Source organism: Bombina bombina, chromosome 1, assembly GCF_027579735.1.
Source record: "Bombina bombina isolate aBomBom1 chromosome 1, aBomBom1.pri, whole genome shotgun sequence".
NCBI classification, from domain to species: Eukaryota; Metazoa; Chordata; class Amphibia; order Anura; family Bombinatoridae; genus Bombina; species Bombina bombina.
Genome location: NC_069499.1, coordinates 1,579,085,454 through 1,579,157,542, shown reverse-complemented (window position 1 = coordinate 1,579,157,542; position 72,089 = coordinate 1,579,085,454). Strand labels below are relative to the sequence as shown.

Below are 72,089 nucleotides of genomic sequence, written 5' to 3'. Positions count from 1 at the left end.
AACAATACACTGTGCACATGAGGGTGGCCGGAGGACATTTCCAGGAGGGAGGATAAAAGTGAAATATGAAATATAAACAATCTCTGAATATAACGTAAAGAGGCATTACATAGAGTTTGTCTAGAGCTAGTTATATGGAGGAAAAATGTAACCCTCGCTGTCCCTTTTAGCTTTAATGGCTGATATAAATGATAGATTTATATGAAAATAAAAGCAATAGGGAATTATAACTAATTTGAGCCTTGGCATTTATTTATAAATACTTCTCTGTCTCTCCCTTTCTGTTTCTTCCTCTCACCTTCTCATTTTTTGTTACACTTTTGTTTTGCGCAGCCCCTTCTCTTTATTTGTCTCAGTCTCCTCTTGATCTCTCTGCTGCCCCTACTCAGTATAGTGATTCTATTCCAGTTGTCTCTGCTGCCCCTACTCAGTATAGTGATTCTATTCCAGTTGTCTCTGCTGCCCCTACTCAGTATAGTGATTCTATTGCAGTTGTCTCTGCTGCCCCTACTCAGTATAGTGATTCTATTCCAGTTGTCTCTGCTGCCCCTACTCAGTATAGTGATTCTATTCCAGTTGTCTCTGCTGCCCCTACTCAGTATAATGATTCTATTCCAGTTGTCTCTGCTTCCCCTACTCAGTATAGTGATTCTATTGCAGTTGTCTCTGCTGCCCCTACTCAGTATAGTGATTCTATTCCAGTTGTCTCTGCTGCCCCTACTCAGTATAGTGATTCTATTGCAGTTGTCTCTGCTGCCCCTACTCAGTATAGTGATTCTATTGCAGTTGTCTCTGCTGCCCCTACTCAGTATAGTGATTCTATTCCAGTTGTCTCTGCTGCCCCTACTCAGTATAGTGATTCTATTCCAGTTGTCTCTGCTGCCCCTACTCAGTATAGTGATTCTATTCCAGTTGTCTCTGCTGCCCCTACTCAGTATAGTGATTCTATTCCAGTTGTCTCTGCTGCCCCTACTCAGTATAGTGATTCTATTCCAGTTGTCTCTGCTGCCCCTACTCAGTATAGTGATTCTATTCCAGTTGTTCACTGCTGCCCCTACTCAGTATAGTGATTCTATTCCAGTTGTCTCTGCTGCCCTACTCAGTATAGTGATTCTATTCCAGTTGTCTCTGCTGCCCCCTACTCAGTATAGTGATTCTATTCCAGTTGTCTCTGCTGCTCCTACTCAGTATAGTGATTCTATTCCAGTTGTCTCTTCTGCCCTACTCAGTATAGTGATTCTATTGCAGTTGTCTCTGCTGCCCCTACTCAGTATAGTGATTCTATTCCAGTTGTCGCTGCTGCCCCTACTCAGTATAGTGATTCTATTGCAGTTGTCTCTGCTGCCCCTACTCAGTATAGTGATTCTATTCCAGTTGTCTCTGCTGCCCCTACTCAGTATAGTGATTCTATTGCAGTTGTCTCTGCTGCCCCTACTCAGTATAGTGATTCTATTCCAGTTGTCTCTGCTGCCCCTACTCAGTATAGTGATTCTATTCCAGTTGTCTCTGCTGCCCCTACTCAGCATAGTGATTCTATTCCAGTTGTCTCTGCTGCCCCTACTCAGTATAGTGATTCTATTCCAGTTGTCTCTGCTGCCCCTACTCAGTATAGTGATTCTATTCCAGTTGTCTCTGCTGCCCCCTACTCAGTATAGTGATTCTATTCCAGTTGTCTCTGCCGCCCCTACTCAGTATAGTGATTCTATTCCAGTTGTCTCTTCTGCCCCTACTCAGTATAGTGATTCTATTCCAGTTGTCTCTGCTGCCCCTACTCAGTATAGTGATTCTATTCCAGTTGTCTCTGCTGCCCCTACTTAGTATAGTGATTCTATTCCAGTTGTCTCTGCTGCCCCTACTCAGTATAGTGATTCTATTCCAGTTGTCTCTGCTGCCCCTACTCAGTATAGTGATTCTATTCCAGTTGTCTCTGCTGCCCCTACTCAGTATAGTGATTATATTCCAGTTGTCTCTGCTGCCCCTACTCAGTATAGTGATTCTATTCCAGTTGTCTCTGCTGCCCCTACTCAGTATAGTGATTATATTCCAGTTGTCTCTGCTGCCCCTACTCAGTATAGTGATTCTATTCCAGTTGTCTCTGCTGCCCCTACTCAGTATAGTGATTCTATTCCAGTTGTCTCTGCTGCCCCTACTCAGTATAGTGATTCTATCTCAGTTGTCTCTGCTGGCCCTACTCAGTATAGTGATTCTATTCCAGTTGTCTCTGCTGCCCCTACTCAGTATAGTGATTCTATTCCAGTTGTCTCTGTTGCCCCTACTCAGTATAGTGATTCTATTCCAGTTGTCTCTGCTGCCCCCTACTCAGTATAGTGATTCTATTCCAGTTTTCTCTGCTGCCCCTACTCAGTATAGTGATTCTATTCCAGTTGTCTCTGCTGCCCCTACTCAGTATAGTGATTCTATTCCAGTTGTCTCTGCTGCCCCTACTCAGTATAGTGATTCTATTGCAGTTGTCTCTGCTGCCCCTACTCAGTATAGTGATTCTATTCCAGTTGTCTCTGCTGCCCCTACTCAGTATAGTGATTCTATTCCAGTTGTCTCTGCTGCCCCCAACTCTGTATAGTGATTCTATTCCAGTTGTCTCTGCTGCCCCTACTCAGTATAGTGATTCTATTCCAGTTGTCTCTGCTGCCCCTACTCAGTATAGTGATTCTATTTCAGTTGTCTCTGCTGCCCCTACTCAGTATAGTGATTCTATTCCAGTTGTCTCTGCTGCCCCTACTCAGTATAGTTATTCTATTCCAGTTGTCTCTGCTGCCCCTACTCAGTATAGTGATTATATTCCAGTTGTCTCTGCTGCCCCTACTCAGTATAGTGATTCTATTCCAGTTGTCTCTGTTGCCCCTACTCAGTATAGTGATTCTATTCCAGTTGTCTCTGCTGCCCCTACTCAGTATAGTGATTCTATTCCAGTTGTCTCTGCTGCCCCTACTCAGTATAGTGATTCTATTCCAGTTGTCTCTGCTGCCCCTACTCAGTATAGTGATTCTATTCCAGTTGTCTCTGCTGCCCCTACTCAGTATAGTGATTCTATTGCAGTTGTCTCTGCTGCCCCTACTCAGTATAGTGATTCTATTCCAGTTGTCTCTGCTGCCCCTACTCAGTATAGTGATTCTATTCCAGTTGTCTCTGCTGCCCCTACTCAGTATAGTGATTCTATCCCAGTTGTCTCTGCTGCCCCTACTCAGTATAGTGATTCTATTGCAGTTGTCTCTGCTGCCCCTACTCAGTATAGTGATTCTATTCCAGTTGTCTCTGCTGCCCCTACTCAGTATAGTGATTCTTTTCCAGTTGTCTCTGCTGCCCCTACTCAGTATAGTGATTCTATTTCAGTTGTCTCTGCTGCCCCTACTCAGTATAGTTATTCTATTCCAGTTGTCTCTGCTGCCCCTACTCAGTATAGTGATTCTATTCCAGTTGTCTCTGCTGCCCCTACTCAGTATAGTGATTCTATTCCAGTTGTCTCTGCTGCCCCTACTCAGTGTAGTGATTCTATTCTAGTTGTCTCTGCTGCCCCTACTCAGTATAGTGATTCTATTCCAGTTGTCTCTGCTGCCCCTACTCAGTATAGTGATTCTATTCCAGTTGACTCTGCTGCCCCTACTCAGTATAGTGATTCTATTCCAGTTGTCTCTGCTGCCCCTACTCAGTATAGTGATTATATTAGAGTTGTCTCTGCTGCCCCTACTCAGTATAGTGATTTTATTCCAGTTGTCTCTGCTGCCCTTACTCAGTATAGTGATTATATTCCAGTTGTCTCTGCTGCCCCTACTTAGTATAGTGATTCTATTCCAGTTGTCTCTGCTGCCCCTACTCAGTATAGTGATTCTATTCCAGTTGTCTCTGCTGCCCCTACTCAGTATAGTGATTCTATTGCAGTTGTCTCTGCTGCCCCTACTCAGTATAGTGATTCTATTTCAGTTGTCTCTGCTGCCCCTACTCAGTATAGTGATTCTATTGCAGTTGTCTCTGCTGCCCCTACTCAGTATAGTGATTCTATTGCAGTTGTCTCTGCTGCCCCTACTCAGTATAGTGATTCTATTCCAGTTGTCTCTGCTGCCCCTACTCAGTATAGTGATTCTATTCCAGTTGTCTCTGCTTCCCCTACTCAGTATAGTGATTCTATTCCAGTTGTCTCTGCTGCCCCTACTCAGTATAGTGATTCTATTGCAGTTGTCTCTGCTGCCCCTACTCAGTATAGTGATTCTATTCCAGTTGTCTCTGCTGCCCCTACTCAGTATAGTGATTCTATTCCAGTTGTCTCTGCTGCCCCTACTCAGTATAGTGATTCTATTCCAGTTGTCTCTGCTGCCCCTACTCAGTATAGTGATTCTATTCCAGTTGTCTCTGCTGCCCCTACTCAGTATAGTGATTCTATTCCAGTTGTCTCTTCTGCCCTACTCAGTATAGTGATTCTATTCCAGTTGTCTCTGCTGCCCCTACTCAGTATAGTGATTCTATTGCAGTTGTCTCTGCTGCCCCTACTCAGTATAGTGATTCTATTGCAGTTGTCTCTGCTGCCCCTACTCAGTATAGTGATTCTATTCCAGTTGTCTCTGCTGCCCCTACTCAGTATAGTGATTCTATTTCAGTTGTCTCTGCTGCCCCTACTCAGTATAGTGATTCTATTGCAGTTGTCTCTGCTGCCCCTACTCAGTATAGTGATTCTATTGCAGTTGTCTCTGCTGCCCCTACTCAGTATAGTGATTCTATTCCAGTTGTCTCTGCTGCCCCTACTCAGTATAGTGATTCTATTCCAGTTGTCTCTGCTGCCCCTACTCAGTATAGTGATTCTATTCCAGTTGTCTCTACTGCCCCTACTCAGTATAGTGATTCTATTCCATTTGTCTCTTCTGCCCTACTCAGTATAGTGATTCTATTCCAGTTATCTCTGCTGCCCCTACTCAGTATAGTGATTCTATTCCAGTTGTCTCTGCTGCCCCTACTCAGTATAGTGATTCTATTGCAGTTGTCTCTGCTGCCCCTACTCAGTATAGTGATTCTATTCCAGTTGTCTCTGCTGCCCCTACTCAGTATAGTGATTCTATTGCAGTTGTCTCTGCTGCCCCTACTCAGTATAGTGATTCTATTCCAGTTGTCTCTGCTGCCCCTACTCAGTATAGTGATTCTATTCCAGTTGTCTCTGCTGCCCCTACTCAGTATAGTGATTCTATTCCAGTTGTCTCTGCTGCCCCTACTCAGTATAGTGATTCTATTCCAGTTGTCTCTGCTGCCCCTACTCAGTATAGTGATTCTATTCCAGTTGTCTCTGCTGCCCCTACTCAGTATAGTGATTCTATTGCAGTTGTCTCTGCCGCCCCTGCTCAGTATAGTGATTCTATTCCAGTTGTCTCTTCTGCCCCTACTCAGTATAGTGATTCTATTCCAGTTGTCTCTTCTGCCCCTACTCAGTATAGTGATTCTATTCCAGTTGTCTCTGCTGCCCCTACTCAGTATAGGGATTCTATTCCAGTTGTCTCTGCTGCCCCTACTCAGTATAGTGATTCTATTCCAGTTGTCTCTGCTGCTCTACTCAGTATAGTGATTCTATTCCAGTTGTTAGATGTATGGGCTCCTGGTGACACGATACAGATCATTCCATAGCTCGAGACTCTAGTTACCTATGTTGCACGTATATGTAAATACGTCTTCATCATTTGCATAGAGATCAGAGTGAGATTTGCATAGAGCTGCACATTTCCTAAGATTTCTTTTGTTCAATCAGTCTCTATGTCTGCTGAAAAATAGCACTGCACATGCCAGACTGCCCTTGTGAAAATGAATTTGAGAGGATCTCAGTCAGTACTTGAATGGACATGAAGCCTCAAATTTTTTCTTTCATGTTTTAGATAGATTGTAGAATAAAAAATATAAATAAATCTATTTTTTTTTTATTATCAAATTGATTTTGTTCTCTTTATATCCTTTTTTAAAAGCAGGTAAGTATGGCCAGGATTGTGTACATTTCTAGAGTACTCGATTTATCATTCATTTTCCACTATATTTTCTCCTAAAAGTTCTCATGAGAAATAATGCCCCTATTTATCATTCAAAAATGCCCCTAAAATTGTGCAAGTTCCACTGTAAAATTCTCCTACTCTGTTCTCACTCTCCTTGGAGAACACGCTCTCCAAAAAAGGTTTAAATCAGATCCTTTTAGTTGTATTTCATATAGTTCTCATCATTAATTCTCCTAGTTACACATTTATCATTCATATTCTCCTATATTTTCTCCTAAAACTTCTCACCAGAAATAAAGGACTGAAAGTTCTCCTGCAAGTTCCTGCATTAAAGTTCTCCATAGCTACTGTTGAGAACAGCATTAGAAATCTATTCTCTACCAGTTGTAGGAGCAATGTTACACTAAGGGCTCTACAAGGTGCAAAAATAATCTATAACAAAGCGCAATAATAATTTATTTTTGGGTGATAAAAAATATATATTATTTTGGCGCTCCATTATATAACAGAGCACAAAAATTATATCTATTGGGGCATAAAAATAAGATATTAAAGAATCGCTAAAATTGAATCACAAAACAATGAAAATGTGGATCTATTTTCTTACATGACAGTTTGTTGAAGAGGGGCGTTAACAAAGCTACTTGGAAGGCTCTATAGATATTTCTATCGGCTTATATATGACTGACATGGAGATCAGTTGTTTATTTTCACTGATAAATAAGGCACAGATACTAATCCGACTATAGAAATGTATCATTAGTTAAATGAGTTGCTCCTGCAGGCGGGCAGAGCCTCGCCGTAGTGAGCTTTGACCATGGAGGAAGAGGCCCTTGTGAATGGATGAGAAGGGGATATAGGTGGAGCTTAGAGGTCAGTATATAGAGCTGGTCTGGGTGGGAAAGACAGCAGTTTGTTATTGAAAAATTATTGGAAGCATCTCCTCCCACTCGTCCCTATTTTGTTTGTTTTTGTGTATTCTTTTATGTTTTTTGTTTGTCGCAGTTGGTTGGCGGGGGTGCTAGTCCTTGCAGGTACAGTAGGTTATGGCCAATTGTTAGTGTGGCAGAATATTGGATTCCCATGGGGTGGAATTCTATTTGGGGTCTCTAAGGGCAAGGGGTTCCTTAGAGACTGATGTTGATTATCTTTGACTGGCTCAATCACTTGCACGGTTGGGTCCAGTGGAATGACGACCATAACAAAAAAATATTAGATTGAACTAGCACCGCTTAATGTGTAATTTAAATAATGTTATTTCAATATTTGCACTGTTATTTATTAAGATATTTAAGTTTTTCTAATAGGTTATTTATTGAATAAATGAGCTGCAGCCAAGTTGCACCAATAACTAAGTCTTGTGTCATTCTTTATGGGATATTGGGGTTGTTTTGAAAGGGGGTAAATATTTGTTTTGAATGGGGCCGGAACTTGACGACTAACAGGTCAAGTTAGCAATTTAGTTAGCAATTTTTTTTTAAAATAATTTTTATTAGATAGTGTTATTATGTGTGTAACTGTACTGTGTAATATATATTTATTAGACAGTGTTAATATGAGTGTAACTGTACTATGTAATGCATATTTATTAGATGGTGTTATTGTGAGTGTAACTGTACTGTGTAATATATATTTATTAGACAGTGTTAATATGAGTGTAACTGTACTGTGTAATGTATATTTATTAGACAGTGTTAATATGTGTGTAACTGTACTGTGTAATGTATATTTATTAGACAGTGTTATTATGTGTGTAACTGTACTGTGTAATGTATATTTATTAGACAGTGTTAATGAGTGTAACTGTACTATGTAATGTATATTTATTAGACAGTGTTATTATGAGTGTAACTGTACTATGTAATACATATTTATTAGACAGTGTTATTATGAGTGTAACTGTACTGTGTAATGTATATTTATTAGACAGTGTTAATGAGTGTAACTGTACTATGTAATGCATATTTATTAGATGGTGTTATTGTGAGTGTAACTGTACTGTGTAATGTATATTTATTAGACATTGTTATTATGAGTGTAACTGTACTGTGTAATGTATATTTATTAGACAGTGTTATTATATGTGTACCTGTACTGTGTAATGTATATTTATTAGATAGTGTTATAAGTGTAACTGTACACTGTGTAATGTATATTTATTAGACAGTGTTATTATGTGTGTAACTGTACTGTGTAATGTATATTTATTAGACAGTGTTATTACGAGTGTAACTGTACTGTGTAATGTATATTTATTAGTGTTATTATGAGTGTAACTGTACTGTGTAATGTATATTTATTAGTGTTATTATGAGAGTAACTGTACTGTGTAATGTATATTTATTAGTGTTATTATGAGAGTAACTCTACTGTGTAATGCATATTTATTAGACAGTGTTATTATGAGAGTAACTGTACTGTGTAATGTATATTTATTAGACAGTGTTAATATGTGTGTAACTGTACTGTGTAATGTATATTTATTAGACAGTGTTATTATGTGTGTAACTGTACTGTGTAAGGTATATTTATTAGACAGTGTTAATATGAGTGTAACTGTACTGTGTAATGTATATTTATTAGACAGTGTTAATATGAGTGTAACTGTACTGTGTAATGTATATTTATTAGACAGTGTTATTATGAGAGTAACTGTACTGTGTAATGTATATTTATTAGTGTTATTATGAGAGTAACTCTACTGTGTAATGCATATTTATTAGACAGTGTTATTATGAGAGTAACTGTACTGTGTAATGTATATTTATTAGTGTTATTATGAGAGTAACTCTACTGTGTAATGCATATTTATTAGTGTTATTATGAGAGTAACTGTACTGTGTAATGTATATTTATTAGTGTTATTATGAGAGTAACTGTACTGTGTAATGCATATTTATTAGACAGTGTTAGTATGAGTTTAACTGTACTGTGTAATGTATATTTATTAGACAGTGTTAATATGAGAGTAACTGTACTGTGTAATGTATATTTATTAGACAGTGTTAGTATGAGTTTAACTGTACTGTGTAATGTATATTTATTAGACAGTGTTAATATGAGAGTAACTGTACTGTGTAATGTATATTTATTAGACAGTGTTATTATGAGAGTAACTGTACTGTGTAATGCATATTTATTAGACAGTGTTATTATGAGAGTAACTGTACTGTGTAATGCATATTTATTAGACAGTGTTAGTATGAGTTTAACTGTACTGTGTAATGTATATTTATTAGACAGTGTTAATATGAGAGTAACTGTACTGTGTAATGTATATTTATTAGACAGTGTTATTATGAGAGTAACTGTACTGTGTAATGCATATTTATTAGACAGTGTTATTATGAGAGTAACTGTACTGTGTAATGCATATTTATTAGAGTGTTATTATGAGAGTAACTGTACTGTGTAATGTATATTTATTAGTGTTATTATGAGAGTAACTGTACTGTGTAATGTATTTTTGATGTGTTTTGTGACAAATTTTTGTTTTGCGAAACAGTTAATCAGTTCTCTGAAATTGCACTAGCCTGATGAGCGTTAACTTCAATTGTGCTCAAGGGATCGCGTTTACTTTCAGCTTGTAATATAAACAGACGTGATAAACCCCTTTTCACTTGCACGTAACTGATAGCTCGCTATTCATAATCTGGCCCTCAGATTTTATATGCATCAGAATTGAATCACAGCATTGCAAAAGCTCTGCATACAACATAAATGTTCTAAAAGCATTTCAACTATAATTTTGTAACATTTGTATTGTTGTAACACTTGAAAAAAAAACATTGAGCATTGTTTATCTTACAAAGGGTCAATTTGTGACATACAAGTTCCCATCCTGTTCAACCAATCAATGTGCAGTAGGGTCAGGGTCATGGTCATGAATTTCGAAGAATTCACTCCTGCCTCCTTGTGGTCAGTGGAAAAATTACAGTTTTTAGTTTTAGAGCATACAATTTTAAACAGCATTCCAGTTTACCTGTATTATCAAATTTGCTTTGTTCTTTTGGTACCCTTTGTTGAAAAGCATACCTAGATGGGAGCAGGAATGCAGTACTGGGAGCTAGTTGCTGATTGGTGGCGGTGCACATATGCCTTGTCATTGGTTTACCAGATGTTGTCAGCTAGCTCCCAGTAGGGCATTGCTGCTCATTCTACAAACAATACCAAGAGAATGAAGGAAATTTGATAATAGAAGTAAATTGGGAAGTTGCTTAAATTCACATGCTCTATCCAAATCATGAAACTTCAACTTTGACGTTACTTTCCCTTTAAATGAGAGCTAAAGCAGACAAAATGAATAAAGAGCAAAGTAAAGTTTTTACGCTATTTATATCTAAACCTTTAAGTGTGATCACATTTTGAGTTTACATTTGAAAGCATAGCCTCCAGCATATACCAGGCATTATTGTATTCTCTTAGTGTATTTCCTTTACCACCTCTAATGAAAGTCTATTCCATGAAACAACCGTCCTCTCTATAAAGATGAGCTATCACAAATTACCCCTGAGCCAGCTATCCTCCAGCTTGTGCTCATGACCTCTTGTTCTGGCATTGAACTTTATGTGTACAAAGGTTTCAATTTTATTTAACTGCTACCATCATTCCTTTTTATTCTCTAAATACCAAGTAAAATATTTGAATAGTCTATTAGCTTTATTTCATCCTGGTGACAGAACGCCACTCATTATATTAAATGCTGAATAATCAATATTAGTTTAATCTACAATAAAATAATTATCTTGCCCTGTGTATGTTTTGACCCCTGTATAATGTCATTAAATACCAAACAGATGTAATTACCGCACAACTGCCCTGTGCATATCCTGCTTAAGTAGTTATTTGCCATGCTGTGTACACGGCTAACAATTTGCATAAAGACTATATTGATAAATTCAAATGAACGTTACCCACATCCATTCTGCTATGTACTAATCTCCATTCAAATTTACTAGAAACTTCATTCTGAGCTCTCTTTTACTTATTTTTTTCTATTGTGATTATCTCAATTCCTGACCTATTTTACAAACACAAGCAGTCTAAAGTCTGTATATATCAGTATATATCAGTATACATTAAAAAATGGGACTTGGTTAGGAAACTGAAAATCAGCACAATGTTATTAAAAAATAAGCAAAACTATAGCCCAAGATGGGCTATATAAATGTATAATCTACAAAACATTTATGCAAAGAATAATCAAGTGTACAATGTGCCTTTAAGATAATTTTGTACAATGTACAGATAATGCTGGGAATGTACGGATGCTATAATGAAAAAGCTCAGTATGTAAGAAAATACTGCTAACTTGTAACTTTTACTGACACCATTACAACTTAGTAATTCATTTTCTAATTTTACACATACATACACATACACACACATACATATACAGGGAGTGCAGAATTATTAGGGAAATTAGTATTTTGACCACATCATCCTCTTTATGCATGTTGTCTTACTCCAAGCTGTATAGGCTCGAAAGCCAACTACCAATTAAGCATATTAGGTGATGTGCATCTCTGTAATGAGAAGGGGTGTGGTCTAATGACATCAACACCCTATATCAGGTGTGCATAATTATTAGGCAACTTCCTTTCCTTTGGCAAAATGGATCAAAAGAAGGACTTGACAGGCTCAGAAAAGTCAAAAATAGTGAGATATCTTGCAGAGGGGTGCAGCACTCTTAAAATTGCAAAGCTTCTGAAGCGTGATCATCGAACAATCAAGCGTTTTATTCAAAATAGTCAACAGGGTCGCAAGAAGCGTGTGGAAAAACCAAGGCGCAAAATAACTGCCCATGAACTGAGAAAAGTCAAGCGTGCAGCTGCCAAGATGCCACTTGCCACCAGTTTGGCCATATTTCAGAGCTGCAACATCACTGGAGTGCCCAAAAGCACAAGGTGTGCAATACTCATAGACATGGCCAAGGTAAAAAAGGCTGAAAGACGACCACCACTGAACAAGACACACAAGCTGAAACGTCAAGACTGGGCCAAGAAATATATCAAGACTGATTTTTCTAAGGTTTATGGACTGATCAAATGAGAGTGAGTCTTGATGGGCCAGATGGATGGGCCCATGGCTGGATTGGTAAAGGGCAGAGAGCTCCAGTCCGACTCAGACGCCAGCAAGGTGGAGGTGGAGTACTGGTTTGGGCTGGTATCATCAAAGATGAGCTTGTGGGGCCTTTTCGGGTTGAGGATGGAGTCAAGCTCAACTCCCAGTCCTACTGCCAGTTTCTGGAAGATACCTTCTTCAAGCAGTGGTACAGGAAGAAGTCTGCATCCTTCAAGAAAAACATGATTTTCATGCAGGACAATGCTCCATCACACGCGTCCAAGTACTCCACAGCGTGGCTGGCAAGAAAGGGTATAAAAGAAGAAAATCTAATGACATGGCCTCCTTGTTCACCTGATCTGAACCCCATTGAGAACCTGTGGTCCATCATCAAATGTGAGATTTACAAGGAGGGAAAACAGTACACCTCTCTGAACAGTGTCTGGGAGGCTGTGGTTGCTGCTGCACGCAATGTTGATGGTGAACAGATCAAAACACTGACAGAATCCATGGATGGCAGGCATTTGAGGGTCCTTGCAAAGAAAGGTGGCTATATTGGTCACTGATTTGTTTTTGTTTTGTTTTTGAATGTCAGAAATGTATATTTGTGAATGTTGAGATGTTATATTGGTTTCACTGGTAAAAATAAATAATTGAAATGGGTATATATTTGTTTTTTGTTAAGTTGCCTAATAATTATGCACAGTAATAGTCACCTGCACACACAGATATCCCCCTAAAATAGCTATAACTAAAAACAAACTAAAAACTACTTCCAAAACTATTCAGCTTTGATATTAATGAGTTTTTTGGGTTCATTGAGAACATGGTTGTTGTTCAATAATAAAATTAATCCTAAAAAATACAACTTGCCTAATAATTCTGCACTCCCTGTACACATATATACACATATATACATACATATATACACATATATACACATATATACACATATATACATACATATATACACATATATACACATATATACACATATATACACATATATATACATACATATATACACATATATAACATATATACACATATATACATACATACATATATACACATATATACACACATATACACATATATACATACATATATACACATATATACACATATATACACATATATACATACATATATACACATATATACACATATATACATACATATATACACATATATACACATATATACACATATATACATACATATATACACATATATACACATATATACACATATATACACATATATACATACATATATACACATGTATACACATATATACATACATATATACACATATATACACATATATACACATATATACATACATATATACACATATATACACATATATACACATATATACACATATATACATACATATATACACATACATACACATATATACATACATATATACACATATATACACATATATACACATATATACATACATATATACACACATATATACACATATATACACATATATACATACAAATATACACATATATACACATATATACATACATATATACACATATATACACATATATACACATATATACATACATATATACACATATATACACATATATACACATATATACACATATATACATACATATATACATACATATATACACATATAAACATACATATATACACATATATACACATATATACACATATATACACATATATACATACATATATTCACATATATACACATATATACATACATATATACACATATATACACATATATACATACATATATACACATATATACACATATATACATACATATATACATACATATATACACATATATACACATATATACATATATATATATATATATATATATATACACATATATACACATATATACACATATATACATACATATATACACATATATACACATATATAAACATATATACACATATATACATACATATATACACATATATACATACATATATACACATATATACACATATATACATACATATATACACATATATACACATATATACATACATATATACACATATATACACATATATACACATATATACATACATATATACACATATATACGTACATATATACACATATATACACACATATATACACATATATACATACATATATACACATATATACATACATATATACACATATATACACATATATACACATATATACATACATATATACACATATATACACATATATACACATATATACATACATATATACACATATATACACATATATACATACATATATACACATATATACACATATATACATACATATATACACATATATACACACATATATACACATATACACATATATACACATATATACATACATATATACACATATATACACATATATACACATATATACACATATATACATACATATATACACATATATACACATATATACATACATATATACACATATATACACACATATATACACATATATACACATATATACACATATATACATACATTTATACACATATATACACATATATACATACATATATACACATATATACACATATATACACATATATACATACATATACATACATATATACACATATATACATACATATACATACATATATACACAAATATACACATATATACATACATATACATACATATATACACATATATACATACATATATACACATATATACACATATATACACATATATACACATATATACACATATATACACATATATACATACATATACATACATATATACACATATATACATACATATACATACATATATACACATATATACACATATATACACATATATACATACATATACATACATATATACACATATATACACACATATACACATATATACATACATATACATACATATATACACATATATACACATATATACATACATATACATACATATATACACATATATACACATATATACACATATATACATACATATACATACATATATACACATATATACACATATATACACATATATACATACATATACATACATATATACACATATATACATACATATACATACATATATACACATATATACACATATATACACATATATACATACATATACATACATATATACACATATATACATACATATACATACATATATACACATATATACACATATATACACATATATACATACATATACATACATATATACACATATATACATACATATACATACATATATACACATATATACACATATATACATACATATACATACATATATACACATATATACATACATATATACACATATATACATACATATATACACATATATACATACATATATACACATATATACACACATATATACACATATATACACATATATACATACATATATACACATATATACACATATATACACACATATATACATACATATATACACATATATACACATATATACATACATATACACACATATATACACACATATATACACACATATATACACATATATACACATATATACACATATATACACATATATACATACATATATACACATATATACACATATATACACATATATACACATATATACACATATATACATACATATATACACTTTGGAGTCTTTTCCACTCAAATACCTTAAAACAAGAAGAAAAAAAAACATTTTTATTCTATTTGAATATTTACATTGTGTTTTACTGTGTATTTACTGTAAATTTCAATGTTCTTCACATAATATAAAATGTTCTTTGTATTTATAAATATATATTCCAATATAAAAATCACAAAGAACAGCCGCTTACACGGAGATAGAGAGGAGGGGAACAAATAGCAGCGACCCTCAGGCTGAGATCCAGACTGACCCGGCAACTGAAGGGGGCTAACAGGAGTAATCCGATAACTAAGCGGTGACAGGAGTTAAGAGATCAGAGCCGCAAGCAACGCAGCGCTCCCACGGAAAAAGTCAGATACACGGGCCAGAAATAAACAGACCCAGCTGGGACAAAGGCGACACATAACCTGCCCAGAAAAAGAGCCACAGACACAAAAGAAGATCAGTGAGCTGGAATAACAGACATCGCTGTGTAACAGGCGCATGGCAATAATTGCAAGCAGAGGGAACTCCTAAGCCACGTGGAGGGTAAGGAAAAGTATAAATTACACCACGGCAGATATCTTACAATAAGGAGAAGAACCCAATCCTATTATAACAACACATAAGGCCCCTGCACAATGTTTTTTTAAAAGAAAACGGACTATAAACCTCCTACATCTGCACTTACTTAAAGCAGGAGAGCAGCGTACACTATTTAACGGCCTAGACCGGTGCCTAATAGCACAAATAAGAACCCCGTTCAGTCGGACAAATCGTCCTAAGCTGGGTCTCATAGAAGACAGCCCTGTGCAAAGTCATAGAGAGGTAATGCCGGCCAAAAAGGCATTAAAAATAGACATACAGCACAAAACAAAGATGATGGATCACTATCTTAAATCGTCAGAGGACATGGGACAAACACCTATAGATAACCCACAGACTTTGCAAACAGCATCAGACTCAAGTGGGGTAACCCCAGAACCTTCTATAACCCCTACCAACCAAACCATAATCACGAGAGAAGATCTAAAATTACTAGCCTCTAAAGAGGATATAAAATCAGCAATGGCGGATATGAAAAATATGTTTCAGGAGATAAAGCGGGACATAAAAAGATTAGATAACAGAGTGGTTAACTTAGAAGAGAGCCATGAAGTTACCACCCAAGATATACATCACTTATCGCAATTAATGTATTACCAAGAAGAAACCATTCAAAATCTCCAAGAAAAAGTAGAGGACCTTGATAACAGGGGGCGCAGGAACAACTTGCGAATCAGGGGCATTCCGGAAAACATACAACCCCCTGCCCTGCTGGGGTACCGGCAGGACCTGTTTAGAACTCTTAAAGGTACTAGTTCTTCAGCAGATGTGGTTATGGAAAGGGCATATAGGGCTCTGAGAGCAAAACCTTCCCCAAAGGCACCTCCACGGGACGTGATCATTAAGTTTCTTAACCATCAGGAGAAAGAAGAAATTCTGCGGCATGCCAGACAAAAACCACAATTTACTCATGCAGACATACATATCCAGGTATATACGGACTTGAGCCCAGTCACTCTGCAGAAAAGACGGGAGTTGCAATTTATAACCTCGGTCCTGAGAGAGCAAGGCATACAATACAAATGGGGGTTCCCGGTCTGCATCAACGCCTCAAAAGGAGAAAGGTCAGCTGTATACAGAGGCCCAGATGATTTGGATCGCTTCTGTGAAATCCTTCAAGTGAAAATTGCACCACCCAAAGAGCATCTATCCTAGGACAGAAATAAACTAACTGATACAGAGAAAGGAGAAGTTTGTGCAGGAAAATAATGTCTCCTGTGTGGACAACGCAGTAAGGACTATCTTTCTCCCAAACAGATGGCATTGGAAACACTTAAACGGACTGCCTCATGAGAGAATGGGTAATGTTACTATAGCTGTTAAGTACTAGTTAAATAGATTAATACTGTTGGATTGTTTAAATATGTTTTCATGATGTTTATTTACCACAAGATGATAACTATTTTACTGAGTTAACTTACAAAGATACCTCAGATATTGCTCATGTGACACATGTTAGGACACAGAGTGCCCACCTGGCGCAGGCAAGATGAAAAGTAATTTATAGATGGACTATATCCTCCTGGACATCAGGACTGGGGAGAGATAAAAGTATATGCTGGATTAGAGATGTATCAAAACTTTTGAAGTACTATGGTTGAGACATTTGTAGGTTTGATGTATACCCTGAAGTTCCATGTTAAAAAGCTGTTCACTGTTTTGCTTAATCATAGAACTATCATAAATCCCAGCCATATATGCATTAAGAATAGACAAACAAATGCTATAGGAAGTAGAATTTTAGAGATGTGACACACCTTCTGAATCAGTACTGTAACGGTTGTTCAATGTATCGTTTTACTGTGGAGTTATTAAAGTTCTAAGCCATAGATACATTGAGACCAGATAAATGAATAATATATGATTTTGGAATGTTTTTATTGCTGTATATTGTGATTTATAGCTAACAAAAATGCAGGGGAACGACAGACAACTTTACTAAAGCGCACATGAAAGACAAAACATAGGGACCATAGAGGAGTTATAGCTCTATGCAGATATTGGTAAACCAGGAAGAGGGAAACTTTAGAACATAATGGGTGGAAGGCAATACAAGCCCACTCACAAATAGTATAAAATAATGACGTTATTCCCCATACATTCTATGTATGTAAGCACAAGTAGCCAGTTAGGACTATGGAACAAGCATACTTTAACTTAAAAAGACCACAACACAGCATAGAGATGTACCATCTGTCAATAAACAGCCCAAAAGGTAAATACACAGAACTATCACTCACTTATGGGACACTCTGTGACATGTAGAAACCTTGTCATCCATGGTAAGGGCAATGGGATGTATGTCAATTAGGGGTTAACACAGGCAAAGCAACCGTTCTGGGGACAGGGGATAACACCCTCTAATTTGACGTAGGTATAATGACACTACGTGACACACAGACTAAGAGGAAACCTAACTAACTCGTAGGCATTGCCGAACTCACGGTTCAGAGACTGTTAACTTGCACACCCGACTGTACACCCTGATCAAAACATTCTCACCCCTCAATATGAGTTACAGAAAGAAGACTGACATAGGAGAGGACAAAAATAGAACACATAACATATGCCTCATCACCATAAATGCCAAGGGCCTGAATAGCCCAGCAAAGAGATCTATTGCCTTTAATGACCTAAAAAAACAAAAGGGCGATATAATATTCATACAAGAAACCCACTTTAAGAAGGGAAGAGAACCGAAGGTGATTAACCCAAGATACCATACAAAATTCCTGGCCTCGGGTCCCACAAAGACAGGGGGGGTGGGAATCCTTATCAATAATAATCTACAATTCCAGGCGACACATGTGGAAAGGGATAAGGGAGGAAGGTATGTCATAGTAGTGGGCCTCCTATACAATGGGTACATAACACTAGTCAACGTATATTTACCCAATCAACAGCAACACCTTACCCTAAAGGTGGTAACACAAAAACTATTAGAGATAGGGAAGGGGGAGATGATAGTTGGAGGAGATTTCAACACGCCACTAGATCCGAAAATGGACATCTCTAGTGGATCCACTAATGTTACCAAAAAAGTTTTAAAATCCATAACAGCGCTACTGCACCAGTTACTACTACGAGATGCATGGAGGGTATTGCACCCATTAGAAAGAAACTATACATTCTACTCGCACCCTCATAATTTATACTCTAGAATAGATGTAATCCTTACAGATCCGGCTTTGCTATCCCAAGTCACTCACACTGATATACTTCCTATTTCATTGTCGGACCATGCCCCTGTGGTCTGCAGGTTCATATGGCAGGAGAGACCAATCCTCCCATATATCTGGCGCCTAGATGAGAACATTTTGCGCAACCCAATAAATGTCATAGAGATAACAAAAGAATTAGACGAATACTTTAAATTAAATAAAACAGATCAGAGTAAACCTTCCGTCATATGGGAGGCTCATAAAGCGGTGATAAGAGGCGTATTGATAAAAATGAAGACACAAAAGAACAAACAAGACAGGCAGTACTATAATTCATTAAAAGCGCAACTTGCATACTGGGAAAGGGAACACAAAAAGACACATCAGACACTAATGTATATAGTTCGCTGACAAAGGTTAGAACTGAATTACAAAATCTGCAAATAAAAGAGGCCCAAAAGAAAGCACTTTATTTAAATCAACATTACTTCGAATACGGCAACAAACCAGGGGCGCCCCTAGCGAAAGCACTTAAGAGACAGTAACCCCGTTCTTATGTTACAAGAATAGTAGACAAACAAGGGACAAGACATGAGGATAGCAAAGGTATAGCAGAGGCATTACGACAACTCAACTCTATACAATCTAAAAGACCAATCACGACCGCCAAATGCAGACAGAGATGAGGGAGAAGAAAGCTCTCTGCTAGATACATATTTAAAAGATATTACTATCCCCCAAATATCCGCAGAAGATGCAGAAAAATTAGACATGGCCATAACGACAGTAGAAATTTTGACTGCAATAAAAGATACCCCAACGGGTAAAAGTCCAGGCCCCGACGGATTCAGCATAGCTTACTATAAAAAATTTGGACAACTACTGGCCCCACACCTCGCTGACATATACAACACGATGTTGAAAGAGGGTGGATTCTCACGAAACCTTCTGGAAGCACATATCACGGTTCTCCCTAAGCCAGGGAAAACCCCGGACAAGCCCGAGAACTTTCGCCCTATTTCCCTGCTAAACTCCGACGTAAAAATCTATGCAAAGATATTAGCCACTAGAATAAATAGAGTTCTCCCAGGGCTTATTAATTCGGATCAGGTAGGATTTGTCCCGGGAAGGGAGGCAAGGGATAATACCTTGAAAATGCTGCAGCTAATACAATATGCAAAAATAGAACATATCCCAATGACGCTGACATCCATGGACGCGGAAAAAGCCTTTGACAGGGTGAGCTGGTCATTCTTGAAGCTCGCCCTGTCAAAAATGGGCTTTAGCAAACATTTTATAGATATGATATTTTCACTATACACAGCCCCTTCAGCGAAGATCAAAGTTAATGGCAAATTATCTGAGAGCTTTAGAATCACAAACGGGACAAGACAGGGATGCCCACTCTCCCCGATACTGTTCGCGATCTCTATAGAAATACTAGCCCTGAAGCTACGCGCAGACCCCAGAGTATCGGGAATAAAATTGGATAATATAGATCACAAAATAGCCATGTACGCGGATGATATTTTATTAACCCTTACAAACACAGAGGAATCACTGCCTCAGGCCCTAAAGATAATCCAGGAATATGGCATACATTCTAACTTCCAACTAAATGTAAACAAATCTGAGATCCTAAACATAAATCTAGCAGAAAGTATAATGTCCCAGATAATGTCACTTTGCCCGCTACGCCGGCAGCCTGTAATGATGAAGTACCTGGGAGTTCAGATATCGACACAGATAGACACTATTTTTGAAGCAAATTACAAACACTTAGAGAAGACGATAATCGGAGATTTATCTAACTGGAAGAACAAGAAATTGTCATGGTTAGGTAGAGTGATTGTCATCAAAATGAACATCCTCCCCAGAATACTATACATTATGCAGACTTTACCCATTACGCTACCAACAGACTTTATTAACAAATTACAGAATACATTAGAGACATATATATGGGGCGGTATAAAACCAAGGATTAATAAACGAACGATGTACCTGTCAAAAGAGGAAGGAGGACTTGGAGTACCGGACTTGCGAACATACAGACATGCCTTACTATTACAAAGACTTGTGGAATGGTGTACAAATGACAGCACAAAACACTGGATTCAGATAGACCGGGCAATCCTCCATACTAATAACCCAGGGCACATCGCATGGACAGTGAGGAAAGACCGACCATTGACTGTGGACAGATACCCTCTTTACAAAGAGTTATTTAGAACATGGGACAAAATAATACACACCTCAATGCACATTTCCTCCCAGATATCCCCCATGACACCATACATGGGTAACCCAGCTCTCGCACTAGGAATAACAAGGAAATACACACCTCAGGGTCTGCAGATAGCACAGAACACAATCGCAAACTTGATGCAGAATAACAAACTTAAAACTTGGGAAGACATAAAAGAAACTGAGACGCATTTGAATTGGTTAGCATATGCCCAGATATCCCATTTTGTAACTACCCACAAAAATAAGAATTCATTCCTAAGGAAATTAACGGACTTTGAGCAAATTTGCTATGCAGGGCACACACGCTCACACTTAATATCCATCCTATATAGGAAACTTCAACAGTTCGACAAAGAATACCTACCCACATATACAAAAGCCTGGGGAAGGGATCTGGGGGAGGACATAACTATAAAAGAATGGAAGAAATCATTCCACAACAACAAAACCGCCTCTATCTCCGCACAGGTACAAGAAACCAATTTTAAGTTTCTCACCAGGTGGTACCTAACCCCGAATAGGTTAAAGAGAGTATATCCGAATGCATCTGACAGATGCTGGAGGGGCTGCGGGGCAGAAGGCACTATCAAGCACATATGGTGGGACTGCCCTAAAATACAGCAGTTCTGGTCGGACATAATCACACTGACCAGTAATACACTAGAGATAATAATCCCTAAAGACCCCAAAGCAAGTCTACTCTTTGCAAGCATACCCCAGATTAAATGTGTAGCGAAGAGAAAACTGTTGCTAACGCTGCTGAGCAGCGCAAAAATAATAATCCCCCGACAATGTAAAACAGATAGAATTTCCACTCGACAGGAATGGATATGACAAGTTGACACACTGCTCCAACTGGAAAGATATCACTATATTAAAAATGACACGGTAGAAATTCATGAAGTAATGTTGCAGCTTTGGAGTAAGCGACAGTAGTTTATATTATGCACCCCAGCAACGGGATAGTCTGTTTCCCCTCCCCTCATTATACCCCCTGCTAATACGCGTACACTTAGCTCAACCCCCCCCCCTCCCTCCACACAATGGGAAGGCAAGAGGTAGGTGACAGGCCCGAGGCCAGGGCGAGAAACTGGAATTTAGTCAGAGGTAATTCAGATACACCGTGAGTTACGGATAAAACGATCTCTTATAATTTTGTACAGTCTTGTGTAAGAATACTGCTTTATATTGCAAATTGCTGTTATACTTTGATATAATGACTTTGATGTATAACTTTTATTTTTGATGTTCAATAAAGCTTTTGAAAAAAAAAAATCACAAAGAAAAACACAAACAAGGAAAAGTTGTCATAACAATTGTAAAATGTCCCTTCTGAAGACGGTTGATGCTTAAAGGGACACTCAAGTCAAAATTTAATTTTTTATATTTAAACTTTTTGAGTCACCAGCTCCTACTGAGCATTTGCAAGAATTCAAAAAATAAACATATATGCAATTGTGATTGGCTGATGACTGTCACATGGTACATGTAGGCATTTGTGATTGGGTGATCTGTCACATGGTACGGAGGAGTAGAAATAGACATAACTTTTAAAATTGTCAGAAAAAAATCTACTACTCATTTGAAGTTCAGATTGCATTATCTTGTTATCTTGCATTTGTTGATTATTTTCTATTTTTTATATTTAATATTTCAAGGACGAGCTTTAAGGTGACTAATTCTTCATGTGAGCTAACAGGCTTGTTACGCATATTTTATATTCTTATGTACTTCACATAGAAAACATTTCATTTGTATTATTAAAGGGACAGTCAAGTCCAAAAAAACCTTTCATGTTTCAAATAGGGCATGTAATTTTAAACAACTTTCCAATTTACTTTTATCACCAATTTTGCTTTGTTCTTTTGGTATTCTTAGTTGAAAGCTAAACCTAGGAGGTTCATATGCTAATTTCTTAGCCCTTGAAGGCCGCCTCTAATCTAAATGCATTTTGATCGTTTTTCACCACTAGAGGGCATTAGTTCACGTGTTTCATATAGATAACATTGAACTCATGCACGTGAATTTACCATGGAGACAGCTCTGATTGGCTAAAATGCAAGTCTGTCAAAATAACTGAAATAAGGGGGCGGTCTGCTGAGGCTTAGATACAAGGTAATTACAAAGGTAAAACGTGTATAATTATAACTGTGTAGGTTATGCAAAACTGGGGAATTGATAATTAAGGGATTATCTATCTTTTAAAACAACAAAAATTCTGGTGTTGACTGTCCATTTAAAGCAAATCAAATCTGCATTTAATACAGGTATCCCCTATATAAAATCAGAACTGATACATTTATGTTGTCATATACTGTACATAACACTTCCTCAGTCATGTAGATTGTTGCAAGAAACAATACAGGTTTGCAATGTTTCAAAGCTTGGTCAGACGTATTGTATAGAATTACAATTCCTGGGCATAGTTCAGGCAAAATAACCCTGATCACGCTACAAAAGTTCTCCGTCTGCTTGCGGGAGAGATTTATTTTAAGCAAAAGTCAGCAGCAAGCACTGTAGATGTATATACATGTTTTATAACACTGTCTCTTCATCAGAGCGCTAGCAACAATCACACGTGTCTGTAGCAGAGGCTTGTGATTAGTGTTCTATCAACGTATTGTGAGAGTCAAACGTCTGTGTTAGTTTGTTGCATTGTGAATAAGCCTGCCAATACCTGTATGGCCTCATCAGTATGGAGAAGTATTGTAGCACATACACGTGTACTCATGCAGTGTATCTTTGTAAATCTAGCTGCTATCAGCTGAAAAGACACAGCTTGTTTAAAAGTGAAGGTCAATTTTGATGAATTAGTGTCCGGTTTTTAATCATCCTATTAAAAACAAGGGCACTTTAATTCATCAAAATTGACATTTCACTTCTTTTCTTCAAAAACTTACCTTTTAATCCTGGCAGCCGCTCCAGCACTTCCACCGCCCGTCGCAAGCCGTCTTTGCGGGTCCAAAATGACGAATTCGGCTCCCTCCAATCATGGCGTTGCATCAGGCCAAGATTCCCCTGGGGGGAAAGTCGTAATTGGAGGAAGCCGGGTTCGTCATTTCTGACGTCTGCAGAGGCTTTTGACGGCTGGGGGAATTGCTGGAGTGGCTGCCTAGATTAAATGGAAAGTTTTTGAAGAAAAGAAGTGAAATTTTGATTAATTAAAGTACCCTTGTTTTTAATAGGATTATTAAAAACCAGGCACTAATTCATCAAAATTGACCTTCACTTTAAAGAGGATCAGTTGCCTCTCTCAAGAGAGGGACCAATCCATTTCCCTGATTTTGTCCCATATGCACATGGACTGCTCTTGATTTCCAAAACCCGACAAATATTGCTAATAAATTATAGTTTTAAATCTTTTCACAGCATTTACTTTGCATGCAGATCATTTGCATTTGCTGATATATAATATGCAGATAAAATAAACTGACTTTAATAAGCATTAAAATGTGTATATATCTCTTTGCACTTTAATAAAGAAGATCATTAAATGATTCATTAAAATCTTATTAAAATAGAGTTGTAATCTGCCAGTCTGTTAACGGCACATTCACGGATTAAAATGCGGATAGAAAAGAGTATTTTTTATGCTGGCTTAACAATGAATTCATATCTCATTAACCTGCACAGTCAGGCACAGACAGGCAGCGCTGTGTAATGTCATTTTATCCAGAAATCGCGGCTACAGGTCAGACACACTCATCATTTTCCTTATTCTAGAATTGCCTTTATATGTATATGAATAAGTTTTAGCATTATTATTTGTCTCTATATAAGTTTGCTGGCGGATAACATTTGTATTTACAAGGTTCTTTGTGGGTATAATTTCCTAATTTCAAACAAAGACCATATTAACGGCTGTATTACAAGTGGTGAGCGATATTGAAATGCCACGCCCACATTAACTTGCACGCATATTACAAGTTGAAAGTAAACATGACTGCACAATCCCAAACTAAATTTGCGCTTGTCAGGTTAGCGCGACTCAGGTCCTCGCATAAAGGATTAGAGCTAAATAAAACGTTTCACCAAACACAATATAAATACATTTAAATAAATGGTTTCACTTTTATATACACTGTCTAATAAAAAATAATTCATATAAATATTAATAAATAAAGTTATAAGGGTTAAAAGGTATACGGTATATGACAAGATATTTGAATGGAATGGGCTATAATGTATTTATACATACATATGCTTGTCTAAATATGCATTAGTATGCATATATACATATGTACCTGTATATAGTTGTATGCATGTGTATTTATGCTTATATGTGTATATATGGATATACATTCATACACTCACTGGCCACTTTATTAGGTTCACCTTGCTAGTACTGGGCTGGACCCCCTTTTGCCTTCAGAACCGCCTAAATTCTTCGTGGCATAGATTCAACAAGGTGTTGGAAACATTCATCAGACATTTTGGTCCATATTCACATGATAGCGTCACGCAGTTGCTGCAGATTTGTCGGCTGCACATCCATGATGCAAATCTCCCGTTTCACCACATCCCAAATGTGCTCTATTGTATTAAGATCTGGTGACTGTGGAGGCCATTGGAGTACAGCGAACTCATTGTCATGTTCACGAAATCAGTTTGAGATGAGTTGAGCTTTGTGACATGGTGCATTATCCTGCTGGAAGTAGCCATCAGAAGATGAGTACACTGTATTCATAAAGGGATGGACATGGTCAGCAACAATACTCAGGCAGGTTGTGGCGTTTAAACAATGCTCAATAGGTACTAAGGGGCCCAAAGTGTGGAAAGAAAATATCCCCCACATTATTACACCACCAAATTCTGACCCTACCATCTGAATGTCGCAGCTGAAATCGAGACTCATCAGACCAGGCAACGTTTTTCCAATCCTCTATTGTCCAATTTTGGTGATCCTCTGCGAATTGTAGCCTCAGTTTTCTGTTCTTAATTGACAGGAGTGGCACCCGGTGTGGTCTTCTGTTGCTGTAGCCCATCTGCTTCAAGGTTCCACGTGTTGTGCGTTCAGAGATGGTATTCTGCATACCTTTGTTGAAAAAAGTGGTTATTTGAGTTACTGTTGTCTTTCTATCATCTCAAACCAGTCTGCCAAGTCTGTATTTTTGTCCACACAACTGCTGCTCACTAGATATTTTCTCTTTTTTGGACCATTCTCTGTATGAGCTAAACTTTGTCCCTTTTTTCTCTAATTACAATAAAAACCTTAAAAAATGGATGTCACTCCCAATTTCTTTATCAGCTAGGATAGCTTTAATTAAAACTATATTTTCCCCCAAAATTTTATATAACTTACAGAACCTCCAACTCATGATCTATGGTAAAGATCTAGTCTTTTTCAATCGAGTATCTGCTAAATTTCTATAGCAACAAAAGGGGACACACCTTTCTATTGATAAATTAACCCCACATCCCAATGCAGGTGGTCTAGTATTTCCTAATCTTAGATATTATAATTTTGCTGCTTTGGTTAAGTTTTTGGTGGACTGGATAACAGAGAAAGAATATGTTTCTAGTTTAAAAATAGAATCTATTATGGTGGCACCCTATTCTCTGCATGCAACAATCCACTGTCCCAGAAATAACATATCTTATCAAATTAGGAGTCTATCCGTATTCAGGTACCCCATTTTGGCATAGCACTACTATTATAGGGAGCTGCAAGTTAACTATCAATTATCTAGATTCTTGCCTATATTAGGTAACCCAGTATTCACACCAGGACTTACCTCCACTGTTTTCAAACAGTGGGTCGACTTAGGTCTTAAATATGTATTTCAAGTCATGGATAAAAGCCTAGATTATATTATATATAATATATAAAATCCTTCCGGATACTTTGTCTGGACTTCTTCCTTCATAAACACGGCTTCTTTGCATATCTACAATTGAGACATTACCTCACTAATTTAATGAGAAAACATAATCTTAACTGGGGACTAGGAAATTTGGAACCTGCTATAAATCTCTACAAGCAAGGGAAATATTCTATCTCTTTTCTTTATAACGTTCTGTTGAATGGTGTGGACCAAAAATATTTTAATTGAATTCTCTCCCATTGGGAAAAAGACTTCCCACTGACCTGGTTGGAAACTATACAGGAAAGTTTTGAACTGGCAAGAAGGGCCTCTTTATTTGCCCCCTGGAGAGAATCTCACAGTAGACTTGTAAATAGGATATATGTGACCCCCTTTCAGTTAAGTAAATGGTTTGCAAATAATTCCAGTAAATGTCCTAATAGTAGCAATATACAGGCAGACCTGGTCCATTGTATTTGGTTATGCCCGAGAATTAAGCAATTTTGGGGCAAAATTATTTTTGGTTGAAGACAGCACTAGAAATTAAACTGGAGTGTTCTTATGTAACTCAGATAGATACAAGAATACTAGAACTATTAATCCTTTTATTCCAGCAGGACGTAATATAATCTTATCTAACTGGAAGGGTAAGATTGTTCCTTCTTTTGTAACATTTAAGAAAGCAATTTCACATCTAATAATTCTAGAACAACTTTCTCTCTCTAACTGCTCTGAAAGACTATCTGTATAAGTGGAAAAGTAATTATATTACCTACCCGATGGAAGCGCAGTTACAACTGATTACTGCCTTAATGGGACACTAAACCCAATTTTTTTTCTTTCATGATTCAGATAGAACAGCAATTTTAAGCAACTTTCTAATTTACTCCTATTATCAATTTTTCTTTGTTCTCTTGGTATCTTTATTCAAAAAGCAGGAATGTAAGCTTAAAAGTTGGCCCATTTAGGTTCAGAACCTGTGTTGCACTTGCTTATTGCTTTGCTAAATGTAGCCACCAATCACAAGCGCTAGCCAGGGTGCTGAAACCCAAAAGGGGTCGGCTCCTTAGCTAAAATTCGTACTTTTTCAAATAAAGATACCAAGAATATGAAGAAAATTTGATAATAGGAGTAAATTAGAAAGTTGCTTAAAATTTCATGCTCTATCTGAATCATGAAAGAAAAAAATTGGGTTTACTATCCCTTTAAGGAAATCAAATCTATTCGCCCTTCTAAATCAGGAGGGCGATTTACCTCTGGAGTGGGCCTATGTCTGAGGGCGGGGGAGAGGGATGGAGAGAGGCTCCCTGTTTGATTTGTTTGCCTTTTTTTTTTTTTTTTTCTATAAATGTTTTAGAACTTTTAGTTTTTTGATGGTTTGTCCTTCTTACAACCTCATTGAGGCTAATGTTTAGATTATTTTGTTTAGAATTTTCTTATTTTTATTAGACTAGATTACGAGTCTTGCGTTAGGCTGAAAAAGCAGCGTTAACAGGTCCTAACGCTGCTTTTTCCCTACCGCTGCTATTACGAGTTTTGCAGGTCTTTGGCCTTACCGCAAATCGACTTATGTAAACTTTGTAAACCCTTTTTTCTATGGGACTTCCATAGCGCCGGTATTACGAGTCTGTCCTGGGAGGCCAAAAAGTGAGCAGTACACCCTCTACCTCCAATATTTCTAACACATTCTAAAGTCAGTAGTTAAGAGTTTTATGGTACAACGCCGTAGCATAAAACTCATAACTAAAGTGCTAAAAAGTACACTAACACCCATAAATTTGCTATTAACCCCTAAACCGTGGCCCTCCCTCATCGCAAACACTAAAATAAAATTTTTAACCCCTAATCTGCCGCTCCGGACATCACCGCAACTATAATAAACATATTAACCCCTAAACCGCCGCACTCCCGCCTCGCAAACACTAGGGCCTAGATTTGGAGTTTGGCGTTAGCCGTGAAAACCAGCGTTAGAGGCTCCTAACGCTGGTTTTAGGCTGCCGCCGGTATTTGGAGTCAGTGATTAAAGGGTCTAACGCTCACTTTTCAGCCGCGACTTTTCCATACCGCAGATCCCCTTACGTCAATTGCGTATCCTATCTTTTCAATGGGATCTTTCTTTAGAGTCGTTTCTGAAGTGAGCGTTAGAGCTCTAACGACAAAACTCCAGCCGCCGAAAAAAAGCAGGAGTTAAGAGCTTTCTGGGCTAACGCCGGTTCATAAAGCTCTTAACTACTGTACCCTAAAGTACACTAACACCCATAAACTACCTATGTACCCCTAAACTGAGGTCCCCCCCACATCGCCGCAACTCGATTACATTTTTTTAACCCCTAATCTGCCGACCGCCACCTACGTTATACTTATGTACCCCTAATCTGCTGCCCCTAACACCGCCGACCCCTGTATTATATTTATTAACCCCTAACCTGCCCCCTCAACGTCGCCGCCAGCTACTTACAATAATTAACCCCTAATCTGTCGACCGCAAAGCGCCGCCACCTACGTTATCCTTATGTACCCCTAATCTGCTGCCCCTAACACCGCCGACCCCTATATTATATTTATTAACCCCTAATCTGCCCCCCTCAACGTCGCCTCCACCTGCCTACACTTATTAACCCCTAATCTGCCGAGCGGACCTGAGCGCTACTATAATAAAGTTATTAACCCCTTATCCGCCTCACTAACCCTATCAGCCCTAATCTGCCCTCCCTAACATCGCCGATACCTAACTTCAATTATTAACCCCTAATCTGCCTTCCCTAACATCGCCGACACCTACATTATACTTATTAACCCCTAATCTGCCGCTCCGGACATCGCCGCCACCTACATTATACTTATTAACCCCTAATCTGCTGCCCCCAACACTGCCGCCACCTACATTATTTTTATTAACCCCAAATCTGCCGCCCCCAATGTCGCCGCAACCTACCTACACTTATAAACCCCTAATCTGCCACCCCAACGTCGCCGCCACTATTATGAACCCCTAAACCTAAGTCTAACTCTAACCCTATCACCCCCTAATTTAAATATAATTTAAATAAATATAAATAAAATTCCTATCATTAACTAAATTATTCCTATTTAAAACTAATAGTTACATTGTAGCTAGCTTAGGGTTTATTTTTATTTTACAGGCAAGTTTGTATTTATTTTAACTAGGTAGAATAGTTATTAAATAGTTATTAACTATTTAATAACTACCTAGCTAAAATAAAGACAAATTGACCTGTAAAATAACACATAACCTAACCCTACAATTAAATAAATTAACTAAATTAAAAACAATTAAATAAATTAAATTAAATTAGCTAAATCACAAAAAAAACACTAAATTACAGAAAATAATAAACAAATTACAGATCTTTAAACTAATTACACCTAATCTAATAGCCCTATCAAAATAAAAAAAGCCCCCCAAGAATAAAAAAACTAAAACTATCAATAGCCCTTAAAAGGGCCTTTTGCGGGGTATTGGCCGAAAGCAATCAGCTCTTTGACCTGTAAAAAAAAAAATACAAATACCACCCAACAGTAAAACGCACCACCCACACAACCAACCCCCCAAATAAAACCCTAACTAAAAAAACCTAAGCTCCCCATTGCCCTGAAAAGGGCATTTGAATGGGCATTGCCCTTAAAAGGGCAGTTAGCTCTTTTGCGGCCCAAACCCTAATCTAAAAAATAAAACCCACCCAATACACCCTTAAATAAAACTAACACTAACCCCCTGAAGATCGACTTACTGTTCTGAAGACCGGACATCCATCCTCAAGGAAGCGGCAGAAGTCTTCATCCAACCGGGCCGAAGTCCTCAACGAAGCTGGGAGAAGTCTTCATCCAAGCCGGGCGAAGTGGTCCTCCAGACTGGCAGAAGTCTTCATCCAGACGGCATCTTCTATCTTCATCCATCTAAGGCGGAGCGGCTCCATCTTCAAGGCATCCGACACGGAGCATCCTCTTCATCCAGAGTCTTCTTACTGAATGACGGTTCATTTAAATGACGTCATCCAAGATGGCGTCCCTTAGATTCCAATTGTGAGGAATCAGTGTAACACCCTTGTATGTGTATATATGTTTAATCAGCCACTCAGTCTCACACCCCACTTCGGGTATTATTTCAAGAATAAACCCTGGTTTGCTCATAGACATGAGGGTGACCTGCATAGGTCAAAGGTAGTGGAACAGTACTGCAAAGTACCTATACACTGATGATTAAATGAAGGTAACTAAACTAACTAAAAGCAATATGTGAGAGGTATGTGTGAAAAGTAAAATACCAGAGCTCATAGAATAGATAAATGCAGCAGGACTTTAAGTGTGTAAAATGTGGTTTGTATCGACTCAGGCAAGAACAGTGGTATAGCAACAGTTTTGGTAAGGTATAGCACAAGCAAACTGAATGGAAGTAGATTGAAACTTAAATGGGCACAATACCGTAAATATGTTGTGATCTCCGGAGCTGTTTGAGCTAACACACTGCAAGACTTCAGGGAATCCTGTGACTGAGACTCAATTTCGGCGCGCCGCTCTGCAGAGTGACGTAACACGCTCCAGCGTGTTTGCGGTGCAGTACTGTGAGGAAAGGAAAACTGGTGAGAAAATGCAAGTTTATAAATTACCAATCAGATGGTAAGATTGAGGTCTGATATTGAGCAGTAACAAGACGAAAATCCAGAATACATAAATAAGACTTCAGGTTCCAATTGAGGAAATTCTAATAGTGGCTAGCATAAAGATTCCAGTGAATTCAAATTACCTAGCAACGTATGGTGTGCAAGGTAAGCTTAAATAGGAAGTGCTGGTCACATGATGTAAAAGTTAAAGTGACAGTATGACGATCAGCTGTATCCTGACACCAATTGGCTGATAGAATTCTATCAGCCAATCGGAATTAAGGTAGAAAAAATCCTATTGGCTGATGCAATCAGCCAATAGGATTGAAGTTCAATCCTATTAGCTGATCCAATCAGCCAATAGGATTGAGCTCTCATTCTATTGGCTGTTCCAATCAGTTGTTTTTAATTTAGTAAATTTATTTTATTGTAGTGTAGTGTTAGGTGTTAGTGTAACTTAGGTTAGGTTTTATTTTACAGGTACTTTTCTATTTATTTTAGCTAGGTAGTTATTAAATAGTTAATAACTATTCAGTAACTATTCTACTTAGTTAAAATAAATACAAACTTGCCTGTAAAATAAAAATAAACCCTAAGCTAGCTACAATGTAACCATTAGTTATATTGTAGCTAGCTTAGGGTTTATTTTATAGGTAAGTATTTAGTTTTAAATAGGAATTATTTAGGTAATAATATTAATATTTATCTAGATTTATTTAAATGATATTTAAGTTAGGGGGTGTTAGGGTTAGGGCTAGACTTAGGTTTAGGGGTTAATACATTTAGTATAGTGGCGGCGACGTTGGAGGCGGCAGATTAGGGGTTAATAAATGTAGGTAGGTGGCGGCGATGTTAGGGACGGCAGATTAGGGGTTAATAATATTTAACTAATGTTTGCAAGGCGGGAGTGCGGTGGTTTAGGGGTTAATATGTTTATTATAGTGGTGGCGACGTTGGGGGCGGCAGATTAGGGTATAATAAATGTAGGTAGGTTGCGGCGACATTGGGGGAGGCAGATTAGGGGTTAGTAAATATAATGTAGGTGGCAGTGATGTTGGGGGCAGCAGATTAGGGGTTAATAAATATAATGTAGGTGGTGGCGATGTCCGGAGCAGTAGATTATGGGTTAAAAAATATAATGTAGGTGTCTGCGATGTTGGGGGCGGCAGATTAGGGGTTAATAAGTGTAAGATTAGGGTTGTTTAGACTCGGGGTTCATGTTAGGGTGTTAGGTGTAAACATAAAATGTGTTTCCCCATAGGAATTAATGGGGCTGCGTTACTGAGTTTTACACTGCTTTTTGGCAGGTGTTAGACTTTTTCTCAGCCGGCTCTCCGCATTGATGTCTATGGGGAAATCATGCACAAGCACATATGACCAGCTCACCGCTGACTTCAGCAGCGCTGGTATTGGAGTGTGGTAAGGAGCACAACTTTTCTCAATACTCACTTCTTGCCTTTTAATGCTGGGTTTGTAAAAACCTGTAATATCAGCACTGCAGGTAAGTGAGCGGTGAGAGCAAACTGCTCGTTAGCACCGCATAGCCTCTAACGCAAAACTCATAATCTGGCCAATTGTTATTCTTGCTGAAGGTTGTTGGTGGGGCGCCAATATAAGCTGCAGCGTTATTTTGATTGGAATACCCACCATATTGATGAAAAGAGTATTATTTTGATTGAACCTGATTCTTTTTTTTCTCTTAAAACAAAAAGAAAAAAATGTATCAACACTCTGATTTCATATAGCACCGAGTGGCCTGCATTGTACATTCACCTTAGAAACTGTCACCTAGATAACGAGTTTTGTGTTAGAGGCTATGCGGTACTAACAAGCAGTTTATGCTCACCGCTCACTTACAGACAGCACTGGTATTACGGGTTTTTACAAACCCGGTGTTGACAGACAAAAAGTGAGCGTTGAGCAAAATTGTGCTCCACATTTCACTCCAATACCAGCGCTGCTTACGTTAGCGGTGAGCTGGTTGTGCGTGCTCATGCACGATTTCCCCATAGGAATCAACGGGGAGAGCCAGCTGAAAAAAAAGTCTAACACCTGCAAAAAAGCAGCGTTTAGCTCCTAACGCAGCCCCATTGATTCCTATGGTGAAATACTTTTTTATGTCTACACCTACAACATGAACCCTAAGTCTAAACACCGCTAATCTTACACTTATTAACCCCTAATCTGCCACCGCTGACATGGCCGCCACCTACATTATACTTATGAACTCCTAATCTGCTGCCCCCAACATCGCCACTACCTACATTATACTTATTAACCCCTAATCTCCTGCCCCCAACATCGCAGACACCTACATTATATTTATTAACCCCTAATCTGCCGCGCCTAACGTCGCCGCCAATATTCTAAATTTACTAACCCTAACCCCCCCTAACTTAAATATAATTTACATAAATCTAAATAAAATTCATATCATTAACTAAATTATTCCTATTTAAAACTAAATACTTACCTATAAAATAAACCCTAAGCTCGCTACAATATAACTAATAGTTACATTGTAGCTAGCTTAGGGTTTATTTTTATTTTACAGGCAAGTTTGTATTTATTTTAACTAGGTACAATAGTTACTAAATAGTTATTAACTATTTAATAAACTACCTAGCTAAAATAAAGATAAATTGACCTGTAAAATAAAACCTAACCTAAGTTACACTAACACCTAACACTATACTATAATTAAATTATTTCCCTAAATTAAATACAATTAAATTAAATTATCTAAAGTACAAAATAAAACCCCACTAAATTACAGAAAATAATTAACAAATTGCAAGATTTTTAAACTAATTACATCGAATCTAATCCCCCTAACAAAATAAAAAAAGCCCCTCCAAAATAAAAAAAGCCCTACTGTACACTAAATTACAAATAGCCCTTAAAAGGGCCTTTTGCGGGGCATTTCCCCAAAGTAATCAGTTCTTTTAGCTGTAAAAAAAATTACAAATCCCCCCCCAACATTGAAACCCACCACCCACACAACCAACCCTACTCTAAAACCCACCCAATACCCCCTTAAAAATACCTAACACTAACCCCTTGAAGATCACCTTGACCGGGAGAAGTCTTCATCCAACCGGGCCGAAGTCCTCAACGAAGCCGGTAGAAGTCTTCATCCAAGTCAGGCGAAGTGGTCCTCCAGACGGGCAGAAGTCTTCATCCAGACAGCATCTTCTATCTTCATCCAGCCGGCACGGAGCAGGTCAATCTTCAAGACATCAGACGCAGAGCATCCTCTTCATCCGACGGCTAATACTGAATGAAGGTTCCTTTAAATAACGTCATCCAAGATGGTGTCCCTTCAATTCCGATTGGCTGATAGAATTCTATCAGCCAATCGGAATTAAGGTAGAAAAAATCCTATTGGCTGATGCAATCAGCCAATAGGATTGAAGTTCAATCCTATTGGCTGATCCAATCAGCCAATAGGATTGAGCTGGCATTCTATTGGCTGATTGGAACAGCCAATAGAATGCCAGCTCATTGTTGTACTTTAGATAATTTAATTTAATTGTATTTAATTGTATTTAATTTAGGGAAATAATTTAATTATAGTGTAGTGTTAGGTGTTAGTGTAGCTTAGGTTAGGTTTTATTTTACAGGTCAATTTGTCTTTATTTTAGCTAGGTAGTTTATTAAATAGTTAATAACTATTTAGTAACTATTCTACCTAGTTAAAATAAATACAAACTTGCCTGTAAAATAAAAATATGCCCTAAGATAGCTACAATGTAACTATTAGTTATTTTGTAGCTATTTTAGGGTTTATTTTACAGGTAAGTATTTAGTTTTAAATAGGAATAATTTAGTTAAAGGGACAGTCAACACCAGAATTTTTGTTGTTTAAAAAGAAAGATAATCCCTTTATTACCCATTCCCCAGTTTTGCATAACCAACACATTTATAATAATACACATTTTACCTCTGTAATTATCTTGTATCTAAGCTTCTGATGACTGCCCCTTTATTTCAGTTCTTTTGACAGACATGCAGTTTAGCCAATCAGTGCTCACTCCTAGGTCACTTTACGTGCATGAGCTCAATGTTATCTATATGAAACATGTGAACTAATGCCCTCTAGGGGTCAAAATGTATTCAGATTAGAGGCAGTCTTCAAGGTATAAGAAATTAGCATATGAACCTCCTAGGTTTAGCTTTCAACTAAGAATACCAAGAGAACAAAGCAAAATCGGTGATAAAAGTAAATTGGGAAGTTGTTTAAAATTGCATGCTCTATGTAAATCATGAAAAACATTTTTGGACTTGACTGTCCCTTTAATGATAGTAATTTTTATTTAGATTTCTTTTAATTATATTTAAGTTAGGGGGGGGGTAGGGTTAGATTTAGATTTAGGGGTTAATAACTTTAGTATAGTAGCGGCGACATTGGGGGCGGCAGATTAGGGGTTAATAAATGTAGGTAGGTGTCGGCGATGTTAGGGACGGCAGATTAGGGGTTAATAATATTTAACTAATGTTTGCGAGGCGGGAGTGCGGGGGTTTAGGGGTTAATATATTTATTATAGTGGCAGCGATGTCCGGTTCAGCAGATTAGGGGTTAAAAATTTTCTTTTAGTGTTTGCGATGCGGGAGGGCCTCGGTTTAGGGGTTATTAGGTAGTTTATGGGTGTTAGTGTACTTTTTAGCACTTTAGTTAAGAGTTTTATGCTACGGCTTTGTAATGTAAAACTCTTAACTACTGACTTTAAAATGCGGTACCAGTCTTGACAGGAGAGGGTCTACTGCTCACTTTTTGGCAGACTCGTAATACCAGCGCTATGCAAGTCCCATTGAAAAAAGAGGATGCGCAATTTACGTAAGTGGATTTGCGGTATTGCCAAGTCTGGCCAAAAAAGTGAGCGGTACACCTGTACCTGCAAGACTCGTAATACCAGCGGGCGTTAAAAAGCAGTGTTAGGACCGGCCAACGCTGCTTTTTAAGCCTAACGCAAAACTCGTAATCTAGGTGTGTGTGATGTGTAGTCTGGCTGTTATCAATATGAAGATTTGATTGACATAATTTATGATATATTTTTATTTTGCTTTGTATCATTGCTTTGAATCATTACCTTGGTGCTGCTATACAACAATGTATATCTTCTTTGCTTTTTCCTTTTGTACTGAGTGTTGAATAGTAAATAAATATTAAAAAAAAAAATATCCCAGTAGATCAGCAGTTTTTTAAATACTCAGACCAGCCCACCTGACACCAGCAACCATGCCACATTCAAAGTGACTTAAATCCCCTTTCTTCCCCATTCTGATGCTCGGTTTGAACTTCAACAAGTGATTTTCACAACGTCTGGATGCCTAAATACATTGAGTTGCTGCCATGTAATTGGCTGATTAGCAATTGAACAGGTCCCTCTCCCTCTTACTTATACTAGCTGCTGGTGACATCTCCCCTAATCCTGGTCCCCAACAACTTCCTAGCTGTTCAAATCCATGTGTATCGTTCCATAGACTCAGAAAACAAAACTCTGGTAACCTTACTCACATTCCTCTTGCATCTAAAGCCACTACTCCTTTTACTTGTGCACTCTGGAACTCTCACTCTGTTTGCAACAAGCTTACTTCTATACATGACCTCTTTATCTCCCGCTGCTCTGTCACATGGGTGTCTTCACTTCAGCCACACTGCTAGGTCTGATAATAGACAAGGAGGTGGTGTAGGTATTTTACTTTACTCGCATTGCACCTTCCAAGAAATACATCTCTTCCCTCACATTTTACTCATTCGAAACCCACATGAGTCGCTTATTCTCTCCCCTCTCTATACATGTTGCAGTCATATACCGAGCTCCTTTCTCTTCAACTCCATTTCTAGATCACTGGCCTGCCTGGCTACGTTATTTCCTTTCCTCAGACACCCTTGCCTTCATTCATGGTGATTTCAACATCCCTCTTGACAATCCCACGGCCTCCTCTGCAAAACAACTTCTGCAACTCACTTCCTCTTTCAGTTTGTCACAATGGACTGACTCTCCCACTCACAATGATGGACACTCCCATGACCTGATGTTTAGCTATAGATGCACTATTTCAAACTTCACTAACTCTCCTTTTTCTCTCTCTGACCACCATTTCTTCACTTGCAACATCTCATCCCTCCCTACAACTCTCCCTCCTTCTACTCCTCACACCAAACTTCACAGAAGCATTATGTCACTAGATCAGCAACAGCTTGCTAATTCCCTCGAACCTCAACTCTCATCCATCTCCTCCTTTTCCTGCCCTGATCAATCTATCTGCCACTATAATTCCACCCTTACATCCGTCCTTGACAATCTGGCCCCTTTTTTCAAAGCTCGGAAATCACACACTCATCCTCAGCCCTGGCATACTCCACTGACACGATACCTATGCAGATGTTCCCATACTGCTAAGTGGCACTGGAGAAAATCTCTGAGTTCAGCTGATTTTCTTCATTACAAATTCATTTTAAATTCCTACTATTCTGCCCTTAATCTCTATAAGCAACATTACATCTCTACTCTTATCTCTAATCTTTCTTCAACCCAAAACGTCTGTTCTCCACTTTCAATACTCTTCTCCGCCCACCCCCTAATACAACTTCTCTGTCACCTCAAGACTTTGCCAGCCACTTCAATAACAAAATTGACTCCATCAGAAACTAAATCAGCTCTCAACATAATTCCATTCTCTCACCCCCTCAAACGCTCACAATCAACGACAACCCACCTAGCCATAAATTTAGCTCTTTCTCCCCTGTTGCTGAGGAAGAAGTTTTGGCACTTATACTGAGCTCTTACTCCACTACCTGTCCTCTTAACCCTATTCCTTCACAGCTGTTCCCCTCCCTCTCTTTTCAACCTCTCCCTCAAGACCGGTATATTTCCCTCATCCCTGAAACATGCACTGATCACACCTATCCTCAAAAAACCTTCTCTTAATCCAACCTCCCCATCTAACTCCCGCCCTATTTCCCTACTCCCTCTTGCCTCAAAGCTTCTCGAAAAACTAGTATATGCACACCTATCCCATTACCTTACATTAAACTCCCTCCTTGACCCACTGCAATCTGGATTTCGCCCCATCACTCCACAGAAATAGCAATCGTTAAGGTTACCAATGACCTACTTACAGCAAAATCAATAGGCCACTTCTCTCTGCTTATCCTCCTTCATCTGTCCGCAGCCTTTGATACTGTTGACCATCCTCTTTTGCTCCAAACCCTTAGATCCTTCGGCATTTGTGACACAACCCTCTTGTGGTTCTCTTCCTACCTGTCAAACCATACCTTTATCTTAGCCTTCTCTGGGGCCTCCTCTGCCATGTCACCACTTTCTGTTGGGGTACCGCAAGGCTCTGTCCTTTTCTCTTCTCAATCTACATGTCATTATTAGGTTCCCTAATAAAGTCCCACGGGTTCCAATATCATTTGTATGCCAACGACACTCAAATCTACTTCTCTGCACCAAACCGATCTCCTTCCTTGCTAACCCTTTTTACTAAATGTCTTTCTCACATCCCTTCCTGGATGTCCTCTCACTGACCTCAAGCTAAATCTCTCCAAAACTGAGCTCCTTATTTTCCCCCCTTCTTCCAAAAACTCCACCCCCAATAACTCTCTATAACTGTCAACAACTGCATCATTACCCCTACCCTGCATGCCCAATGTCTTGAGGTCACACTTGACTCAGATCTTTCACTCCTCACATTCAGTCCTTGTCTAAAGCCTGCAGCTTCCACCTTAATAACATCTCTAAAATTAGACACTTCCTTACACAAGACACTACTAAGATTTTAATCCACTCTCTCATCCTTTCCAGCCTTGATTACTGCAACTCTGTCCTCTCTGGTCTCACCAGCTGCCGCCTAGCTCCTTTACAATCTATAATGAATGCCTCTGCCAGGCTCATCTTCCTTTACACTTTGCTCTTAATCTGCTGCACCTCTCTGCCAATCCCTTCACTGGCTTCCTCTTGCCTCCAGGATTAATCACAAAATTCTCATTCTGACATACAAAGCCCTCAACTGCACTGTTTCCCCCTATATCTCAGACCTTGTCTCCAGATACTATATACTTTGGAGCCCTTTACACTCAAATGCCTGAAACCAAGAAACATAATTTTTAATAATTTTAATAATTTTAATATTTAATAATTTGTTTTACTGTGCATGCCCTGTTAATATTTTACATTCAAAATGTTCTTAACATGGGAAAAATTTATTTTTAATTAGATATTCCTATATCTGAATATACCTATACCTATATATATATATCCTTATATACTGTATATATAAATATATATATTAAAATGCATTTTATATATATATATATATATATATATATATATATATATATATATATATATATATATATATATATATATATATATATATATATATATATATATATTTTTTTTTTTAAGGTTAGTGCAGTTGTCCTAAGCGCGTCAGGTTAGCGTGCAAGTGATAAGTATTAGGTTTTTTTATTTCAGTTTGCGACTTTCATTGAAGTCTATGGGGAGAAGAAGTCCTGGAGTTAGCTCTTGTTAACATTTGCTCACGCACAAACAATTTACTTTCAACTGGTAATACGTTAAAAGTTGACTTCTCGCAGTGTTTTTGCACGAGTGAAAGCACTAAATAGCACACTACTTGTAAATCTGGCCCTAAATAAGCTGACTTGAAATTAGTTGATATAAACCGAGCAAACAGTTTTTGTACAATACTGTAGTATTCTGCCTTGTCTTAGATTTCTGTCTCCAGTGAACAAACTTGGTTGACTAACTTGGACATTCTGTTTGAAAGATTCATAGACAGCAACTTGATAAATGTGCAGCTCAAAAAGATTTGTACCCACTTCTCATCATGTTTGCAAGTTGCATCACGGAGCAAGCCTTCAAACCATTATAGAACAAACAAATAAAAACTTTCTCAATAAATAATACAGTCCACAAAAACATATGGAAAAATAAAACCTTACAAAAAGTATGTAATAAAAATTGGGCAATAGTAGATACGATAGTAAGACTAGATACATCACAAGTCTTTAGGCATTCCACAGTCCTGACCACACCCCCAGAAAGCCCAGAAACACCCCCAATTAGCGGCTCATTTGTGTCTACAAGGTATCTGGGACATCTACTGTTCTAGTGAGACTAGTTTATCATTACAAAACAGATATGTGAATATTTTACAATTACAAGCAGTCATAGTAACTGTGTTTCAAGACTGTTTATGAAGTTGTTGCGGTTGTACATTTCCGCATTGCAATAGGTTTTCATTTCATGTGTAAGATATCAGGTATTGTGCAGCTCCTGCAACGATAGATTTTAATAACAGCCACTAGCGAATCTGTAGAAAATATAGGTGATTTCACCTTTACCTTGGCAACCCTTGTGAGCATCAATGAATCTGGGCCTCTTACTGACTGATGTGTAGATAGACACAGTATGATAAACACACAGACTGACAGAATAAGAATAATAAAATAGATCTATTTGTGCCCTTTCAATGTCGTTTTTGGCTTTTCATGAATTATTTTGCTAATGCGTTAAATAAATATATTCAAATATTCCTCTTATTCTGTAAATAATAGATGCTCAAAATGTGCATTCACATGCAATTTATCAGTTTGCCTGTAAGCCCATCGCAGTAATATATATGTATAATTTACAATACACACACAAATGAACGCAGACGACATGGGACACGAAAGAGGGTGACACAAATGAATTAGTGTGATTTATATGCAAATGTTTCATGCATCGCGCAGTCTGTGTGATTAGGCAGAGAGAACCGAATCTCGCATTATGCCATTACCCATAATCAAGTTTCAAGTTTGACTTCAATCCATGGCGACTGACAGATAAAATTCTGTGATTTATACACAGCTTCCAGTCTAGCATCAGAGGCAATGTCTGATATACATTTATGCAATTAACCTCTTATATACCAGCACTTCTTATGCCATGCTTTGCAGCCTTGTCTAGAAGCCAAAGGGTTAAATGCCCCTTGTGTATTACACATTGCTTCTGATAATCATTTTTATTGATAATTATTCACAAATGCCTTGAATCCAGTGTGAAAGATACTGTAATTGTTAATCAAATATATTCTATGCATGAAAAAGATTAAGCAAGAGATTTGGTGATCAATAATCTATAGGTCTCTGGGCTGATGAGATTTTATAAGAATGCTGTGCTTCTTTTCCCTGGTAGAATGATCTAAAGCCACTTTTTACCCTAAAAAACAGGGTTTCTCGCTAAGGGGCGTATACTGCATTTTTGTATGGGGAGGAGATTGCGAACATTCATCAACACGCATACAGAATTCATTAAGACTATTGCCGCTATGACGTACTATGCTATTTCAGAGCTGGTGAGAATGTCTTGTTTGTTAGTGTGGACACCTAATAAGCGCCTAGATTATGAGTCTTGCGTTAGCCTTAAAAAGCAGCATTGAGAAGTCCCACTCCCAACGCTGCTTTTTAACGCCAGCTGGTATTACGAGTCTGAAAGGTACAGGTGTACCGCTCACTTTTCTTCCGCGACTCGACACTAGTTAAATCCCCTTCCGTCAATTGCGTATCCTATCTTTTTAATGGGATTTGGCTAACGCTGGTATTACGAGTCTTGGAAGAAGTGAGCGGTAGACCCTCTCCTGGCAAGACTTCTACTGCATTTAAAAGTCAGTAGTTAAGATTTTTATGGGCTAACGCCGGAACATAAAACTCTTAACTAAAGTGCTAAAAGTACACTAACACCAATAAACTACCTATTAACCCCTAAACCGAGACCCCCCCCCCACATCGGAAACACTTTAATAAATATATTAACCCCTAATCTGCCGACCGGACATCGCCGCCACTATAATAAATATATTAACCCCTAAACCGCCGCACTCCCACCTCTCAAACACTAGTTAAATTGTATTAATCCCTAATCTGCCGTCCCTAAAAAACCTAACACTACCCCCCCTGAAGATTTCCCTACCTTGAGCTGTCTTCACCCAGCCGGGCACAAGTGGACCTCCAGAGGGGCAGAAGTCTTCATCCGATCCGGGCAGAAGAGGTCCTCCAAATGGCAGAAGTCTTCATCCAAGCGGCATCTTCTATCTTCATCCATTCGGAGCGGAGCGGGTCCATCTTCAATCCAGCCGAAGCGAAGCCATCCTCTTCAAACGATGTCCTAACACTGAATGAAGGTTCCTTTAAATGACGTCATCCAAGATGGCGTCCCTTGAATTCCGATGGGCTGATAGGATTCTATCAGCCAATCGCAATTAAGATAGGAAAAATCCTATTGGCTGATTGGAATGGCCAGAAATGGTGCGTGAAATCGGTGCTGCCATAGTAATGAACACATATAAAGAAGTGCTGCATGTGTCAAATAAATCATTACGCAATTATCTGTGTTTGTGTTTGCCTTTTTAATAACAATGTTACTCATTAAAGACTGAGGGGTTTTAATGTATGTGAGTCCCTAACAGTAAGCGCACTCGCTCTTTAAGTAATAAGCATATTATAATTATTATTTTTCATGGAGGTGGTGCGGGCCTCACAAAATAAGGTGGTTGAGGGCCACTTTAGGGTATAGAACAGGGATAAGGATAAGGTTAGTCTAGTGTTAGAACTAGGACTAGGGTTGGAAGTTATGAGTATGGATAGGGTTAGCTTAGGCTAGAGTTAGAACTTCTATTGCTAGCCCGTTTGCTTGTGCACAATAAATTAGTGCTTCACTTGTAATCTAGCCCTAAATATTTAGTACTAGATTACAAGTGGCGCACAATTTAGCTTTCCCATTCGCATGTTAATTTCGCTAGATGTGGGTGCAAGGCCCATAGGGAAAATTACCACGTCAAAGTCTCTTTCAAAATCTGAGACCCTAAACAGCCACACTGGGAACAAGTGAAGGGTGCATAGGCTTATGTAATAACCCTAGACATATACAAAAGCTTGTGAGTGCTGGGCTTTCTCTGTGTGCTGTATTAATTGAATGCACCCTTCACTTGTTCCCAGTTTGTTGGATTGAGAGCTTGTATTGTGTGGCTGTTTAGGGACTCAGGTTTTGGAAGAGACCTTAACGTGGTACCTGGGCTTATCCCATTTGGCCAGATGCGGTAACTAACTCTTCCATTTTTGCTTTTAATCTTAGCTGAGATCTTGTGAGTGCTGGACTTTCTCTGTGTGCTGTATTAATTTGTTTTGTAATTTTCCCTATGGGCCTTGCACCCAGACCTGTCTGGGGTTAACTGCCTGTGACTCTGGGGACAGTGCAGCTTTCTGAGAGTGCTATTGTGCACCTAGGGCTGTTCATGTTGCAGGGTCATGGGATGTGTACCCGGTCCGGTCTGAGAGTGCAGTCCCCTTCCGTGTTTTGTATATATCTATATATCTATAATGTGAATCCACCCTCCAGAGAATGTTCTGTGTAAATATAAAGACTTTGCAATAACAAGTGTTCTGAGGAAGGGGAGGTTTACTCCCCGAAATGTCAATAAATTTGACTCACTTGAAAAAATCCTTTTTGTTTGCTGTTATTGCGAAGTCTTTATATATATATATATATATATAATTTTTGGTGGAATATATATCTATACCTATATATATAAATATCTGTTAAAAATGCATAGAACATATTCCCCTACGTGAAGAGCACTGGAATGTAAAATATTTACAGTACATACACAGTTAAAGGGACACTAAACCCAGTTTTTCTCATGATTCAGATAGAACAGCAATTTTAAGCAACTTTCTAATTTACTCCTATAACCAAATTTTCTTCATTCTCTTGCTATCTTTATTTGAAAAAGAAGGCATCTAAGCTAAGGAGCTAGACAATTTTTGCTTCAATACCCTGGACAGCACTTGTTTATTGGTGGGTGCATTTAGCCACCAATCAGCAAGCAAAAACCAGGTTGTGAACCAAAAATAGACCGACTTCTAAACTTACATTATTGCTTTTTAAATAAAGATAGCAAGAGCATGAAGACAAATGGATAATAGGAGTAAATTAGAAAGTTGCTTAAAATTACATGATCTATCTGAATAATGAAAGAAAAAATTTGGGTTCATTGTCCCTTTAAACAGTTTTCAGCTACTTGACTGCAAAGAGTCCCAATGCAATTTTGTTTTAAATTTTTTTTTTTTTTTTTTTTATTAGACAGTGTTATTATGAGTGTGACTGTACTATTAAATGTATTTATGACGTGATTTGTGCTTCTCTTTTGTCTCGGGTAACAGCTAACCAGAGCTAACCCAACGAGCGTTAAATTCAATTGCACTTAAGCCAACTTGTTTACTGTCAACTTATAACATGCACCCTATTTCCGTCCCTTGCAAAGAGCTGGGAAAGCCCCCATATCAGTTGCGGGTTACACTTATTGTGCCACTCATAATCTAGCTTTTTATGGAGAATAACATTTGGAGTTTCATTTCTCTTAATGAAACAGGATATTATTAATTATATTTTAGTGTGGTTCTAAAACTGAATCCTAATAGTTTTTTTTTTTAGTAGATTTCCATTAAGGGTTTTCAGCCATTTACCCTTGTAAAGTCCATGTGTGAATGTCACTCAGCGCTTCCAAATATATAGTGCGAATCGCAACTAATTAGACATCAATTTGCTGCAATATTAAGATCCCACAAGGAATTCTACATCTTCCCCCACACCTTAAAAATACAAAGTCAACATGATGTCAACTCCTGGAGAGTCTTCGTTCCTTTCCTTGGGGGACATGAAAATTCCCATCACATCCATAAACATCTAAATGACTGCATATGCTATCTGAGCAAGCTTTTAATAAGCTCTCCAAGCACAGCAAACATTACTTAGTTTTAATCAGAGCAGACTGGGGGCAGCTCAGAAAAGTGTTTTTGGGCAGTGGGTAGGGAAGTGAATATTTTAAAGAACCATAAAATAAAACAGAATTGCATAAGCAACAAGTGCATAATAAAAATACAATGCAAAAACACTTATGGCCTAATTCTCCTGCTCAGAAAGAAATTGTAGTGCAGATTTCACAGTGGCTGAACTCACTAAATGCTGTAAGAAATAGAGCGGAAGCTGGAAGTCCCCGAGAGATGAAAGATGTCTCCCATAAAGCTCTCCACTCAGATGAGATGATCTAAAATGATCCTCCAGCACTGAGAGATCTCACACAAGATCCTAGACAGGCGCATTTTGCTATACTTGTCTAAGGGGTGTTCCCTGCATTTCTGTGTGTGAAGGAGAGACAAGTCCAGTGCAATATAGCGCTCTGTATGACATGAGGGTTTTGTTACACTTACACCTTGTGCTTTGTATTTTATATTACTTTACACTTCACATTGTGTACTTTCAGTAAAATTACATTTAAAGGTACAGTAAACACCTTGATATTTTAAAGGGACTGTAAACCATGTAAATTAATGAGTAACAAATTGAAATTTATAATATCTGATTTTAATTATTCATGTTATGCAGAGCAAAAGCGCAATGGAAGCGTTCAAAATCTTTATTTTATTGTCACCTAAACTCGCCTTTTCTGTCCGCCTACAATTTTTTTTTTCTATTCTTACCGTCATTGCCCTTGCAGCCATTAGCCAATCAAACGTCCGTCTTCTCCTATTTTGACAGTGCACGTTCCCTCTTCACTGGTGCATGCACACTGCAATCTGGCTTCTTGCCTATACACAGAATCGCAATGCTTTGTCGTGCATTGCGATTCTGTGTTTCTGATATTGTGAAGCAGAGTGGTAATGCGCATGCATGGAGCAAGTCTAAATGCGCGCTCCAGATAATAAAATGGGCGTATAAAATCTAAAGTGTGACGTAACGGCCCTGCAGCATTGTCTATGAAAAAAATTACTCAGGCTGCATGGGCGGATAGAGGAGAAAAAAACGGTGATTGTATAAAATACTTTTTAATCGCTTCCGTAGCGCTTAGACTCTGCAAAATATAATGTTTATAATACACATAGAATAGATAACATAATTATTGTGTTTGGGGTGTCATTATTTACAGTCCCTTTAATCTACAATGTTTAGTTATGTGTAATGAAACAACTTTGCAATATATTTTTGTTATTTATTTTGCCCCTTTTCATGTAATTTAACTCTGTAAATGGTGCAATTTCTAATTCTCAGAACTTGAAATACACCTGCTGACTTCTCAAGACTAACCCTGCTACATGTTTGCCCCTAATTGGCTTTATCAGATAACAACTGCAAAACAATGCCCTTTATACTAACTTTATGATTGTGGCTAGTCTTGTTGTCTGCAGACTAAAGCCCTGATTGGCTCCTCCAAATAATGCAAATGGTGGGAGGAGTTTGGTTATTGAAAACTAATTGCAGCAAAAAGGATGTTAATTTGTTTTTTATTTTAATGCATTTAGATGTTGATACATCAGTGGTTTTGGAAATTCTGATTATTTTTTTAAAGTTTCTGTTACATTCACAAATTAGGATCCTACTCTGTATATTTGTGTGTCATTTACAAATTACATTGCAGTTTGTATTTAAGTGTAAAACTGACAGCTTTAGAAAGTGGGAGGGACAGGGCAGTTCCCTAGGCTGAACAGGGCAGTTCCCTGGGTATATCTTAAGCTCTCTCACAATTCTCATGAAATGCTGGAAGTTTACACAAGCTGGTCTCACTGAATTATGTCTCCAGCTGTATGCAGGTGAAGTTTGCTTAAAATTCACAATACACTTCTTTAACTGACAGAAAAGTATTATATACTTAACTAAAGGCAAATGCAAGTTAAATTGTAGTGATAAACTTTCAGATTCATTTGTTTTTGCTGCAAACTGAGCCTTTATATCAGTCCCATTTGCTATCCTGTTACTTTCCCTCTCCCCTGTGAAATTCTATATCCCATTAAATTACTTTCTATGGAAGGCAAATATACAAAGTAGGTCCCTATTTTTTTTAGAGTTGCACAGAAACTGTCGAAGAATAATCATAAATACACTGTTGCATACATAATCTATATGGATTAAAATATAAAATAGAAAGTGCAAAGTTTAAATGTTATAAAACGTAACCTGTAGTCCAAAGTATTATAAAATAAAAAGAACAGAGTGTAAATGCAGCAGAAATATCATGTCATGCAAACCTTGTCTCCAGATACTCTCCCTCCCGACTCCTTCTCTCCGCTCATGATCTCCTACTCTCCTTCACTCTTGTTACCTCCTCACATTCACGTTTACAAGACTTCTCCAGACTGACTCCCATCTTATGGAACTCTCTGCCTTGTTCTACAAGACTCTCCCCTAGTTTTGAAAGCTTCATGCACTCCCTAAAGACTCTACTATTCAGGGATGCATACAACCTACACTAACCTTCCTATCTCCACTGCTATCCCCTTGAACCTCTTAGCATGTAAGCCTATGAGCCCTGCTGTTTGTAGTTCACCTTCATAAGAGCCGACTACAACAGTGCAACTCTCTGCAGGGCCCTCTACCCATTTAATCCCAGTAAATGTTATCTTGTACCCCGTCTATGTTTATAGTGCTGCAGAATCTGTTGGCGCTCTACGAATACCTGATAATTATAATAATAATGCAGTACTATTTTTCACTGGGCTTGTCCCTCCACAAACAGAAATGCAGGACATGCCCCTTAAAGAAGTATAGCAAAATCTGCCTTTTTAGAATCTTCAAGGGATCTGGAGGACATTTTTATGTTATCGCACCTGAGTGGAGAGATTTATATCATCAGATCCTTAGTCTAAATTATAAACAAGCGGTAGATTTGTTTCATATAAATGTCAAAATTTACTTCAATTTTCCTGTATCATGTTACATCCTTTTTATCCACCAAGGTTCTCTCTTGTAAAGTTATTGTTCAGAAGCCAAACTCCACTTTCTGTTGCTTTATTTGGACAAGCCAGATCTAGGCTTTAGTCTGCAGACAGCAAAGCTAGCCACTGTTAAGAAGTACAAAATGTCAACCAGTTGGGAAAATGTTGGAACCAGTTTTATGTCTAACTCAAATGTCACAGTGACAGAAATAATGGAGAAAGGCATTGTAGCAACATCATACAGCAGCTCCTCCCCATAACAGACTGAACAATGGGACCCCCACAGCCACCGCATGCATGGTGGTTCCTCTTCTGTAATAAAGGTGTCAGAGTCAACTCCACAGGAACTTGAAGTCCTACCTGGCCAAAGCATATCCCCACTGCCCCCGGATGCTCCTGTCTTTGAACTGTCTCCCTTGGCTTCAGAAAAACCCCAATTTTTTTCAACAATTCAGTTGTAGAAGTCTTCTATGGAACCAAAGTATCCACTCCATACAAAGAGAAAAATGAAGAGGAGACACCTGTTTCCATGGCAGTTGAAGTCACTTTATCAAGGCTGCAGGATTCAGAGATTGTGTTAGTGATGTTGGTGTACAGAAACCAACTTCCCCAATGTGGAAGATCTCAGAGATAACTTCTGCAATGGATGAGAACACACTACTGCTGGATGTTAACATATTGGATCTAAGATACCCAAGTATCTCTGAACATGAACTAGTTCACTCTGCTCAATCCTACTCTGCAGCTTACTGCACCCAGTGGGTTGGAGTCAAGCACAAGGATATAGGGATGTCTTACTTGCAGCCATTCTGTTACCAGCGCCAACTTAATGCCTCTGAAATACCAATTTCCTCTAATCCTGCAGTGCACTCCATCCACCTCTCTAATCTATTACCTGATGAAAAGTAGAAAGGTCTGCATTTTGAATATGCTACTGGAACACAAAGTCCAGCTTAGGAAGTTAGTATGTGTGGCTTCTAAGGTGTCTAAAGTAGGACATACTGCTAGCACTCATACACGATTCCCACTAAAGACTAGACTTAAACTACTTTTTGCATTACTGTAATTAAATTAATTTGGCTTATGTATTTTGCATTAATAAAACACTTTATAAAAAATAAATCATGTTACGTCCATCAGCCAATTGCATGTACGTATACATTGTGAACTCAGTAGTATCTGGTGCCTCAGTAAGTGTGAGCATAAAAGGATTGTGCACAATTTGACGCTGGTGTCCTTTAAATTAATGTTTTTGGAAATAAGCAAAATCTGGATCCATTGAGGGTAATTTTAAGAATAAAGTTTACTGATAAAAAAAAGATAAAAAAAATGAAATTATTGTTAATAATTCTCTTGTGTTATTTTGCAGATATTTGGAATTTACATTTTTTTATCTGGTAGATCTAGTTTAAAATTAACCCTGTATATGCCTTCAGAACATTGCTGAAAAGTGTAACATCTGCCAGCAAAAGGGTTAAAGTTTGTTGAAATCCAGAGGCAGCTGCCACATCTGGCCATGACGTGGAACCAATGGATGGTCAGGATGAGGAATTCCAGTTGTGGTTGGCAGCCGCAGGTACTAATGAGAAACCATCTTAATGCAAAACTTTCAGGTATATTTAGAAATAGTGTTTTATTAGTGGAATTCTTCCCTCAGGCTCATTAAGGGAAAATGTACGTGGAGTTATATTAAAAAATCTTAACTTGTGTTTTATGTTATTTATGCTGGAAGTATTACAGTATTACAGTAAATTGCCTGCTTATTATTTTGCTCAGTGCTTGCTCAAATTTTATTCTCTAAATTAGGATCCTGACCAGTTCATATCCCAATATTTCCTGGAAACATATAAACATAGATTTTAAAGTTTGATAAGAACCATATGCCCAACAAGCCTTCCCAATCAGACTCCTCTCACTGGGAGGTCCAAGCTTTGAGGGAACCTTGTGGGCGGAGCTGTGGTTGTTGTGTGGGCGGAGCCCTGACTGTCAGGGGCATGGCTGAGGTGGACTGTAGGTGAAGTTGTCTCTGGTTTGATCCTGGATGACAGACTATTTGCACTGAAGGAGAAGCTGCTGGACTATGAAAGCCCCCAAAATATACAAATGTTAATAAACAAGATTTTTTGTCTAATAAAAGTTAAAAATATAGTTCATATCTTTAAACAATAAAATATATACTCAAATTTAGTAGGGTAATTTGTGATTTTAATTAAGTGATTGGAGTTTACATATGCTATAAAACTAAACCAAAGAATATAAAATAATTAATTGTACTAATCATAAATTAATATTATTAGGGCTAGATTACAAGTGGAGCGCTAAATTATCACCCATTTCCCGGAGCATGATAATTAACCAGCCATTACAAGTGGCTGGTTATTGTTACCGCAAGCTCACAGTAACAATTAGCACTATAACCAATCTCTGGTTAATTTTCTAAAAGTGCCCCAAATGCCCTCAAAATAGAAGGCATTTTAGTTTTTAAAATAAAAAACAACTGCACTAGGCAATTTTTGGAGTCTAAAGTTGGTGGGAGTTGGGTGTTAGAAAAAAAAATGGCAGTGCCTTTACATTGTGGTCTATGGGAACTGTTTGTTCCCAGTAAATATATATGTATATGACTATTAATATGTTAAAATATATTAATACATTTTAATATGTTGTTTGCTTCCAATTAGGTCTGTGAATTTTGCAAATTGAAAACCCTGAGTTACTCTTGATTTTTATTTTTTTATTTTTCATGTATGTAATTAAATATTACTGTGATTCTTTTTTTTATAATTCAGTCTGCGACTGTTCCTACTAAAATTAAGTAAAAAGAAAAAAACTGACTATGCAATAGCTACTATATGATGCTTTAGTGTGATAAATCAAGCAGATTATAATGGAGCCCCAGGTAAGGGGAACAAAGATTATTATTAGCTCTCTATAACATTCATATGTAGGTGCGAACTATGGGCAAGAGGCATTTGGTTAAGATACGCAAATATCTCAGAAATTACTGATTTCTGTGATTTTGCCATATTCAAAAATATATTATAAAATCAAGTCTCTTAACTCTTATGTCATTTATATAAAGTAAAAATTTTCTATATTTCTTTATTAATTTATTCTATTTTAAATATAACCTCTAATTGCAGCCAATTAACAAATAGACTTCATAGAACATCAAAGTAAACTTTCTTTTTGAACTCTTACGTCTTCCAGCAAACACATAAAATAATTTAATTTCAAATATGTGCAGTTGTATCTGTCTTACAATTAATTGGAGCAACCCTTGTGATATAAAGCAATAACGTGAGAATCTCTTGTTATTTATTGATGCACCTTTTTTACTTATATTTGTCAGGAAGAAAAACAAATTAGCAAGTTAGTTTAACCCTTAAACTGCCAGAAAGCTGTTAAAGGGTTAATGGTGTTTTAGTATGAACGTATAGGCACCAGCTGTATCCTCTACTGCCTGATAGATGTGGCCTGTCACAGCCACCGCCTAATTCCTAGTGAGTTCCCCATAAAGTTTTGGCACAATCTGTCCACGTACAATTCAGGTCGGTGGAGCCCACCAAGGGAGAGAGCTGATGGTGTAAACATAATGTGCTCATCCGTTCCTTAAAAATACTTTATTTCCTTTACAAGAGTCCAAGAACAGAACCAAATGTTTCACATCTGTTCTGACACTGCTGGAATTAGCATACGAATAAGCAAAGAGTCTGTAAATGATACAAGGGTGGGTGACCGAGAATAAAATCCATAGTGGGGAGAATCCTAAGGATCAGCCTTCTCAAACAGATGTCCTGATCCCATTCAAACACAATAGGTCGGCCAACCACACCCCTAATCATTAGATATCTGTAAAGCATATTGTATTGTGCTGTTTATTTATTAAGGGGTGACCACAATATGCTATTGATGGGTCAGTGTATTGATTGGTTATCTGCTCCCCTGCACAAGAATTCCTTTACAACATCATTTGTTTTGTTTAACCAAAAACGGTTGAAAGGTTATTTGAGGGCAGATGTGACTGGTGTATGGAGGTAACTGGGCATATTAATATCACAGAACACAATATGTGACAGTCAGTAAATCTATATAACTTGTGTGACAGCTATTTATAACAATATGTTATTTGTGATATAAGTTAGCACTTGTAAGGACTTTAAAATAATAATTAAATGATGGCAAAAATAGTCAATTTATTTTATCAAAATTTAAATGTAATTGCTAACTTAGAAAGACTGATTGCCTGTTTAAATGGTTTTATATATATACACCACAGACATGGCCTTATACTTATACCATGTATTAATTAGTATGTAGGATAGCCTTTTGCTTATCCCAGGCATCAATTAGTACATATGATAACCTTATACTTATCCAAGGCATTAATTAGTATGTGGGATAGCCTTATGCTTATCACAGGCATTAATTATTATGTAGGATAGCCTTATGCTTATTCCAGGCATTGTTTGGTATGTAGGATAGCCTTATGCTTAACCCAGCCATTAATTAGTTCATAGTATAGTCTTATGCTTATCCCAGGCATTAATTAGTATGTTGGATACTCATGCTTATCCCAGGCATTAGTTAGTATATAGGATAGCCTTATGCTTATCCCAGGCATTAATTAGTACGTAGTATAGCCTTAAGCTTATCCCAGGCACTAGTTAGTATGTAAGATAGTCTTATGCTTATCCCAGGCATTAATTAGTATCTAGGATAGCCTTATGGTTATCCCAAGCATTAATTAGTAAGTAGGATAGCCTTATGCTTATCCCAGGCATTAATTAATATATAGGATAGCCTTATGCTTATCCCAGGCATTAATTAGTATGTAGGATAGCCTTATGTTTTTCCCAGACATAAATTAGTATGTAGGATAGCCTTATGCTTATCCCAGAAAATAAGATAACCTTATGCTTATTCCAGGTTACCACCACTAATGGAGGTTTATTTCATGAATCAACCACCTTTCTGTGAAGAAGTGATACAGTAAATCACTTCTGATCCTACTACCAGGTATCAGTTAGTATGTAGGAAATTCTTATGCTTATCCCAGGTATTAGTTAGTATGTACAATAGCCGTATGCTTATCCCAGGCATTAAATAGTATCTAGGATAGCCTTATGCTTACCCCACACATTAATTAGTTTGTAGGATAGCCTTATGCTTATCCCAGACATTAATTAGTATGTATTATAGCCTTATGCTTATCCCAGGCATTAATTAGTTTGTACAATAGTCTTATGCTAATACCGGGGATTACCTAGTATGTAGGATAGCCTTATGTTTATCCCAGGCATTAATTAGTATGTAGTATACCCTTATGCTTATCGCAGGTATTAATTAGTATGTAGGATAGCCTTATGCTTATCCCAGGCATTAATTAGTATGTAGGATACCCTTATGCTTATCCCAGGTATTAATTAGTATGTAGGATAGCCTTATGCTTATCCCAGGCATTAATTAGTATGTAGGATACCCTTATGCTTATCCCAGGCATTAATTAGTTTGTACAATAGTCTTATGCTAATACCAGGGATTACCTAGTATGTAGGATAGCCTTATGTTTATCCCAGGTATTAATTAGTATGTAGTATACCCTTATGCTTATCCCAGGTATTAATTAGCATGTAGGATAGCCTTATGCTTATCCCAGGCATTAATTAGAATGTAGGATACCCTTATGCTTATCCCAGGTATTAATTAGTATGTAGGATAGCCATATGGTTATCCCAGGCATTAATTAGTACATAGTATAGCCTTATGCTTATCCAAGGCATTAATTAGCATGTAGGATACCCTTATACTTATCCCAGGCATTAATTAGTATGTAGGATAGCCTTATGCTAATCCCAGGCATTACTTAGTACATAGTATAGCCTTAAGCTTATCCCGGGTACTAGTTAGTATGTAGGATAGTTAGTCTTATGCTTATTCCAGGCATTAATTAGTATGTAGGATAGCCCTATGCTTATTCCAGGATCTAATTAGTACATAGGATAGCCTTATGTTTATCCCAGGCATTAATTAGTATATAGGATAACCTTATGCTTTTCCCAGGCATTAATTAGTATGTAGGATAGCCTTATGCTTATCCCAGAAAATAATTAGTAAATAAGATAAGTTATGCTTATTCCATGAATCAACTACCTTTCTGTGAAGAAATGATACAGCAAATCACTTCTGATCCTACTACCATGAGGTCATGATCCCTTGTACAGCTGATTTTTTTTGGTTAAGATAGTGACCAAATCCACTTCATATCAACGGAGACTCCTATTTCTCCCAACCATTAACTTCCACAACAAAAAAGCACTTGTACTGTCAAGAATACTGGCATCACAAAAATATTAAGAAAAAGTTACAAAGCAAACAAATTAAAGCAACATCCTCTATAATACCCACAAATGAAAGAAAAATAGAGAAAGTTCCAGACAATTAAAATAAAATTAAAAAACAATACAACCTCATTAGTTTTGAAGATGGTGATACAGGACCAAGAGACAAGGTCAGTGGCGTAGCGTGGGTTGTCAGCGCCCAGGGCAAGGCAAGTATTGTGCCCCCTAACCCATTAGCACTGACTGAGTCTCTTCCACCAGTACAGTGATGCATTTGTGAGTGCGCACGGTAGCGCATAGGGTTGCTACCTTTTGCCCAGAATATTCCTGGACACTTTTTAAAAGGGGGTGAAGAGGGTGTGTCTTAGGGTGTGGCTTGGGGGCGTGGCTTCTCGCAGCCACAAATTCAATATGAAATCAAATTTTATATACATATATATATATATATATATATATATATATATATATTATATATGTGTATGTATATATATATATATATATATATATATATATATATAAAATATAAACAATATGTATATATATATATATATATATATAAAATATGTATGTTTGTGTGTATATATATATATATATATATATATATATATATATATATATATATTTGTGTGTATATATATATATATATATATATATATATATATATATATATAATATATACTTGTATATACAGTATAATATATATATTATATATATAGATATATATTATAGAGCAGGCAGGCAGGTGAGTAATTCTCAAAGCAGGTAATACAGAGGAAACTCTTTTTTTATAAAACAAATTTTAAAAAAATATTTTACCTAGAAAAAACTGCAGATCATATCATTAGGAAGAAGTTGAACAGTACCCAAATAGGAGGGTCACGGCCTGGTCACCTCTGTCGGACTCGTCGTTCTAGCAGCTCACAGTGACACCGCACCCGCACACCAACGAGATCACATGACTGGGTGGGACTTGGGTCTTTGGGAGGCGAGTTGAGAGGAGGACTGGTTGGACTATCGACCATGGTCCGTGACCTCATCATGATGCACTTCAGGCTGCAGTCAGGGCCTCCTCCTCACTTCCCTTGATGATAAGTGTGACTGACTCACGCACATTCTTCAACCCCCCCTAATTATTAATACCGGGGCAAGTGGCAATCCTAGTAGTGCACCTTATGAATTGGCAGGCGGCTCCCTTACAAGCAACCACCACGGCCCTGCCGCCTGCAATGTTTATAACTCATTAAATTCCTTAGGGGCGCAAATTTATTTTGAAATTTTGCGCCCCTAAGAATTTTGCGCCCGGGGAACCCGCCCCTGTGGCCCCCCCCCCCCACGCTACGCCACTGGACAAGGTAGATCATACCGGCAATCTCATCTTTCTAAATCCCACAGGCTGAGTTAAGTTTTAGGTTGAAAAATCTGACCATGGGTGTGCTGAATCTCTCATATAATAGATTTCTATGAGAGCATGCATTAAAATTAATTAGGGATTTCGCACAGTTGCTAAGCGGATAGATGCACTAAGCCAAGGACGCACAAGTGCAGATCTTCATGTAGTTATGTTCTATAATATTAATATAATGATTAACTTCAGGCCTTTAAAAAGCACTATATTTTACAAAGGTATTTTGGATTGCCCTCAAGCACAAATAGAAACTGTCCAAAGGATAGTTATGGTCTAAAATATAAATCGTACAAAGAAAAACTCTATTATCTTAACATGTATATGCCGCTTCCACCTTGAAAACATCTCTAAAATTATACATTTTCTTTCACAAGACACTACTAAGATTTGAATCCACTCTCTCATCCTTTCCCGCCTCGACTACTGCAACTCTGTCCTCTCTGGTCTCCCCAGCTGCTGACTAGCTCCTTTACAATCCATAATGAATGCCTCTGCCAGGCTCATCTTCCTTACAAGTCGCTCTTCATCTGCTGCACCTCTCTGCCAATCCCTTCATTGGCTTCCTCTTGCCTCCAGGATTAAACACAAAATTCTCACTCTGACACACAAGGCCCTCAACTGCACTGCTCCTCCCTACATCTCAGATCTTGTCTCCAGATAGTCTCCCTCCCATCCCCTTCACTCTGCTCATGACTTCCTACTCTCCTCCTCTCTTGTTACCTCCTCAAATTCCCATACAGGACTTCTCCAGACTGGCTCCAATCTTGTTGGAACTCTCTGCCTCGCTCCACAAGACTCTCCCCTAGTTCTGAAAGCTTGAGGGGCTCCCTGAAGACTCTACTGTTTAGGGATGCATACAACCTACACTAACCTTTCCTAACCCTAGTTCCTCTCCTCCATTGCTATCCCCTTGAATCTGCTAAGCACTTAAGCCTAAGAGCCCAACTGTTTGCAGATCACCTTCATAAGAGCTGACTACAACAGTGCGACTCTCGGCAGGGCCCTCTACCCATTTGATCCCTTTAAATGTTACTTAATATACCGCCTATGTTTATAGCGCTGCAGAATCTTTTGGCAAATAACCAATAATAATAATAATAATTTAGAGGAGAAAAGGGAAAGAGATGACATAATATAAACTCAAATTAAACGACTTAAGCTGAAAGTATTTTCCAGAAAAAAACAAATACCAGAACATGGGGTCACTATCTTAAGTTGGAGGGTGGCAGTTTCAGGAGAAATGTGATGAAGCATTTTTTTTTTACAAAAAGGGTGGTAGATTCATGGAATAAACTTCCAAGAGAGGTGGTAAACACAGGTGGCTAGATTACGAGTCTTGCGTTGACTGGTCCCAACGCTACTTTTTAACGCCCGCTGGTATTACGAGTCTTGCAGGTACTAGTGTACCGCTCAATTTTTGGGCCAGACTCAGAAATGCCGCAAATCCACCTATGTCAATTGCGTATCCTGTTTTTTCAATGGGACTTGCATAGCGCCGGTATTACGAGTTTGACAAAAAGTGAGCGGTAGATCCTCTCCTGTCAAGACTGGTACAGCATTTAAAAGTCAGTAGTTAAGAGTTTTACACTACAAACCCGTAGCATAAAACTCTTAACTAAAGTGCTAAAAAGTACACTAACACCCATAAACTACCTATTAACCCCTAAACCGAGGCCCCCCCACATCGCAAACACTTAAAAAAAAGTTTAACCCCTAATCTGCGGAACCAGACATCGCCGCCACTATAATAAATATATTAACCGTTAAACCGCTGCACTCCCGCCTCGCAAACACTAGTTACATTTTATTAACCTCTAATCTGCCGTCCCTAACATCGCCTAACACCTACCTACATTTATTAACCCCTAATCCGCCGCCCCCAAAGTCGCCGCCACTATATTAAAGTTATTAACCCTAACCCTAACCCCCCCTAGCTTAAATATAATTTAAATAAATATAAATAAAATAACTATCATTAACTAAATTATTCCTATTTAAAACTAAATACTTACCTATAAAATAGACCCTAAGCTAGCTACAATATAACTAATAGTTACATTGTAGCTAGCTTAGGATTTATATTTATTTTACATGCAATTTTGTATTTATTTTAACTAGGTAGAATAGTTATTAACTATTTAACAACTACCTAGCTAAAATAAATACAAAAGTACCTGTAAAATAAAACCTAATCTAAGTTAAAATTACACCTAACACTACCACTATAATTAAATAAATTCCCTAAATTAAATACAATTATGTAAAGTACAACCCCCCCCCACTAAATTACAGAAAATAATAAAAAAATTACAAGATTTTTAAACTAATTACACCTAATCAAATCCCCCTAACAAAATAAAAAAGCCCCCCAAAATAAAAAAGCCCTTCTCTAAACTGAATTACAAATAGCCCTTAAAAGGGCCTTTTGCAGGGCATTGCCCTAAAGTAATCAGCTATTTTACCTGTAAAAAAAAATAGAAATCACCCCCCCAACATTAAAACCCACCACCCACACCACCAACCCTACTCTAAAACTCACCCAATCCCCCCGTAAAAAAAACTAATACTAACCCCCTGAAGATCACCCTACTGGGAGACGTCTTCATCCAACCGGGCAGAAGTGGTCCTCCAGACGGGCAGAAGTCTTCATCCAAGCTGGGCAGAAGTGGTCATCCAGATGGAATCTTCTATCTTCATCCATCCGGCGCGGAGCGGGTCCATCTTCAAGACATATGACTCGGAGCATCCTCTTCTTTCCACGGCTACAAGTGATTGAAGGTTCCTTTAAATGACGTCATCCAAGATGGCGTCCCTTCAATTCCAATTGGCTGATAGAATTCTATCAGCCAATCGGATTGGCTGATGCAATAAGCCAATAGGATTGAGCTTGCATTCTATTGGCTGATTGGAACAGCCAATAGAATGGCAGCTCAATCCTGTTGGCTGATTGCATCAGCCAATAGGATTGAACTTCAATCCTATTGGCTGATCTAATCAGCCAATTGGATTTTTTCTACCTTAATTCCGATTGGCTGATAGAATTCTATCAGCCAATCAGAATTGAAGGGACGCCATCTTGGATGACGTCATTTAAAGGAACCTTCATTCAGTCATGGCCGTGGAAAGAAGAGGATGCTCCGCGTCGGATGTCTTGAAGATGGACCCGCTCCGCGCCGGATAGATGAAGATAGAAGATGTCGTCTGGATGAAGACTTCTGCCCGTCTGGAGGACCACTTCTGCCCGGATTGGATGAAGACTTCTGCCCGTCTGGAGGACCACTTCTGCCCGGTTGGATGAAGACGTCTCCCGGTAGGGTGATCTTCAGGGGGTTAGTGTTAGGTTTTTTTAAGGGGGGATTGGGTGGGTTTTAGAGTAGGGTTGGTTGTGTGGGTGGTGGGTTTTAATGTTTTGGGGAGATTTGTATTTTTTTTCACAGGTAAAGAGCTGATTACTTTAAAGGGCTATTTGTAATTTAGTGTAGGGTAGGGCTTTTTTATTTTGGGGGCTTTTTTATTTTCTAAGGGGGATTAGATAAGGTGTAATTAGTTTAAAAATCTTGTAATTTTTTAATTATTTTCTGTAATTTAGTGGGGGTTTTTTGTACTTTAGATAATTTAATTTAATTTAGTTAATTTATTTATTTATAGTGTAGTATTAGGTGTAATCGTAACTTAGGTTAAGTTTTATTTTACAGGTACTTTTGTCTTTATTTTAGATAGGTAGTTAGTAAATAGTTAATAACTATTTAGTAACTATTGTACCTAGTTAAAATAAATACAAACTTGCCTGTAAAATAAAAATAAACCCTAAGCTAGATACAATGTAACTATTAGTTATATTGTAGCTAGATTAGGGTTTATTTTATAGGTAAATATTTAGTTTTAAATAGGAATAATTTAGTTAATAATAGTTATTTTATTTATATTTATTTAAATTATATTTAAGTTAGGGGGGGTTAGGGTTAGACTTAGGTTTAGGGGTTAATAACTTTAATATAGTGGCGGCGATGTTGGGGGCAGCAGATTAGGGGTTAATAAGTGTTGGTAGGTTGCAGCGACATTGGGGGCGGCAGATTAGGGGTTAATAAATATAAAGTAGGTGTCGGCGATGTTGGGGGCAGCAGATTAGGGGTTCATAAGTATAATGTAGGTGGCGGCAGTGTCTGAAGAGGCAAATTAGGGGTTAATAATATAATGTAGGTGTCTGCAATGCTGGGGGTGGCAGATTATGGGTTAATAAGTTTAAGATTAGGGGTGTTTAGACTCGGGGTTCATGTTAGGGTATTAGGGGTAGACATAATTTTTGTTTCTCCATAGGGATCAATGGGGCTGCGCTAAGAGCTAAACGCTGCTTTTTTGCAGGTGTTAGGTTTTTTTCAGCCGGTTCTCCTCCATTAATTCCTATGGGGAAATCGTGCACGAGCACGTTCAGCCAGCTCACCGCTAACGTAAGCAGCGTTGGTATTGAGGTGAGATGTGGAGCAAAATTTTGCTCTACGATAACTTTTTTGCAGTTAACGCCTGGTTTTGAAAAACCCGTAATACCAGCACTGTCTGTAAGTGAGCGCTGAGCATAAACTGCTCGTTAGCACCGCACAGCCTCTAACGCAAAACTTGTAATCTAGCCGAGGGACTTTAAAATAATAAAAAAATGCCTGGGACACGATAAGGCTATCCTAAGAAAACAGTAACATGTAATATGTATAGACTTGATGGGACATGCATAAGGCTATCCTAAGAAAACAGTAACAAGTAATATGTGTAGACTTGATGGGGCATGCATAAGCCTATACTAAGTAATAAGTAACATGTAATATGTGTAGAGTTGATGGGACATGCATAAGGCTATCCTAAGTAATAAGTAACATGTAATATGTGTAGACTTGATGGGACATACATAAGGCTATACTAAGTAATAAGTAACATGTAATATGTATAGACTTGATGGGACATACATAAGGTTATACTAAGTAATAAGAAACATGTAATATGTGTAGACTTGATGGGACATGCATAAGGCTATACTAAGGAAACAGTAACATGTAATATGTGTAGACTTGATGGGACATGCATAAGGCTATCCTAAGTAATAAGTAACATGTAATATGTGTAGACTTGATGGGACATACATAAGGCTATACTAAGTAATAAGTAACATGTAATATGTATAGACTTGATGGGACATACATAAGGCTATACTAAGTAATAAGTAACATGTAATATGTGTAGACTTGATGGGACATACATAAGGTTATCCTAAGTAATAAGTAACATGTAATATGTGTAGACTTGATGGGACACGCATAAGGTAGGCTATCCTAATTAATAAGTAACATGCAATATGTGTAGACATGATGGGACACGCATAAGGCTATACTAAGTAATAAGTAACATGTAATATGTGTAGACTTGATGGGACATGCATAAGGCTATCCTAAGGAAACAGTAACATGTAATATGTGTAGACTTGATGGGACATGCATAAGGCTATCCTAAGTAATAAGTAACATGTAATATGTGTAGACATGATGGGACATACATAAGGCTGTACTAAGTAATAAGTAACATGTAATATGTGTAGACTTGATGGGACATACATAAGGCTATCCTAAGTAATAAGTAACATGTAATATGTGTAGACTTGATGGGACATGCATAAGGCTATCCTAAGCAAACAGTAACATGTAATATGTGTAGACTTGATGGGACATGCATAAGGCTATCCTAAGCAAACAGTAACATGTAATATGTATAGACTTGATGGGACATGCATAAGGCTATCCTAAGCAAACAGTAACATGTAATATGTGTAGACTTGATGGAACATACATAAGGCTAGCCTAAGTAATAAGTAACATGTAATATGTATAGACTTGATGGGACATACAAAAGGCTATACTAAGTAATAAGTAACAGTAATATGTGTAGACTTGATTGGACATGCATAAGACTATACTAAGTAATAAGTAACATGTAATATGTATAGACTTGATGGGACATATATAAAGCTAAACTAAGTAACAAGTAACATGTGATATGTGCAGACTTGATGGGGCATACATAAGGCTATACTAAGTAATAAGTAACATGTAATATGTGTAGAATTGATGGGACATACATAAGGCTATACTAAGTAATAAGTAACAGTAATATGTGTAGACTTGATGGGACATGCATAAGGCTATCCTAAGTAATAAGTAACATGTAATATGTGTAGACTTGATGGGACATGCATAAGGCTATACTAAGTAATAAGTAACATGTAATATGTGTAGACTTGATGGGACATGCATAAGGCTATACTAAGTAATAAGTAACATGTAATATGTGTAGACTTGATGGGACATGCATAAGGCTATACTAAGTAATAAGTAACATGTAATATGTGTAGACTTGATGGGACATGCATAAGGCTATACTAAGTAATAAGTAACATGTAATATGTGTAGACTTGATGGGACATGCATAAGGCTATCCTAAGTAATAAGTAACATGTAATATGTGTAGACTTGATGGGACATACATAAGGCTATACTAAGTACTAAGTAACATGTAATATGGGTAGACTTGATGGGACATACATAAGGTTATACTAAGTAATAAGTAACATGTAATATATGTAGACTTGATGGGACATGCATAAGGCTATCCTAAGTAAACAGTAACATGTAATATGTGTAGACTTGATGGTACATACATAAGGCTATACTAAGTACTAAGTAACATGTAATATGGGTAGACTTGATGGGACATGCATAAGGCTATCCTAAGTAATAAGTAACATGTAATATGTGTAGACTTGATGGGACATGCAAAAGGCTATACTAGGTAATAAGTAACATGTAATATGTGTAGACTTGATGGGACATACATAAGGTTATACTAAGTAATAAGTAACATGTAATATGTGTAGACTTGATGGGACATGCATAAGGCTATCCTAAGGAAACAGTAACATGTAATATGTGTAGACTTGATGGGACATACATAAGGCTATACTAAGTAATAAGTAACGTGTAATATGTGTAGACTTAATGGGACATGCATAAGGTTATACTAAGTAATAAGTAACATGTAATTTGTGTAGACTTGATGGGACATACATAAGGCTATCCTAAGAAAACAGTAACATGTAATATGTATAGACTTGATGGGACATGCATAAGGCTATACTAAGTAATAAGTAACAGTAATATGTATAGACTTGATGGGACATGCATAAGGCTATCGTAAGTAATAAGTAACAGTAATATGGGTAGACTTGATGGGACATACATAAGGCTATCGTAAGTAATAAATAACAGTAATATGTATAGACTTGATGGGACATGCATAAGGCTATCGTAAATAATAAGTAACAGTAATATGTATAGACTTGATGGGACATGCATAAGGCTATCGTAAGTAATAAGTAACAGTAATATGGGTAGACTTGATGGGACATACATAAGGCTATCCTAAGTAAACAGCAACATGTAATATTTGTAGACTTGATGGGACATACATAAGGCTATCCTAAGTAATAAGTAACATGTAATATGTGTAGACTTGATGGGACATGCATAAGGCTATACTAAGTAATAAGTAACAGTAATATGTATAGACTTGATGGGACATGCATAAGGCTATCCTAAGTAATAAGTAACAGTAATATGTGTAGACTTGATGGGACATGCATAAGGCTATCGTAAGTAATAAGTTACAGTAATATGGGTAGACTTGATGGGACATACATAAGGTTATACTAAGTAATAAGTAACATGTAATATGTGTAGACTTGATGGGACATGTATAAGGTTATACTAAGTAATAAGTAACATGTAATATGTGTAGACTTGATGGGACATACATAAGGCTATACTAAGTAATAAGTAACATGTAATATGTGTAGACTTGATGGGACATGTATAAGGTTATACTAAGTAATAAGTAACATGTAATATGTGTAGACTTGATGGGACATACATAAGGCTATCCTAAGTAATAAGTAACATGTAATATGTGTAGACTTGATGGGACATACATAAGACTATACTAAGTAATACGTAACATGTAATATGTATAGACTTGATGGGACATGCATAAGGCTATCCTAAGCAAACAGTAACATGTAATATGTGTAGACTTGATGGGGCATGCATAAGCCTATACTAAGTAATAAGTAACATGTAATATGTGTAGAGTTGATGGGACATGCATAAGGCTATCCTAAGTAATAAGTAACATGTAATATGTGTAGACTTGATGGGACATACATAAGGCTATACTAAGTAATAAGTAACATGTAATATGTATAGACTTGATGGGACATACATAAGGTTATACTAAGTAATAAGAAACATGTAATATGTGTAGACTTGATGGGACATGCATAAGGCTATACTAAGGAAACAGTAACATGTAATATGTGTAGACTTGATGGGACATGCATAAGGCTATCCTAAGTAATAAGTAACATGTAATATGTGTAGACTTGATGGGACATACATAAGGCTATACTAAGTAATAAGTAACATGTAATATGTATAGACTTGATGGGACATACATAAGGCTATACTAAGTAATAAGTAACATGTAATATGTGTAGACTTGATGGGACATACATAAGGTTATCCTAAGTAATAAGTAACATGTAATATGTGTAGACTTGATGGGACACGCATAAGGTAGGCTATCCTAATTAATAAGTAACATGCAATATGTGTAGACATGATGGGACACGCATAAGGCTATACTAAGTAATAAGTAACATGTAATATGTGTAGACTTGATGGGACATGCATAAGGCTATCCTAAGGAAACAGTAACATGTAATATGTGTAGACTTGATGGGACATGCATAAGGCTATCCTAAGTAATAAGTAACATGTAATATGTGTAGACATGATGGGACATACATAAGGCTGTACTAAGTAATAAGTAACATGTAATATGTGTAGACTTGATGGGACATACATAAGGCTATCCTAAGTAAAAAGTAACATGTAATATGTATAGACTTGATGGGACATGCATAAGGCTATCCTAAGCAAACAGTAACATGTAATATGTGTAGACTTGATGGGACATGCATAAGGCTATCCTAAGCAAACAGTAACATGTAATATGTATAGACTTGATGGGACATGCATAAGGCTATCCTAAGCAAACAGTAACATGTAATATGTGTAGACTTGATGGAACATACATAAGGCTAGCCTAAGTAATAAGTAACATGTAATATGTATAGACTTGATGGGACATACAAAAGGCTATACTAAGTAATAAGTAACAGTAATATGTGTAGACTTGATTGGACATGCATAAGACTATACTAAGTAATAAGTAACATGTAATATGTATAGACTTGATGGGACATATATAAAGCTAAACTAAGTAACAAGTAACATGTGATATGTGCAGACTTGATGGGGCATACATAAGGCTATACTAAGTAATAAGTAACATGTAATATGTGTAGAATTGATGGGACATACATAAGGCTATACTAAGTAATAAGTAACAGTAATATGTGTAGACTTGATGGGACATGCATAAGGCTATCCTAAGTAATAAGTAACATGTAATATGTGTAGACTTGATGGGACATGCATAAGGCTATACTAAGTAATAAGTAACATGTAATATGTGTAGACTTGATGGGACATGCATAAGGCTATACTAAGTAATAAGTAACATGTAATATGTGTAGACTTGATGGGACATGCATAAGGCTATACTAAGTAATAAGTAACATGTAATATGTGTAGACTTGATGGGACATGTATAAGGCTATACTAAGTAATAAGTAACATGTAATATGTGTAGACTTGATGGGACATGCATAAGGCTATACTAAGTAATAAGTAACATGTAATATGTGTAGACTTGATGGGACATGCATAAGGCTATACTAAGTAATAAGTAACATGTAATATGTGTAGACTTGATGGGACATGCATAAGGCTATACTAAGTAATAAGTAACATGTAATATGTGTAGACTTGATGGGACATGCATAAGGCTATACTAAGTAATAAGTATCATGTAATATGTGTAGACTTGATGGGACATGCATAAGGCTATACTAAGTAATAAGTAACATGTAATATGTGTAGACTTGATGGGACATGCATAAGGCTATCCTAAGTAATAAGTAACATGTAATATGTGTAGACTTGATGGGACATACATAAGGCTATACTAAGTACTAAGTAACATGTAATATGGGTAGACTTGATGGGACATACATAAGGTTATACTAAGTAATAAGTAACATGTAATATATGTAGACTTGATGGGACATGCATAAGGCTATCCTAAGTAAACAGTAACATGTAATATGTGTAGACTTGATGGTACATACATAAGGCTATACTAAGTACTAAGTAACATGTAATATGGGTAGACTTGATGGGACATGCATAAGGCTATCCTAAGTAATAAGTAACATGTAATATGTGTAGACTTGATGGGACATGCAAAAGGCTATACTAGGTAATAAGTAACATGTAATATGTGTAGACTTGATGGGACATACATAAGGTTATACTAAGTAATAAGTAACATGTAATATGTGTAGACTTGATGGGACATGCATAAGGCTATCCTAAGGAAACAGTAACATGTAATATGTGTAGACTTGATGGGACATACATAAGGCTATACTAAGTAATAAGTAACGTGTAATATGTGTAGACTTAATGGGACATGCATAAGGTTATACTAAGTAATAAGTAACATGTAATTTGTGTAGACTTGATGGGACATACATAAGGCTATCCTAAGAAAACAGTAACATGTAATATGTATAGACTTGATGGGACATGCATAAGGCTATCCTAAGTAATAAGTAACAGTAATATGTGTAGACTTGATGGGACATGCATAAGGCTATCGTAAGTAATAAGTTACAGTAATATGGGTAGACTTGATGGGACATACATAAGGTTATACTAAGTAATAAGTAACATGTAATATGTGTAGACTTGATGGGACATGTATAAGGTTATACTAAGTAATAAGTAACATGTAATATGTGTAGACTTGATGGGACATACATAAGGCTATACTAAGTAATAAGTAACATGTAATATGTGTAGACTTGATGGGACATGTATAAGGTTATACTAAGTAATAAGTAACATGTAATATGTGTAGACTTGATGGGACATACATAAGGCTATCCTAAGTAATAAGTAACATGTAATATGTGTAGACTTGATGGGACATACATAAGACTATACTAAGTAATACGTAACATGTAATATGTATAGACTTGATGGGACATGCATAAGGCTATCCTAAGCAAACAGTAACATGTAATATGTGTAGACTTGATGGGGCATGCATAAGCCTATACTAAGTAATAAGTAACATGTAATATGTGTAGAGTTGATGGGACATGCATAAGGCTATCCTAAGTAATAAGTAACATGTAATATGTGTAGACTTGATGGGACATACATAAGGCTATACTAAGTAATAAGTAACATGTAATATGTATAGACTTGATGGGACATACATAAGGTTATACTAAGTAATAAGAAACATGTAATATGTGTAGACTTGATGGGACATGCATAAGGCTATACTAAGGAAACAGTAACATGTAATATGTGTAGACTTGATGGGACATGCATAAGGCTATCCTAAGTAATAAGTAACATGTAATATGTGTAGACTTGATGGGACATACATAAGGCTATACTAAGTAATAAGTAACATGTAATATGTATAGACTTGATGGGACATACATAAGGCTATACTAAGTAATAAGTAACATGTAATATGTGTAGACTTGATGGGACATACATAAGGCTATACTAAGTAATAAGTAACATGTAATATGTGTAGACTTGATGGGACATGCATAAGGCTATACTAAGTAATAAGTAACATGTAATATGTGTAGACTTGATGGGACATGCATAAGGCTATACTAAGTAATAAGTAACATGTAATATGTGTAGACTTGATGGGACATGCATAAGGCTATACTAAGTAATAAGTAACATGTAATATGTGTAGACTTGATGGGACATGCATAAGGCTATACTAAGTAATAAGTAACATGTAATATGTGTAGACTTGATGGGACATGCATAAGGCTATACTAAGTAATAAGTAACATGTAATATGTGTAGACTTGATGGGACATGCATAAGGCTATACTAAGTAATAAGTAACATGTAATATGTGTAGACTTGATGGGACATGCATAAGGCTATACTAAGTAATAAGTATCATGTAATATGTGTAGACTTGATGGGACATGCATAAGGCTATACTAAGTAATAAGTAACATGTAATATGTGTAGACTTGATGGGACATGCATAAGGCTATCCTAAGTAATAAGTAACATGTAATATGTGTAGACTTGATGGGACATACATAAGGCTATACTAAGTACTAAGTAACATGTAATATGGGTAGACTTGATGGGACATACATAAGGTTATACTAAGTAATAAGTAACATGTAATATATGTAGACTTGATGGGACATGCATAAGGCTATCCTAAGTAAACAGTAACATGTAATATGTGTAGACTTGATGGTACATACATAAGGCTATACTAAGTACTAAGTAACATGTAATATGGGTAGACTTGATGGGACATGCATAAGGCTATCCTAAGTAATAAGTAACATGTAATATGTGTAGACTTGATGGGACATGCAAAAGGCTATACTAGGTAATAAGTAACATGTAATATGTGTAGACTTGATGGGACATACATAAGGTTATACTAAGTAATAAGTAACATGTAATATGTGTAGACTTGATGGGACATGCATAAGGCTATCCTAAGGAAACAGTAACATGTAATATGTGTAGACTTGATGGGACATACATAAGGCTATACTAAGTAATAAGTAACGTGTAATATGTGTAGACTTAATGGGACATGCATAAGGTTATACTAAGTAATAAGTAACATGTAATTTGTGTAGACTTGATGGGACATACATAAGGCTATCCTAAGAAAACAGTAACATGTAATATGTATAGACTTGATGGGACATGCATAAGGCTATCCTAAGTAATAAGTAACAGTAATATGTGTAGACTTGATGGGACATGCATAAGGCTATCGTAAGTAATAAGTTACAGTAATATGGGTAGACTTGATGGGACATACATAAGGTTATACTAAGTAATAAGTAACATGTAATATGTGTAGACTTGATGGGACATGTATAAGGTTATACTAAGTAATAAGTAACATGTAATATGTGTAGACTTGATGGGACATACATAAGGCTATACTAAGTAATAAGTAACATGTAATATGTGTAGACTTGATGGGACATGTATAAGGTTATACTAAGTAATAAGTAACATGTAATATGTGTAGACTTGATGGGACATACATAAGGCTATCCTAAGTAATAAGTAACATGTAATATGTGTAGACTTGATGGGACATACATAAGACTATACTAAGTAATACGTAACATGTAATATGTATAGACTTGATGGGACATGCATAAGGCTATCCTAAGCAAACAGTAACATGTAATATGTGTAGACTTGATGGGGCATGCATAAGCCTATACTAAGTAATAAGTAACATGTAATATGTGTAGAGTTGATGGGACATGCATAAGGCTATCCTAAGTAATAAGTAACATGTAATATGTGTAGACTTGATGGGACATACATAAGGCTATACTAAGTAATAAGTAACATGTAATATGTATAGACTTGATGGGACATACATAAGGTTATACTAAGTAATAAGTAACATGTAATATGTGTAGACTTGATGGGACATACATAAGGCTATACTAAGGAAACAGTAACATGTAATATGTGTAGACTTGATGGGACATGCATAAGGCTATCCTAAGTAATAAGTAACATGTAATATGTGTAGACTTGATGGGACATACATAAGGCTATACTAAGTAATAAGTAACATGTAATATGTATAGACTTGATGGGACATACATAAGGCTATACTAAGTAATAAGTAACATGTAATATGTGTAGACTTGATGGGACATACATAAGGTTATCCTAAGTAATAAGTAACATGTAATATGTGTAGACTTGATGGGACACGCATAAGGTAGGCTATCCTAATTAATAAGTAACATGCAATATGTGTAGACATGATGGGACACGCATAAGGCTATACTAAGTAATAAGTAACATGTAATATGTGTAGACTTGATGGGACATGCATAAGGCTATCCTAAGGAAACAGTAACATGTAATATGTGTAGACTTGATGGGACATGCATAAGGCTATCCTAAGTAATAAGTAACATGTAATATGTGTAGACATGATGGGACATACATAAGGCTGTACTAAGTAATAAGTAACATGTAATATGTGTAGACTTGATGGGACATACATAAGGCTATCCTAAGTAAAAAGTAACATGTAATATGTATAGACTTGATGGGACATGCATAAGGCTATCCTAAGCAAACAGTAACATGTAATATGTGTAGACTTGATGGGACATGCATAAGGCTATCCTAAGCAAACAGTAACATGTAATATGTATAGACTTGATGGGACATGCATAAGGCTATCCTAAGCAAACAGTAACATGTAATATGTGTAGACTTGATGGAACATACATAAGGCTAGCCTAAGTAATAAGTAACATGTAATATGTATAGACTTGATGGGACATACAAAAGGCTATACTAAGTAATAAGTAACAGTAATATGTGTAGACTTGATTGGACATGCATAAGACTATACTAAGTAATAAGTAACATGTAATATGTATAGACTTGATGGGACATATATAAAGCTAAACTAAGTAACAAGTAACATGTGATATGTGCAGACTTGATGGGGCATACATAAGGCTATACTAAGTAATAAGTAACATGTAATATGTGTAGAATTGATGGGACATACATAAGGCTATACTAAGTAATAAGTAACAGTAATATGTGTAGACTTGATGGGACATGCATAAGGCTATCCTAAGTAATAAGTAACATGTAATATGTGTAGACTTGATGGGACATGCATAAGGCTATACTAAGTAATAAGTAACATGTAATATGTGTAGACTTGATGGGACATGCATAAGGCTATACTAAGTAATAAGTAACATGTAATATGTATAGACTTGATGGGACATGCATAAGGCTATACTAAGTAATAAGTAACATGTAATATGTGTAGACTTGATGGGACATGCATAAGGCTATACTAAGTAATAAGTAACATGTAATATGTGTAGACTTGATGGGACATGCATAAGGCTATACTAAGTAATAAGTAACATGTAATATGTGTAGACTTGATGGGACATGCATAAGGCTATACTAAGTAATAAGTAACATGTAATATGTGTAGACTTGATGGGACATGCATAAGGCTATACTAAGTAATAAGTAACATGTAATATGTGTAGACTTGATGGGACATGCATAAGGCTATACTAAGTAATAA

General features: G+C 36.9%; 1 pseudogene; it reads left to right on the top strand.

Moving 5' to 3' along the window:
* The first annotated feature begins 21,477 nt into the window (after positions 1 to 21,477).
* Positions 21,478 to 49,844, top strand: LOC128635734 (uncharacterized; annotated as a pseudogene).
* The last annotated feature ends 22,245 nt before the right edge of the window (positions 49,845 to 72,089 follow it).